Source organism: Fundulus heteroclitus, chromosome 7 (assembly GCF_011125445.2).
Source record: "Fundulus heteroclitus isolate FHET01 chromosome 7, MU-UCD_Fhet_4.1, whole genome shotgun sequence".
NCBI lineage: Eukaryota > Metazoa > Chordata > Actinopteri > Cyprinodontiformes > Fundulidae > Fundulus > Fundulus heteroclitus.
This window is the reverse complement of record NC_046367.1, coordinates 10,720,231-10,792,319: the sequence shown is the minus strand read 5'-3', so window position 1 is coordinate 10,792,319 and position 72,089 is coordinate 10,720,231. Positions and strand designations below refer to the sequence as shown.

General features: G+C 41.5%; 4 long non-coding RNA genes across 4 annotated transcripts; 3 read left to right on the top strand and 1 right to left on the bottom strand.

Annotated features, from left to right (window-relative positions):
- The first annotated feature begins 43,432 nt into the window (after nucleotides 1–43,432).
- Nucleotides 43,433–44,376, top strand: LOC118563602. The gene is made up of 3 exons (XR_004931295.1): nucleotides 43,433–43,475; nucleotides 43,644–43,918; nucleotides 44,226–44,376. It is a non-coding gene; the product is annotated as an uncharacterized LOC118563602 (long non-coding RNA).
- A 446-nt stretch (nucleotides 44,377–44,822) lies between these two features.
- Nucleotides 44,823–46,198, bottom strand: LOC118563600. Its single transcript, XR_004931294.1, has 2 exons — nucleotides 46,085–46,198; nucleotides 44,823–45,303 (listed from the first exon to the last, which is right to left on the bottom strand). It is a non-coding gene; the product is annotated as an uncharacterized LOC118563600 (long non-coding RNA).
- An 11,197-nt stretch (nucleotides 46,199–57,395) lies between these two features.
- Nucleotides 57,396–58,707, top strand: LOC118563688. The gene is made up of 3 exons (XR_004931353.1): nucleotides 57,396–57,532; nucleotides 57,609–57,879; nucleotides 57,950–58,707. It is a non-coding gene; the product is annotated as an uncharacterized LOC118563688 (long non-coding RNA).
- A 3,644-nt stretch (nucleotides 58,708–62,351) lies between these two features.
- On the top strand, nucleotides 62,352–63,215 carry LOC118563599. The gene is made up of 3 exons (XR_004931293.1): nucleotides 62,352–62,636; nucleotides 62,713–62,983; nucleotides 63,054–63,215. It is a non-coding gene; the product is annotated as an uncharacterized LOC118563599 (long non-coding RNA).
- The last annotated feature ends 8,874 nt before the right edge of the window (nucleotides 63,216–72,089 follow it).

Below are 72,089 nucleotides of genomic sequence, written 5' to 3'. Positions count from 1 at the left end.
TGCCCCAGAGTCTCTGGGGTATGTACAGTGAGTGCTGCTTCATTTTGTTGGCTCTTAAAGAATGTTATCACAATACCTGTGATCACAGGACAGCAGCAAGTTCTGCCTTTGAATAATAATTAAAAAAAATATTAATTTACTTGAACTAGATTTAATTTTTAATGTTAGAGAAAGGAAATCGCAGAAATAGCCCCATCAATGAGCTACAAACCAGCTAAATTTCAACAATAACGTATGTGGGTGCAACTTAGAAAACCATAGTTTAGGTTGTGCCAATAATTGTTTGGATTGGAACTGGGTTTTCCTCTTAGAATTGCTGTCAGTTTTACTCCTTATTAAGGTTTTCACTGTGGAATTGGCTGCAGTAGCTTACTTTCTGCTCTGGGTAGCGGAGACAGAGCTGCACGGAGTGCGGACAATCCGCCTCTGGTCAAGTTTTCAAAAGAATGCTTCTGAAACAGGAGAGCAACTTTTTCTGTAAGGTTTATGAGCTGAATTATTAACGAGCCAAATAAAAAAAGATAGGGAACGCACTATTATTAGCTTAACATTAGAGCAAATCCTGGGACCTGGAAATATTGAATACTATAGCTGTATGTGTCAGAAATATCTTGCAAGACAATGGATGAAGCCTTTAGTGTTTTAAGTGTCACATTCTCGGGTACATTATATTTTTAATTGGTTTTGTTGGAATGGGATACTGAGGTTGTGCTGTAGCTGGGACAGACGATCTGTCACTGTCATGGAATCAGTCTTAAATGACACTCAGATTGGTATCTAGAACTAAAGATCCTGATCGGAACATTTGAGGAAGTTCGGTTGATGTTTTCATGTGCCTGAATAATGTTGTTGTTTGAATTAGAGTGTTGTTTATGCTTGGATGCCCCAGATGTCTCACGCTATTGCTCTGTTCCGGTTGTGTAACGATCACAGCGGGAGATCTTCTTTCCTATCACCTAAAAAAAACAGTATAATTTGCCTGCATCCCATATTACAAAACAATGGCTCTGCTTCACTCTAGGCTATTTCTATTGCTCTGCATTCATGCAGTGTTTTTTTTTTTTAACAGAGCAGGATAATGTCAGTAATCACAAAGGCTAAGTTATGTTTCTCATGACAAAAAAAAACAAGTTTGTTGGGATAGAAGGGAGACTAGAAAGGGGACTTACCATTTTTCAAAGACCACCTGCAAAATAAGCACAACATGGTGCTTGCTACGTCACATATTCACACTTTGAACATTAGATAATGATATAGACATGATGAGAAGATATTAACATGTCTACTGTGTGTTTTCCTATAGATGTGTAGTGATGTTATTTTTGTAAGATGTAATAATTCATTCATAAATTTGATTTTGGAGTTTAAAACAAAGATCCACTGAGGAGAACAACAATAATATTTTACTTAATGTTATCTATTGAGTGTTAGATATTATGGGTATAATGTTATTATTATTCTTAACATTCTTTTGAAAATTAAATACAAAATTATGATTCTTAATTTTAATTAAAATTAGGGCTGGGCAAGTTAACGCGTTAATTTCGCGTTAATTCATTAGACTATTAACGGCGATATTTATTTTATCGCGCATTAACGCATGTTGCTCACATGCTTTCAGTCAGTGTCAGTCAGCACGCGCGCTGACTGCAGTGCGCGGTCACGGCAGCACTCTGGTGCTCCCCCTCCCCTCTCGTACATGGCTCAGCGGCGCCAGCCAATCAGCACGCAGGCTCAGCCTGGCCCGCGCACTCAGCTCTCACACAAACTTAATACACAAACAGCTGAGAGAGAACGCAGCAGCGAAAAAACATGAACAGAGGAAGTAGCACCGTTCGGCTTTATTTTAATACCGTAAATGAAATCAAGCTGTATGTTTTGTAAAAAGCCGGTTCATTTAAGTGGAAACACAACAAATTTATCTAAGCACGTGAAAAAACATGAAAACGTCGAGCCCCAGAAACGGAGAGAGGAGACGAAACTTCTGTCATTGCCCCGACAGACCCACAGACAGACGTCTCTGACTGAGGCGTTTCAGTCCTCCAGGGAACATCCAGGTAGATCAGTGGATGGATGGATGGATGGATGGATGTTACTGGAGCCCACACATAACATGTAATTAAGACCTTGAAAGAACCCAGTACATATATTAAAAAGTGTTATTTAAGATAAGATAACATTAGTTAATCCTTTTTTTATCCCACGACGGGGAAATTTATAGGATTAAAGCAACAGGCAGGTGCATACAACACAGACAAAATTACATAAGGATTGAAATAAATAAGAGGTGGATTAGCGAAAAAACACTGAACATAACATTATTATTATTATTATTATTATTATTATTATTATTAAATTGTAATAATAAAATAAAAACCACAAAACCCAAAAGGTCAACAGTTTCATGATACATCAAGCTTAGGGACTGGCTAATATACAGCAGGTCAAAAAAGGCCATATTTTGGCTGCAGTGCTTGTTCTCTTATGAAGAAAAGATCAACTAGTGCACTAAATTCAATAGATGGGTTGAAAATATCCAGTATAAAATAAGTGGTACAAATGTTACAACACTTTTGTTCATATGGCAGCAGAACATTAAAATAAAAGTGCTCTTTACACTACTTTTGAATTCATTCTTGGAGTTTGTAAATACAATGCGATTAATCGCGATTAATCGCGATTAATCAGGGCGATTAATCGCGATTAAATATTTTAATCGTTGCCCAGCCCTAATTAAAATATTACTTGCTTACTAATTGGTGTTTTGATTTTTTTTCTTTTTTTCCAACCTATACTTTAGTGGCTTTGATGTTGTAAATTAGTCACTTTAACACAGTTTTGGCTTGCAAACCTAACTGTTATTGTGGACCAAATCCATAAAAAACCCTGATCAACCCACAGGGTCGATTAGTCCGTATCTGAGGGGGTTGGCAAAATCACTCAAACTGGGTTGTCTTTATCCTAGTGGTTTTAGAGTATATACTTGTATGGCCTGTTGTTGTATAGCGATTTAGCAAGTCCTGAGGACCCCAAAGTGCTTTACACTACACTCAGTCATCCACCCATTCACTAACACATTCACACGCTGTCGGTGGTAAGCTATTGTAGCCACAGCTACCCTGAGGCAAACTGACAGAGGAGGGGCTCCAATACAATCAGTGCCACCGGGCCCTCTGACCACCGGCAGCATGTAAAGCGGGTAGACGACTGGGACGGTCGGAGCGGGGGTTTGCCGGTTACAGGACGCACTTGCTTGCTCCTGTGCCACTCTCACCACATGCACTTGTAGTTATTACTGCTTTTTAGCTGACCGTTTGTGCTTGCAAGGTTTTCCAGGGTTTGTTTTCAAGCTCTAGAATTCCTTAGAAAAGCATATGATTCAGCCTGTTTTTAAAGCATGACTGATAAATGTGACTGCAACAGTTCAGGTATGCATCGTGGGCAGAGGCTTCTACAAGTGACAACATGTTCAAGCATGTGGACCTCTGATGGCATTTGTAAAGCACAACAGTGTTACTTTTATTCTTCAGAACAATAAGTAAATATCTAAAATGGACATTAGGAAATTGAATCCACAGTACAATTTTTGACTGTTACGCACACAGGTACCTAATATAATTGAAAGCTAAAATAGGAAAATAGGTCTTATAAAATATGCTTGAATGATAATGTTCAGTTAATCTTCTATCCTAAGCTTTTATTTTGTATTTTCCTATATATCTTGCTCATGATGCTAATGTGAAGTAGAATATTTAATAACCGTATACAGCTTTACCCTCAACCTGCAGCTATTTCCATGATCTTGAAAATTTTCTTTAAATTTAGTTCTTAGCTTAACTGCGCCACACCTTGTCAGGAGGCAATTACTACAGCTGGCATTCAGTGTTTTACTTCCATCACAAAGGCAGATGTTTTCATGTGTTTTTTCCGCAGATTTTTCTGACCATATTTGATTGCAATTAATGACCAGTTATTTCAGACTGAAATTGGGCATGTCTCTGCTCTGCTAATCTGTTTTTCTCTCTTTTTTTAAGGATGTTAGTTTTTATCCACCACTGTTCATGTGGTCAATGTGCTTAATCCTTATTGAACATGAGTTTAGAGTTACCCCTCTTCCTTTCTCTCTGTCTGTCTCTCTTCATCCAAACATTCTGGCCTCTCCAGAGCGACACCACCATGATCCCATCACTCGACACCTCACATGCAGAAAGGTTGCCAGGCAACCGTCTCTGGTCACCCAATAGCCTTGTAATCCAACAATGGATGCAGATTCTCTATGCATGTTTTGTTGTGTCTATGCACGTGCCAAACACATGCACACAAAAGATTAAAAACCTCTGCAAATTTTCATGTCGAAAGCGAGATTTATCTCTCGGTACAATGTAGGTGGTATGTTTGCATTTGCCCTGTATATGTTTTGTTTAACAGTAGAGCATTACAAGAAGCCAATTTTGTATTCCAGCCAGAATTCCCGCTGTGAAAGCTCCAGAGTCTTTATAAGGGAGGATAAATCTGAATGTTCTGACTGTTGACTTTTTGTGGTTAATAACTACATCAACAATAATATTAATAATATGTTGAATATGTAATGCACTTTCTATTTATGCAAATCCCAAAGTGCTACATGATAAAACTGGTAAGTGCTAAAAATAAAAACACATGGAGAGGAAAAGGGGCAAGCTCTCCTAAAAAGGTGGGTTTTAAGGCCACGTTTAAAAGCATCCACAGTCTGTGGGGTCCTCAGGTGGTCCGGGAGTGCATTCCACAGACTGAGAGCAGCTGAACAGAAAACCCCATTTCCCATTGTACGAAGCTTTGTCTTGGAAGGTTTCAGGTTGAGGCAGATTGAAGGGTACGTGTTGAGGTCTGTCGAGGGAGAAGTTCCTTGTGTGTGTGTGTGTGTGTGTGTGTGTGTGTGTGTGTGTGTGTGTGTGTGTGTGTGTGTGTGTGTGTGTGTGTGTGTGTGTGTGTGACTTAAAGGGGACCCATTATGCAAAATTCACTGTTTTCCATGTTTTTGTACTTGCGTTTGAGTCTCCACTGCTTCTAGAAACAACCCAAGCGCTTAAAAAAAATCCAGCTGCTTTTTGGTAATAAGTAAATGTTTTGTTGGTGTCTGGTAAAAGAGCCATTTCTAAAGCCTCCCAATTATTACATCACAATCAGTGGGTACTGTAGCCTCGTGAGACCATCCTGATCTCGCGAGGTTTCAAGGTTTCACTCGCAGATCAGTCTGGCTACTCTCCGTTAAAGAAAATTTGGAGCCGTTCACCAAACGAACGTCCAATCAGCGTTGGCTTTGAGGCGGGTTGAGGTGTGACGCAACGAGAAGCGCGACTGTTCAGTCTAAACAACATGGCGGCTTCAGCCGATGAAACTAGCGTTAGCGTGGCTATCGAGCAAGTTTTATCGGAATTACAGAGTATTTCTTTGCTGAGCTAACGAGCCTTTACCTGCAGCAGCAAGAGTAGCTTGGCTTGTGGTTGTGTTTTCGTCGTCGCTCGTAACAGAGCGACGACGAATCTGATTGGTTTATTTGGCCCGTCTATCACCAACATAGACCAATCAGCTGACCAGTATTTTCGCCCCTTCCCAAAATTACTTCAACGGAAGGTTTCCAGATGGATATGCGGAGCAAATCTATCTGGCGGAGTCAGGTAATGGGTACTGCCCTTCACCTAGCAAACCCAGCCCCTCACCTAGCAACCCGAACAGAACTCTGCCCACTTCATCAGCAGGTTTTACCGTTCTATGCCTTGTACAATGGCTGTTTGGTATGAACGTGATTTGTCATTTAACACAAGCTAACACTAACAAAACTTAACATTAAGATGCCGCTCTGAGCATATTGCAGGTTGTATGGAAGGCCCCACTTGCTCTGCTTCTGGGTCTGACTGAGGGTCAAAGATGTACGATTGTACCATTGTGTATCTGTTTGCAGCCATTTTCACATGTATAAAGTGCAAGTGTAAACATTGAGTTGGGGAGCAGGGCCAGCTACAGCTCATTTGCATAAAAGTGACAGAGCTCTAAAACATCTCATTCTGAAAGCAGTCCAAAATGGGCAGAACCTGGGAGGTGAAATCTCATCTGAGAAGAATGTAATGAACATGCTTTGCACAGCCCATAGACCAATCCTAACTTGTTTAAAATAAAGCATATTAGGTTCCGTTTAAGTGTCACTCCAGCACAAGTCTCACTTGTGATTCCACTTCTCTGTCACCATATCAGAGTGAATTAGAGACATTGGAAGAAGAGTCAGCACAGTGAATATTGTTTATATGTGTACATTTTCTGCATTTAATAGTAAAACTGTATTAAACTTACCAGTTGTTTTAATTATTCGTTAGTGTACCATATAAACAAGTAATAAAAATTTCCACATATCAGCATCAAAGTAAAAAAATAAATGTTTCAGGACTGAACCTTATGTAATTAAAAACAAAACAAAAACAATTGTCACTTGTTGGAGATATGGTTGGCAATGATTGAGATGCAATGGGCTGAGCATGACCTTTTACAACAATGATGACAAGATTTTAGTTCTAACAGAATATCAAGTGTATATGTGCCCAGGATCTGAATGTGACTTTCTAAATTGTCCATCACATACCGCATTATGTTCTGTCTGAAGGTCACTGATCAGTCACCCAGCCTGAGGCATTGGAAACTGTTTGAGTTGTGAAACAGATTACAAAGCTGCTTGATTAATACTAATATGTCACACATTTGTACACACCCACCAGGAGATCAGTCAGATAACAGTCTAGATTTTCTACCCAAAGCATCAGAGAACAACTGCAGAGCTTAGAGGTAACTAATGATTCCCCTGTCCCTCTGACCTCGGGCTGAGAAGATCAAGTGCTCCTTTGGAGTTTGGTTTCACAGTAAACTGTTTTAGTCATCCTGCTCCACCAATCACAATAAACTATGTCAGTGTCTGGTTGTCATGCAGAAAATTTGTATCTGAACTCCAGGGCCGTGTAGCACAGCAAACATGTACGGCCCTGGAGTTCAGCCTTTAAAAAAACAACAACAGCAATTTCAAATGTAAAGTCAAAATTATAATGACATGCACACATTTAAATCCAGTATTTATTGGACATGATTATTTTAAATAACTGAATCAGGAACTGTTCACTACATTGACATCTCAGATCTGAACAGAGCCACAAAGGGTTTAAGTTATAAAGCTCCAAGTACAAGTCATACAAGTTTACCATCTGTAGCAGCTGGAATTATTTCCACAAAATATAGAACCACTTGGGTACAAGATAAACATTGAAAATATTGATTTCATATATAAGAGCTTGCAAGATGACATAATACATTGGGTTCACAAGATATGATTTCAGTAAGATGTGTAGAGCTGGCTCGTTAGAAAGGATGAGTCATAACAAAGCCACAACATCAGACTGCACCATTTTGGTTGTAATTTGTAAGAGTGAGGCACCTGCAGTTTTACATAGAGAGGAAAAGCTAATATGGCATTGTTAAGAAAAAGATCGGGAATTTAAATACCGTATTTTTCGGACCATAAAGCAACAAGAGCCATTTACCTGGTCCTGCTGCTGTAGTAGAGCTTTGCCGAAAGCAACTTCCCCGCCCCTTCGGCGTTGCTTGACCATTTTATGAATGAGTAAAAATGCTGCATGTAGACTGCTATTACAGTAGCCGAGTAGAAAGCACAAGGGAGCCTGGTGCATTTAGAAATAGCCGTTATTGTAGCTGGTAATGCTACTGTTAACATTACAGACAGGGTGGAAAAAAAGCCAAGCACACTACCTTTAAAAATGAAGGAAAAGCAGAGTGCAAGTTTGTCAGCATTATCATGTGTATGAATCAATTAACTCTGTTTGGACTGGACGGATCCTTGCTGTGGTAAAGGTTCTAGTCTTCTAGTCCCTTTATCAACAAGTGGCACTTTTCCATTGTATGTGAAAAGCCCCACACTTTAAAAAAAAAACAGTGCATGGCAATGTGATCTCCCCCTAGTTACCAGCTGTTTGTCACGGCTGAAAGTGGATATAAAGTATTTAGTAGGATTATGATTGTTACGACTGTGGTCATATGGAGTCTGTGACGCCATCAGCAGAAGCTGTCCATTTTGTTTAATCTGGAATCCGGATGAGTAGCAGGAGGATACAGCTTCTGAGTGTGCCTTTATCTGTTTCACATATGTCTTTTTGACGCCACTCACTGGACCGGAGTGGTACTGCTGTTTTCCTCTCAACTTTCCCAGATGTCATAACCCGCTTTACATAAACGGCCCTTAGCAGATGGAAAACACAAAACCCCAATACTCTGGTTTACTCCCAAAAACCAAAGCTTGGGGCTTTGAATCCTGAGGCTTGTATTAGAAAAGGGGCTCTTGTTTGCAACATTAAACACTTTAAGGAAATCTGGCAGAAATGATAAAGAATAAAAAAAAAAATACAAATATTAATGTTTGTATAATTGCATATGCAAGACTATCTTTAATATTTTCTCAAAGATGAAAAAAAAAGATAGATTTGAATTTCCTTTCAGTTGTTAAATCAGCTTTTGAGTTTGTCTTTCACTGAATCTAACAACTGTCTTGAACAACAGTTCAAAGCAGAAGAAAACAACTGGCGTAAGCTTCCAGAAGCAAATATCAATGTGTGTGCACAAAGTCAGACAGACCCACAACTACAGAGAATACAAATGGTTTCACCTCATATGACACAGCAAGTATTATGCAACCCATTGATCTGCCCCTGGGTCCACTAAAAACATCAGTGAATGATTAAATGACCCTTTCAACTCAATCACGAAATGTGCCAGTGTTTTGCACTGTAATCAATAGTATTGGATTTATAAAGAGGATGCAGCACCATTTGTTTAGAATTTATTTACTTACTACATTGGAAATGAATAAATATTCAAATGGAATGGATGCTAGAATGGATGCCTGGACCATCAGTAGTCTTTTTATTTATGTTTTGCTTATCCACAAGATTCCTGTAAATCATCATGAAGACAGTTGGTCGGCTATTGACTGTTCTGCCAAAGTAGCTTTTGTTAAGAGAGGCCTTTTAATCAATGCTTCAGTTCAAAACTTCATAAACACTAGACACCAGTACCACTCTCTTTCCTTTACATACATCCTTTAAATACATTTAGACAGGTTAAAGCCTTTGTTATGGAAGGATTTTATAAAAAAAAAAGAAAAAGAAAAAAAAAAGATCTGCATAGCTGAAGTAGACACAACACACACTGCAATCTGTGTTATTAATATAATCATTACAATTTTCCACATTCTTTGAATAATCTGTGATTTTGGTGTGGTAAGAAGCTGCTTTTTGGAATGGTGAAATTCAACAACCTTGAGAAAAGTTTTTAAAAGTTGGCACCAATTATCACTCATTGTCTAACCCTGTGAGAGTTTCAGCTTCATGGATTTCAAAGGGCTTTTGATCTTTGAGGCAGAGATGGCTCAGTCTGGGAGACAGCATGTCAGCATGAATCAGGATCTCTCTTTACAGTCCGCAGAAATTCTTCAAAGCTACTCCACAATCAGATCCAGCTCTTTCTGCACTAGTCTGATTTCGACTTTTGGCTGAATGATCCCAATTTTTTGGTATAAACAGACGTACCAATGCAGTTGATGGTATGATTCTCACATCTGCAATTAAATACAAAGCACTTGGTGTATTTAAAAGATAGGTCATAGCCTCCATGTCTGGATAGTGAAGACATTGTTAAAGTGTCAAAAACAACCTGTATTCCCTGTAGTGGAAAGTAGAACATAATAGGTCAGACTTTGCTTGTAAGTCACACATCATGTTTTCTTATTCTGCATTGTGCAATAGCAGTTTCATATTAGGTGCTCATCCAGTCCTTTATAGAACCACCATCAGGTGTAGTTACAACTGCAAGTCCTTGGGAGTCTGTCTCTGCCAGTTGATAAGTGATATTTGTTGGAATTTTTGGAATTTATTCTTTTTTTTAAATAGCTCAAGCTCAGGATGGAGAACTTCCAGATTCCTGCAATAGAATCTCAAATGAATTTACGTCTGGACATTTATTGAGACACTCTAATCCCTGAATATTCCTTGGCAAAACCATTCTATTGTGATTCTGACTGTGTTTAGCAACATTATCCTGCTGGTAGGTGATGCTCCATCCCAGACTCAGGTCTTTTACAGCTTCTAAAACGTTTTCTGCTGGGATTGCCCTGTATTTACCTCTACCCATGTCTCATTCATCTCTGAGCAACTTATATGTCTAGTTTTAAGTAAATCCACCACACCAAAAAAAAAAATAAATAAATAAATAAATAAACAGAAAAAAAGCTCTTTTAAGATATCTTAATGAGACTGTTTTTAACTGTTGACTCTGGAACACTATGCTAGCGTGATGAAAACGGTACATTAAAAAGGGCTCTGGCTGACAGAAAACCCCACATGGCAAACCTTGACAGTGAATGATTAGACTGACACACTGCTCAGGGACCAGACAGAGGTGAGCCGCTGAACTGTCTTCACTTGTCACATGTGATGTTTGTGCTTCTGCGTGCAGGGTATGGAAACAGGTACAGCACTCCAGAGAGTGACCTGATTCCTCTGAGTCAGGTGAGCAAAGATTCAGCACTTTCTGCCTGAGCAGAGCTTAGGGGCTCCAATAATTCTATGCCTCACATCAGACATCACAACTGCTGAAGCGATAAGAGCATTTCTTTTTGAGAAAATAAATGTTCAAAGAGGGAGATGGGTGAGCAGAAGAATGAATTTAAAGGTGTGAAATTTAAAATAAAAACAAGAGAGAACCAAATCGCAGTACAGTACCGATAAAGCATGTGAGTGTTGATAAGGTTGGCTGATCAACCGAAGGCCTTCAAATTAATAAGATTAAATTGGTGATCAGTCCCTGTGTTCATCCCACTTATCCTGTTAACATTATAACCTGAGCACAGCAGGAAGCTCCCTGCACTAACAATGTGCTGGCAGAGAAGCTTAGCCAAGCTTTGTAAAACGTGAGCAGTTTTTGTTTGGGAGCTGGCCTAGCATCGGATTTGATCGGTTGCATCTGGTTGACCAATCAGGAGGGATGCTCTGTGCGGAGTCACACATGTAACCATCCAGTCCTCTTTCAATGCCGCTGCTTGTTGCCAGGGTTGTCTGTGCCCTGCGGGGGTAGAGGTGGAAGTGGAGCAGAAAATGTCAATGACTGTAGATGGGTTGTAGATCTGCCACCTGAGAAAAATGCTTCTTATTCTTGGTTTGCTACGGAGAAATGAAACAGCTTGTAGATTAAAAATGTTCTCTGCGTATGATTCAAATATATTTGAGGATATTTAGCAGACATATACAGCTATCCAGGAATGATGAGTAATTATGTGGAAAAGGGTTCTAAACGTTTCCTGACCAAAAGAGAAAAAAATAGGTTTGAGTAAATGTACCAGAGGCAGCCATGTGCATTATCCTATTAAAGTAATGTATTAAGGGGTATGCTATAAGTGCTACTATAAAAACTTGTTTAGCATATATGTTATGGCTTTGGTTTGGTCTGAAATACTCTATAGGCAATGGGAAGTTTGAATGCTTATTTAGGATGACTTTTTCTTCATACCTGTGATGCAGCTTTAAGTGAGTAAAGTTTAACCTAGTATGAGTAAACTCTAGGGATGGGTACCAAAATCTGGTATCAAAACAGCCCTGGGTCTGCGTCGGACTTCCTCGTGGACTGACGAGCTTCAGCCTCAAGGTTGCTTTATGCATATAAGTTCTGCGCAGAAATGAGATATGCGGACACAATGTCTGAAGCATTTATGCTCCGTGTAGCGCTTCCTCTGAAGTAGCACCTTTCTCCTAGACTCTAGAGGGCAGTGCTGCGCTCCAATGCTAAGCATACTCTAACATGTAGAAGTAGAAAACACTTGTTTCCAACATTTAAGCCTCTTACATTAGTCCAACAGTATTGCTGATTTCTGCCCCGGAGTTGTTAATTTGTTGATCATAAAGATGTCTATATTTATGAACCTCTGGCCAAATGGGGTGCTTGCTCATCCTCCAAGTTTTCCACACAGGACTGCAGAAACCTTCGGCCGCACGAAGCCAGGCGGAATGGGTTCGGACACCCATGAACATTCGCAGTGCTGGCCAGGCTAACTGCTGCAGAAAAGCTGAGTAAAGACAATGCAGAGCAGTCTCCTCTTCTATCGCAAGGCCAAGCTAAGAGGAAAACTGATCTTAAGTTGCCCGATGTAACCTGCACAGGCCTTCACAGGAAGCAGCTACGCCAAGGAAGCTCAGCGGAGGTCCCCGCTTCCACAGCCCGCATTAGTACGACATTAATCTAAATTAGTTAAATTAATTTAATCTCATTCCATATTCTTTAAGATGAACTTTGGTTCTCTAACTTAGATCTGCAACAAACCAGAATTCACTGAATCATTCTCACAATAGTTTAACTATTTTATTTGTCCTTTTGTTTCTTTCTCTCTTTTTATTTTAATCTTGCTAAGTGTTTTTAGATAAGTTTCACTAGCCTAGTAGAGAGGATTTGTTGATTGAACTATAGTGTTAATTCAAATAAACGGCATTCTTTAGTGGTGTTATCTGGATGTTAAGTTGTTTCTTTTAATAAATTCTTGAACTTAAAGAGAAGTTGTCACTCATTTATTCCATGTGTGCAGAGTTTGCTGTTAAAAAATGCCAATGCTTGAATCACCCTTTCAACAATTGTCCTAATATCAGCTGTTTAGGTCTGATATTCACTGGACAATACCCAACAGATTGAGAGTTATTTACTAAACATTAAATAACTTAATACTGTGTAATGGCAAAACAACAGATTTTACCCAGTTATTTTGGCTCTCATCACTGCTTTCCCTGCCTCCCAGAGGATAGATGCAGATGCCTACTCTTCTTTAAAATATTTGATAAATTTATGTATAAGCAACAATGTATGAAATCTCCAGCCTTTGTTTTGTGGGGTTACGTTTTTATCTATTAAGGTTGAAGAAACAGGAACATGATCAATGACAGCAGTAGGTGTCACAGCACGTGAAATGTTAGACAGCAACGAGCTATTGATTAAGAAATAGTCCAGACGAGAGGAGGAATGATGGACACTTGAACAAAAATGATATTCCTTATTTTTAGGCAAGGGAAATTTATTTGTATAGCACAATTCAGTACAGAGACAATGCAAAGTGCTTTACATGATTAAAATATAGGAAAATAAAACAGAATAAAAGCAAGTAGGAATAAAATGTAGAAACAAAACAGAACATTAAAAACAATTGGACTAAAAAAGTTTAACTAATGATGTTTCAGTAAAACAGTTTAACTAGACCAGTCAAAGGCAATCCTAAACAAATGTGTTTTTAATCTTCATTTAAAAGGAACTCAGGCTTTCCACACTTTTACAGTTTTCTGGAAGTTTGTTCCAGATAGGATGAAGAGATGGAATGCTTAGCAAAGAAAATAATCACTCATGTATTGTTTAAGCCCCCCTCACGACCCCACAAGGGATAGATGTGTTTGAAAATGAATGGGTGGATGTATTCTCTGACTACATTTAATGATTGACAACTGCCTACAGTCCCTGTTGTATTAGACGTTTATATTTCCAAAATTGAAGTCCCCTCCCAACAACATAGAGCAGAGGTGTCAAACTAATTTCTATATGGGGCCACTTTGGCATCATGAAGTCATTAAAAGGGCCGCTTGCATGTGTAGAGACGATACTTTTCATTTCCTAATTTCATTCCAGTTCACACAGTAGTATAAAAAAATGCACAGTAACATAAAAGTAGCACTCTTAGGCCCAGTTTACACAGTTTTTCTGCAAAAAAAAATTTATATTGGGGTGAGTTACACTTACAGGAGGCACAGATTTAGCCACTTTATACACTATAAAAAGGATATAGGCTTTTTTTTTGGCTCTCGAGTGCCGGATAATTTACCTTGAAGGGCCAGATTTGGCCCGCGGGCCTTGAGTTTGACACCTGTGACATAGAGCAGTGAAGATGTTTTAAAAGTGCATGGAAAGGTCTGTGGAAGAATGAGGCATTATCAACATTTGAGACATATATAGTAACTGTCATGATTTGTCTTAGGATGAACCCAGACACAGCACGCACACACAGAGCTGGTTTTAAGAGAGTTTATTGCACACGGTGGATGATGGATGACATGAGGAACCAGAATCTATTACCAAGCAGAGTTGTAGGGTGCAGAAGCTGGCCGGCAGGTACAGTGCAGAGAGACTGACCAGGGAGGAACACTGGAGCCGATGACTTGAGACCAAAGCAGTGTGCCGGAGCGGGCGAGCCCTTGACTGCGGGCTGAGCTGGAACAGAGTTTCAGGCTGTGTATTGCGCTGGAGTTGAACCTTTACGAGCCGGCGACCAAGAGCAAACTGAGGTGAGTATAAATAGTGGTGTCAGCAGGTGAAATAAGTCCAGGGATAATTGCAGTCCGACAGGTGAACCCAATCAGGCTGCGCTGGACAGAGAGGAGGCAGGAAAGCTCAGAATGCAGCCTTCAGGCTGCATCCTGACAGTAACAATACATTGCTTTTGATTATAAATAGATATTTTTATGATTATAAATCTACCCTCAGGATCTATAATTTTGTCTAATATTGTGAAACTATATTATTACTATTACTATTACTAAACTAATGTTTTTATGGATTAACATTGCTACTCCTCTTTGTCTAGCGTTATAGCAGACAGAAAACTGTCTGCTATAACTTTCTGCTGTAAGTGAACTCAGGTGAGTTAAGATCATTTACAATTGTATCTGATTTATGAATTTCTTGTCATAAGACATCTGCCTTTAATCTTTTAAGATGTTCAACTTTTTCTCTCTGGTGCCAGCTCCATGCACATTCCATGTCACAAATGTCACAGTCGCCATTTTAGTGTGGGAGGTTTCATGGCTAAATTGGACCAGCCTGGTGGCCAATCTTCATTAATTGCACATTGAACCAATAAGGACAGAGTGTGAAAGTCCAATTAGCAGGGAGGGAGCACAGTTTTGCTCAAAATATTGCAATGCACACAACATTATGGGTGACAGACCAGAGTTCAAAAGAGGACAACTTGTTGGTGCACGTCTTGCTGGCGCATCTGTGACCAAGACAGCAAGTCTTTGTGATGTATCAAGAGCCACGGTATCCAGGGAAATATCAGCATACCACCAAAAAGGACGAACCACATCCAAGCTGTCTGAAAGGGATGTTCGGGTGCTAACCCGGATTGTATCCAAAAAACATAAAACCACGGCTCCCCAAATCACGGCAGAATTAAATGTGCACCTCAACTCTCCTGTTTCCACCAAAACTGTCCGTAGGGAGCTCCACAGGGTCAATATACATGACTGGGCTGCTATAGCCAAACATTTGGTCACTCGTTTGAAACATGTATTGTTCTCTGATGAGTCCACCTTTACTGTTTTCCCCACATCCGGGAGAGTTACGGTGTGGAGAAGCCCCAAAAAAGCGTACCATCCAGACTGTTGCATGCCCAGAGTGAAGCATGGGGGTGGATCAGTGATGGTTTGGGTTGACATATCATGGCATTCCCTTGGCCCCATACTTGTGCTAGATGGGCGCATCACTGCCAAGGACTACCGAACCATTCTGGAGGACCATGTGCATCCAATGGTTCAAACATTGTATCCTGAAGAAGGTGCCGTGTATCAGGATGACAATGCACCAATACACACAGCAAGACTGGTGAAAGATTGGTTTGATGAACATGAAAGTGAAGTTGAACATCTCCCATGGCCTGCACAGTCACCAGATCTAAATATTATTGAGCCACTATGGGGTGTTTTGGAGGAGCAAGTCAGGAAACATTTTCCTCCACCAGCATCACGTCGTGACCTGGCCACTATCCTGCAAGAAGAATGGCTTAAAATCCCTCTGACCACTGTGCAGGACTTGTACATGTCAGTCCCAAGACGAAGACGCTGTATTGGCCGCAAAAGGAGGCACTACACCATACTAATAAATTATTGTGGTCTAAACCAGGTGTTTCAGTTTCATTGTCCAACCCCTGTATGTATGTGTGTGTGTGTGTGTGTGTGTGTGTGTGTGTGTGTGTGTGTGTGTGTGTGTGTGTGTGTGTGTACACAGATTGACCAAGGTGACATCACATAAAGTGCTTGTGGTTGTCTCATCAGCAGGAAAGAAGCAGGGGAATTAGATAAAATACAGAAAATTAAGAAGGTGCAGAGAGTGAGATGGGATGAAAGAAAACGGATTATGACCCATAACACAGACTCAGAAACCCAGCCATGACTAACCTACATACAGTGGAAACGTCCTACTGAGCTGTGCATACACCAACATGCACAGCTCAACATACATCAACATGTTCTCTTTTAACAAGTGTCACATGCTTTAAATTCACCTGTTGTGCTGCTAATAAAGCCACGGAGTGACAACCTGAACCCTTAATAGCTGACCATTAATATAAAGCTTGACTACAGCAACTGTAGACCTGGTACCCTCTGCAATGTATTTCTTCTGAAATAATACTCACCTTCGATCAAGTATTCCCTTTTGAAACCTGTCATTGACGCTGAAATTTGTTCCTTTCAGCTCTCTGCCCAGATTTCTGACCTGTTCTTTTTGTTTGTAATGCACAAATTTAGCTACAATAGAGCGTGGCCAGGTTTTATCAGGCCTCTTACCTCTGAGCTGGTGAACACGATTGAAGGTGAAGTGTTTTACGATGGAAGTTTCATCTGTTGCCTGAGGAACTCACAGATTGTTTTTTCGGCATTCCTCATCTTGGTGCTCCGGGATCCTGGCAAAAACAAGGTTATCTCTCACGCTTCGGCCCTGAATATCCAGAATGGTCGTTGTCAGCATTTCGCCGTCAGAGGCTCAAAGTTGAATGTAGATCACATTTGTGGTGGTTATTTAAGAACTTGCACCAATACCCTCTCTTACCGACAACAATGTCTGCCTTTTATAGCAATGTACCCTGAGTGTTTTGCTGGAAGGACCCAATGACGGCGATGGTCAGAAAGAAAGAAATAAACAACACTTAACTAACACCCAACACAAAATTTAAACCTAATAAATATTTACATAATTACAAATCATTTCAACTAAAATCTAAAGTCAATCAAAAGAATACTTGAAATTAAACATAAAATCCTTAAAGCTCTATCCTCCTTCCAAATGGTTTGCTTTACATTATTCAGAATAAAAAATATGGGTTTTATAGTTATATTTGTGTGGGCTCCAGCACATACTGGAGTAGAAGGAAACGAGAGGGCAGACAAAATGGCAAAGAGAGCGATTCAAAATCCTATTAATTTTACAGTTAAAACAAGTAAATCTGAGGGAAAGAGTATTATTCAAGAAAAACTGATGGAAAATGGCAAAAAAGGTGGGATGAAGAAAAAACAGGAAGATGGTTTTATAAAATTCAGAAGACAGTAAGAGAAAGAAAAGATGAAAGACGAAATAGAAAGGAGGAGATAGTAATAGCACGGTTAAGATTTGGGCATGCAGGCCTTAATTATACACTTTTTAAAATTCAATAGCATAATACCATGTGATTATTGTGGAAAATATGAAACAATAGCACATGTTATATTAGAATGTCATTGTCAGGGTTCTCTGTGTTTTCCTGCTCTATTCTACTCCTCAGGTGTGTCTAGTTGGCTGAGGGGGCGTGGCCCACACCTGCAGCTCGTTGCAGGCGGCTTCCTCTGGCTTCTTAAGCAGAGCGCTGACAGATGGAAGACGCCAGAGCCTTAACCAGTCGTGGTACGACGTGGCCTCTGTCCCAACTCTCGGAAACCAGCTTGTGAGTTTTTTTTCGTCTTTAGACTTTGACTAATTTTGGATCTCCCTGTTTTTGTCACAGTTTTTGGTGCTTGGATGCACTCACCTGTCTTGACGTCTTGTCCGACGAAACAGACCTGCAGAATCCGCCTGCTCAGATTTTGCTCTGGTTCTCCCCTCATACTTCCTGGATGTTACCCAGTGGGGCCTGAGATTCCCCCTCCCGGATTCTGCTGGTTCTGCGTTCACTCTGGTCAATCCATCTGTCACCCACTGCCGAGGAGGCTTGCTCTGGATCCCTCACCAGTAACATCTGCCGCCCTCTGCCACTAGCCGCCTATCACCAACAGAGTAGGATCACAGAGTTCCCTCGGCGCTACTTCTTCCCGGTTAGGTCCGCCCAGCCCAATGGTAAGCAGCGCTACTTCTAGTAGTTCTCCTGGTTCACCTTTCAGAGTCACTTACTCTTCTTCTCTTTGCAGTCTCTCCAGCCGTGACGTTCTGACCCTGCCGAGTTGACTGTAGTCCCGTCCGTTATATCTGCCTGTTTCCTAAATAAACATCTTAAAACTGTGCTTTGCTTCCCGATCGTATCTGCATGTGGGCTCGTCATCTGAAAACCATGACAGTCATAAATATGAAAGGGAGAGAAGATGTATGAGGAGAGAGTTTAAATGTATTAAGGAAAAGGTTAATTTAGTAGATATTTTGAGGAAGCATTTGGGGAGTAAACATATACAAATAGTTATTCGATATTTAAAGAAAACTAAATTATTTCATAGAATTTGATTATGTAAGGTGCTATATGATATAGATGAGTAGAATACTAAGATAGATCATCACGACCATGCTGGGGCACATGCTTATAATCAGCAAGGAGAGCAAATATTTATAGCTGAATGAATACAAGACCATCCTGGAAGAAAACCTGTTTAAAGCTACAAAAGACTTGAGGCTGCAGCTACTTTTTAGGTATGGAATGGTTTAGTTCAAAACACATCCATTTGTTAGAATGGCCCAGTTAATGTCCAAGCCTAAAGATAAATGAGAATTTGTGAAATGATTTGGAAACTGGTGTTTACTGACACACTTCATCTTTTACAAAGAATTTTTGTCTCCAGATCTGCAAAGCTGGTAGAAATATACCCCACAAAGATTGCATTTATAAGTACAGTCAAATGTGATTTTTACAAGGTACTAAATAAAAATACATGCCAGACATTTTTTAGATTTCTATTTGTAAAGAGTTCAAAGCAATGTATCCCTTAGTTACTAGTGCACTACTCTGTGGTGGTCGGTCGGGGACATGAAATCCTAGTAATACATTGGTATTTTGCAGTTTGTGTTTGGGATATGTTTTTTTTTTTATATTGTCAGATCAGCAGTAGAATATGCGGCTCTCTACATCTTTTCAACAATTTGTGCTTCTTTAGGACAATGCTAGTGCAAATATGCTTGTAATTAAATTAAGAAAATTTGCTATAAAATGTTTGAACTGTGTTTAATGAGTGCAGTTTTTAAAGTTAGATAAAGTTTTCAAATGTAATTAAAGAACATGTTTTCGCCTATAGATGCATTCAGCAACAAATGCAATGCTGTAAATAGCCATTTGTACCGGTTAAAAATAAGTCTCCCTCGGTCCATATCTTGCAAAAAGATGTATTTTGTTGTGCAGCAGAAGAATCACTCTTCAACATTCACAAGTGGTCTGCAGTACTTCATTTTAAAATTAAACTGTCTTGTCGAAAGGAGACAAGTCCAGAGGTGACTTTTTGCAGAGGAATGTCCATTCTCATTAGAGATCGCAGTCAAAAGAGTCAGGGAGGATGTGCTTGGGTTTGTTCTCTTGATGTGACAGTTTGAAAATCTGAAACTGATAAAAATATATATTATAATGTATCACATTTTCTTGTTCACTAATGTCTTGTGTAGATAAGTTTATTTGCTTTCAAGTTTCCTAAGAAAGTACTGTACGTCACCATAAAGTAATTTAAAATAAGGCCATGCTTGTGCTTGTTCTACCAACCACATGGGATGAATAAGACACATATCCTAAAGCAAACCATTAATCTCATGTACCATTTGTCTCTGCTCCTTTGCCTTTCCATGCATCACTCATCACGTAAGTAAAATATAGACCCGAATTTGCAAACATGTCTGGTCTTGTGCTTGTTACAGGAAGTGGTGAGTGGGACGGAAAGGGAGAGGCAAGGTAGTGACAAAGGTTATCTGGCAGGAATTGGGGAGTCAGTGAAGACTTTTTTCATTAATCACCTCACTTCCTGTAATTTACTGTATGTCATGAGGTTGTTGCAACCAGAACTCTGAATTTATTGGTGTTGTTAAATTTAATGCATAATTATAGATCTGCAGTTTCTTTTCCAACAGAAATCCAATTTACTTTGTTTTTAAAGACAGAACCTTTTGTGTTAGTGACTACTAAAAAAAAGGACATAAAGATATGGCATCAATGTTCTTCACATTTCATCAACATTTCCAACTTCTGTAAACATGATTATGTTTGCTTCACTATGATCACCTTAGATTCACGTATGATTGGTCAAACAGCTTTGATATTAAACAACACTAATTCTCATGGACCAGTGACAATAAAATAAACTCTTCATGATGTAAAATGTATTTTTTTTTATAAAATACCTTTGTTTCTTTCCTGTTCACTGTGTCATGCACACCATTTTTCCAAGGTGATTTACGTTAAGTGTGAGCAATCAACTCTTGATAGAGACAGATGTTTCCTTGTATTTAAGCTGTGAACTGATGAACACTAACAAGGGAAGGAAGGAAGGTCCAGGTTTCTGGATCTGCAGATGTACTTGATGTTACAGTGCCCTTTCAAAGTTTTTCAGTTATGGTTCAGTTAATATCTTACCCGGATAATATCATTTTTCTGGTGTCTTTATTTCAAACCTAACCGTGGAGGTAATGGTCAGCAGCCAAGAGAAAGGTGGAATTGTACTTTGGTGAGAGATGAGCCATCATCATTCATAGATCAGTGCTGTAAATCTACTGCCCCCCCCCACCCCCCCCCCCCCCCCCCCCAAAAAAAAGGCTGCTGCTTGATTTTGTGTTTGTAGTAAAAATATCATAGTGGTAGTAAAGCTAATAAATTAAACTCTAGGATTCCTGTATAAACCCTGTCATACATTTCATGTTTTTTGTTGACCTCATGTATGTGTTGTGCTGTCATTTGTCATTTATTTCTGTTTTCCTATTTACCTATTGCGTGTCACATGACCAGTGCATCCCTTCATTTCCGTAGGACATCTTCTCAGTAAACGCAGCTATATCGAATGGAGCCACTGTTATCTTCAAAGAGGGAAGGAATGTTCTTCCTTACATAGTAAGTTCAAAATTTCCCATTCGGGGCAAATGTGGCGGACTAGTTATAGAATTTGTCCTGTAACTGGGGTGTTGCCGTTTGCCCATGCAACTGGTGTGTGCATTTCCTTATACACTAAGGACCCAATCTTCGACTTTGAGAGATTTAAAAGTGAACTTTAAATAATATTCATCATTATTATAATCATCATCATTCATATTTTTAGTTTTATTATAATTACCCCCAACTCCATTGCTTAAAACTTCATCTTTCTTTTATGGCAACTCTCAAACTTCTAGAAGCACACACAATTTGGTCATTTATATTGGGTAGATCAAATTGGTTTTGCATGTCTTATCCATTGCTCATGCAATTTTCACCCACAACATGCCCACTTATTGCATGCACATTTTTTTGCCCACTCAATTTAGCGCCCCTTATTTGGAATCTTCATAGATCTGGCCCTGAGACACTACCGTAAAGTCTACAAAAGGTGTGCAGGATAATATAAAAGCACTTGTCAAGTTTCAAATATTACTCTTCTGCTTTGTCTGTATATATGGGTCCGGATGGTACGGCTTCTGGGTTCAGAACCAGGGTTCGTCAGTTAATGCCCTCTGTTCTAAACTGTGTACAGTGGGTCTTCAGCCCCTTTTAGAGACTCTTTTTCAAACAAGCAACAAATGTATCACCTTTCTCTACTGTTATTGGAAATATTTGGAGGCTCTGCAATGAGTCATGCATTGATCATACTCTTCACAATAGCAGCAGGTGTTCCCAGGGGACCCTCCCCTGTCCCAAAGCACTCACGACTGCAGGTAGAAGTCTCTCTTCAAATGAGCTATTAGGAGCTTTTCCACTGCAAGTATAAAGCCCAGCATGTGTTTTGATACAAATTTACATGGGCAATTTCAGACTCCCAGGGCAACAGTTTCACAGTTAAAAAGACTTGGCCTACGGATAGGATATTTAGTTGTTATTCTAAATGAATCTTGTAGTTGTAAAGCATCAACTCTGGAAAGATGGATGTTGGAAAAAAACTTCAATGTTAAATAATTATTTAAATCTTTCCTGCTCTTGGATTCAGTGCAACTTAAAGGATAATGGAAGGAATTACTGAACTGTATAACTCTAAAACTGCCCATTATCTACAATTATTGTTCAACAAAAGAAAAAATATTTATTGACTAATAATCATTCAAGCATCTAAAAAAAAACTACATGAACTTCTGGATAAATATATGCAGAAAGAAGACAGAAGGGGCAATCATGAAGTCTTGAAAATGGTGGTTGGATAAACTAAATCAATTTTTTAAGGTAATAAAGTATCATGCAAAATTAAGCACAATTATGCATTTACAAAAAGAAGTGGGAACTTATGACCTGAAAATACTCCATATGTTGTATCCAACTAACCACTATCTACAGATTTTTACTATTGAACTGTAGGACAAGTGCAGTTGTCTGTAAAATTTCCAAATTCGTCATTAGGCTGATTTAAATAAATCACCTGCTGTAATGGAATCACGGCAACTTAAAAACCCCAAGGTTTTATTTACCCAGGTAAATGAAATCCTGGAGATTTAAATCCCTGGGCTTTCAATAGAAAATGGGCTTCTCTGAATTCAGTTGGAAAATGTACCATGCATGTCCTAAGTTCCTGCAAACTGACCTGCTATGGTCAGTATTTTGTGTAAATTGAAACTTTTCTTTGTCAAAAATAAATCAGTGCACTAAAATAATAACCTGACCCTAGCCAAACCCTAGCTCCGCCTAGCTTCACTCACATCCATCTGGGACATCTCCCATAGAGAGTGAATTCTCCTACCAGTTTTATTGTCCAGCCAATCAGGACGCAGGGCTGGAGTTTCATAGATGTGACGTAGTGGAGAAGCGACCGTGAGACTGTTTTGATTGAGACAACAATGGCGGCTCGCATCGAGGAAGCAAGCGTTAACATTGATGCTGCTATTTCTTTCGTGTTGTCCAATCTACCTAATATTGTTTCATTAAAAGAACATCAGAGAACGCCTCTGAAGGCTTTTGTTGGTGGAAACCATGTTTTCGCCCTTCTCCCGACCGGATTTGGCAAGTTTTGTTTTCCGGGGCGCCCGTGGTGAAGCGGTTAGCGCAAACCATATTAGGAGGCCTTTAGTCCTCGACGCGGTCGGCCCGGGATTGACTCCGACCCGTGGCGCTTTGCCGCCTGTCTTTCCCCCTCTTCCTGTCAACTCACTGTCAATAAAACGTGTGCCACTAGAGCCGCAAACACATTAAAAAAGTTTAGTTTTTTCCTGCGTCCCTCTTATCAGTGTCACGGGTTGGTTTCGGTGTGAGTGGTTGAAATAGCACGTCGATAAAGATGACAGACAAGTGGCTTATCCAATCATATGCAAGGATTTTTGATAAGGACCAGCCTTCAATAAAGGCAATTCCTATGGAGATGTCCCAGATGGATGTGAGTGAAGCTAGGCGGAGCGACATACAGCTGGCGAGAGTCAGGTTAGGCCTTCAGAGCCTAAAGGAAGAAATATATATATATATATATATATATATATATATATATATATATATATATATATATATATATATATATTGCTGAATTGTGACACATACAATAATGTAGTCATTCGTTTCATGTATGGACCCACACATACCTGCCTTGTAGGGAGAACATAATTGGGATCCAGCTTAGACGCAAATGTCCTGAATCCAACGTCATCCACTATAGTGAAAGGCTGGGTATCTTTCACTATCATGGAGACTAGAGCTTCATCCAGCTCTTGTTTTCTGGTGGCTGGTTAAAAGGGAATAAATACAGTGTCTGTTACCTATCTTTATTTGCACAACAAGCAAACATCAGCATGGAAAAATTGTGATAGTGTGTTTGTAATATAGTAATGAAATACCTTGGCTGGCTGAAGCTCCAGTTTCCTCCCTATTCTCATGCAAGGCACAGTAGTGCCTTAGCATGGACGAGGTGTTATTATTGTACCCTAACTCCTTGGAGCACAATAAACACCGTAAAAAATACAGTTCCTCATAAGCAACCTAATGCATCTGCAAATGTTCAGTTCACCTTACCTTGTTAGGGCTTATCAAATCGAAATGTTCCCACATAGGGGAAATCCTCCTCTTTCTCGCCGGCTCCATCCTACTCCTATCCTGTCCTCGCACTCCTAAATCTCCTATCTATCTATCTCTCTCCTAAACTCTCCAAACACCAAACTAACTGTCTCAAACTAAATAACCACTATCCAAACTCTGCTATCCAAATTATCAAAACTCTATCCACTCTTTCAACTGACCGCAACTCGCCTACAACAACCCACATTTTGAATGGAGCCTGTGGGGTTTCCAAAGCTGTCAAACCCCGCACCGAAATCTGAGCCACTTCCCGAAGCAGTCACGTGGTACAGCCGGCCAGCGAGGCTTCGGACGTCATCGTTTTCGGCTCCTCCCCTAAATGAAGCAAGCTTCGATACACGCATTACGGAAACGCCCCCTCCATTACTCGACACACGCCTCGAAGCCTCGGCACATTACGTAACATCACTACTGTTTTGCTTTAGTTGAAGCTTGACTGTGTAGTGGCTTGCATGTCTGGGAGGTTTTGAGGCTCCATAATTAGAATTAAATTCTCAATACATAAATAGGCATACAATTAAATGCACAGAAATACAGGAAATAAATTAATGTAAATGTAAGTATTAATTAAATTATACAATGAGACATAAATATGTCTTAATTTAATCATTTATTTATTCACCTTTGTAAAAACTACCTTATTTATTTATCACCAGTTAATCTTTGTGTGCATATTGTCAGGGTGCAGTTCTCCCTGCTGCACCATGGACAGTTCCAGATCCTTCCATCACCCACTCTGCCCTGCTTCACTACATGCTGGATCAGTTTCACCTGCTGCAATAGACAGTTTTCACAGTGACGTCATGCAACTTCCGTTCTGCGGTGAAGCAGGGCATCTTTATTTCCGCTTTCTCCGCGAGCATTGTTTTTACATAGGGAATTCACACAGTCCCTCACTAATCTACCCAAATTTCGTTTCGGAGACGTGCACAGATTGGCACAAAAGCTTTCGGCCACACCAGCCTCCAAACTCCACAAAGATTACAAGTTCATTGTGGAACGATACCTTTTCAATTATGAAGGTAAGAGCTTTGTCTTCTTAGCTCTGTTGTTAGCATAGATGCTAAGATAATGATAGCAATGCTACCAACAGGACTTTTGTCATTTATTAGTTTTCTATTTCTCCATTATATTGCTACGCTAGCTTTATTGCTATATCAGCTATTCTGTTTCACAGCTTTTAGCCAATGAGTCACACCAGGGATATAGTTGATGTATAATGTTGAGCCTTTTCATACTTTGTTTTGGAACAGTGTCAATGCTGTTGGCCACTTGGTCACAGTTAGAGCACGCTGTCACAGCTCTATGAATAAAGATGAGGAGCCTTATTCCCTACAGCTTTTTCTTTTTGTGTAGTATTTTACTGCGGTTGCAGACTTTGCAGTATCCCACAAAATTCCTCTGTGGGTTCAGTGTGTTTCTCAGTCTCGTCAGTAGATTTGGAGCCTCAATTAAGAAAATAATTCTGCCCATTCCTGTTAAAACTGCGATAGTTTAGGACATCAAAGACTGAGAAAGACGCTGTCAATAATGTTGCATGCACACTGCATGCACATTAATAATCAGTTCATTATAGTATTTATGGATTATGCTGCTGTCTGGGCAAACCCCTTGTGTCCTATACTGTTATTTTTCAGGAACTGACCAAAAAAACATGGATTTTAAAAAACTTCAGACATTACACTTCATATATTTTAGTTATTTATTACATAGATACTTCATAGCAGCTCTGTCCATTTTACCCTTTACCTGTCCTGTTTATCCTGCTGCCTTGCTCCGGTTCCCCTCTGCCTTACAGAAGAGCCTGCTGCCGAGCTCTGGTGGGTTCTACCCTGAACTGTCAATTCTCTGCCGAGCTGTGGACCCTGCTGCCTGTTCCTGGTTCCAAGAATTCTATCTCTGGGTCATCAGCTCCTGCCAACACCATTACCCTGTTCCCGTGCAGTTCTACCTCGCTGGTTACATCACCCTCCATCCTATCAAACCTTCAATAAAGACTTTCATTTTAAGTCCCTTGTGTGTGGTTCTGGGTTCATCCATAGACAAATTAACTTTATTTGTCATTTTGTATGCACAGAGTGCGTACAGAACAAAATTCCGTTTGCATACAGCTTGAGAATTACAGTAAATTACAGGACAAAGTGCAGCAGTGATTTAACAGTAAACAATTGAAATGTAAACAACGCAGGAGAAAGAGACAGTGTGCGATCACAGTGTACAGGTGAGTATTTTTAAAAACCATTTGTATGTGCAGAAATTAATTCATTTCTCAGATTAATTTCCTTTCATTAACAAATTGATTTTGACAGCTCTAATAAAAATTTACGCGGTGAGCCACTGAAATTATCTTGGGAAAAGCTAAATAAACTTATAACTCAATTATCTTTAAAGGTATACTATGCAACCGGGGTTGATTTTCCAGCGAGGCGCCCCCCAGAGGGCGAAAGTAAAAGTGCACTGTCGTAAAGATGCTCAGCTGTTCTGGTTTCTCCATCAAGCCAGGCGCGGTTGTTTTGAGCTTAGCAGACAGGCGAACGCAACGAAAAGTGGAAAAAACGGCAGTACAAACAATGACTAACACAGTGAAGGTATGAACATCAGGCTTCCCGCAGCGCTATCTTGGCGAGGCGGCCGCGGCCAAGATAGCCAAGATAGCGAGTTTTATTATTATAATAATAATAATAATAAAACTCGATATGCTTGCATGTTTATTTGACGTTAACATGCGGTTCTTTGTTGTTGCTTTTGCACGTGCATATAGTGAACGGCAGGGCAAAAACACATGGAGTTCTCACCGTAAAGCGAGACTTCTGTGTGTGCGGGCCGTGAGCTCTTGCAATTGCAAGTGCGGTATTTCCCCCATAGACCCCCAGGGCGGCCGAGAAAACCTTTGTTCGACCTGAAATGACTCATTTAATCATCCAAAACGGTATGGAACATATTAATTAACTGAAAAATGTTGCATAGTATGCCTTTAAGAAAGAAAGATGGAGTTTAATTTGTTAAAGACCACTTGCAGAAACATAGGTCTCCTCGGAAGAGAAATGCTGACTGCAGGCGTAAGTGCTGCCGCGAAAGATTTTAAAATTTGGCCCCTCGTCTCTTCTTATTGCCGTCACCCAACGGGCTCCAGTGCTCAGCATCAGCCGGGAAGTCGTGAAAACTGAGATATGAAAAGTTTTTTTTGTTGTTCGAACACTGTGGGACACTGCAGTAGCGGTTTCTCTGTGATTGTGCCATGCTTGGTGGATATGATGCTGCTGAGAGATGGACACAAGGAGGACAAGGGGAGAAAAAATAGATTAATTATAATACTTTTTAAAACCTTTATTTAACCAGATAAACTCCCATTGAGATTAAGATCTCTTTTTTTAAAGGTTGATCTGACTAAGAGGTCAGCAGCACATGTCATTACTAATACAATATAATAAAACTATTTCAGGCTTCTACTTAAAATATACAGTATTTTGCACAAAAACTAAAAAAAAGTGCATTAATATAGTTGCAAATAATATTATGAAGTAAATTCATTATAATACACAGAAAATTCAGAAACAGAAGTACTGTCCAATAGACTCACGGTCATTTTTTTTAGGAATGAACAAAAAGATTCAAATGGAATAAGATCTTTTGAATTCAGTGACTGCAATTATATATAACATGTCACCATAATCAAGTAAAGGGAACAATGTAGCAGATAAATGTCTCTTTTTTCACTCAGTGAACAAGATTTATTTCTATAATAGCAAAGCTACAGTAATCATTTTATAACATTTACATCAGATTAATGACAGGTAAAGTAAGCTAACAAGCTGCTGCATGTTAGCTTTGATCTTCATGTTACTGTCCCAATCAAAGCATCTATATAACAGCAATGATCGCTACAAATACTAAGGAAAATAAAGATAGTCAATGCGACACATTGTGGTCTCAGTCTTACCTTATGAAATCGTGCTGATTATCAGTGAAACATGTCTTCACCTCCCGAATTTTCTATGTAAAAGCATGTAGCTGGATGTAAAGATACCCTGCTCCGCTTCAAAACGGAAGTTGATTGATGTCATGTGAAAAGGGTCTATAATCAAGTCTGGACTCATTCCACCTGTCCAACCTCCTATATAAACCCTCCTCAGTCACTATCTCACCGCCGGTCCGTCTGCAGTCTTCCGTTGCCTCTCAGCTGAAGATATCCCCACGTGTTCTCCACGTCTGGTTGTCTGAGTTTCCCTGTGTCTGCCTGCACCTCCTACGGTTCCCTCCTGCTGCACTCCTGGCTTCTCTGCTGCCCTCCGGTTCTCCAGCGTTCCCCAGTTCTCCAGCGTTCATCTGCATCTCCACCACCCTGGTACTGACTCTGGTTCTCATTTCCACAACCCAGTCATCCTGCAATAAACTCTCTTAAACTTAGCTCTGTGTGTGGTGTTGAGTTCGGGTTCATCTGGACAAATCCTGACACATATTTTGTCTGTTTTATTCATCCATTGTATCTTTTACTGTTTACTTCTGCCTGTCCTTGTTACATTTATGGTTCTCCTTTTTAGATTTTTGAATACATATCTGCCTCATTATACAAATGGTGGTGGTGGTGGGTGGTCTAATATGGGGTTCCGTTTGTATCAAAAATAAGCAGATGTGATATGTCTAGATGTTGTGCTGTTGTTTGCATATTTATAAGTTGCACATGTATTTGTTGTAAATGTAGATGTTGCATATGTCTATGTTGTACATGTCTATGTTGCATATCTCTATGTTCGTTATGTCTATGTTGCACATGTAGATGTTGCATATATGTGTATATCTCTAGCTGCTATTGTGGTGTTTACTCACTGTGATCTTGCCAGTTCATGTGCAGTAAACTAGCCTACACCTTGTAGTTGTTTTATGATGCTGTTGCCCCCTGTTGTTGGTTCGCTTAATTGTCTGTATGTCTGTAACTTCCGTCACTGGTTAATGTCATTGCTCTCAGCTGTTGGTCCTTGTCGTTGGTCTTTGTTGCCTGTTCCCCTCATCATTACAAACAGTGGAAGTAGATTTTCTGTTATCTAAGTGTGTATTAAAAAAATACAAAAATGTTTTTTTTTTTTTCATAATCAGTAGCTCCAAAATGTTTAGATTTCCACAAGCCTCGTATTTACTTCAGGCATTAATTAGGACAGCAAAGGAGGAAGGAGGGGGCCTGTTGCAAATAGCTTCAGGATAATAATGGGGGGGAGAGAGGTAAATTTATAGGCTTAAACTTTAAAATAAAACCAATGGGCTCTGCCTATGGCCTGTGAATAAACGTATGCTCACACTGGCAAGATTCAAAGTGCTTTACATGGTATCTAATGTCTGTGTCACCGGGTTGTTTAATCGTAGCTCAACCAACCAAAAAATTTTTCCGACACTAGGGTGCGTAATAGGCCAATGGACGCTAACTTGGTACAGTTTTATTAAGATTATTTATATTATTAACTCACAATACATACTAGTGCTGGGCAATATAGAAAAAAAGCTTTTCAATAAAAAAAAAAGCTATTGATCAATATCAATAATTATTGAAAATATTTAAAACCATATTTTATGTGCAGCTCTGCTTGGACATTTTATGATATGGCTAAATGATTTGATTTAAATAAAGAACACAAATACAGAATTCCAATTAAATCTTTATTTAACCAACTTTTTTACCCATAACAGAATTTTTTTTAAGAAAAATAACTTAACTTTATATCGCGGATCAAGAGTGGCAGGTTTTTCAGCTGCAGAAAACAGCAGACATATCCATCACTATGAAGCACGTTACTGCATGCGTTATGTCCTTATGCCGCTTGGATGCTTTTTCATTTTATCACAAAGAAGGGAGCCCAGTTTAGCTGCTATACCTGCTTTTTTTTGGAAGAAGTTCCAGAAAATTACGACGACGACGCGGAGCCGCACAGCTCCGCGGGGCCGCGCACAGCTCGCGCTGCTGCGGGTGTGAGCGGCTTACGTGATGAATACTGGTGGGTTGCGTTACCAGACTTTGTTTTTACCGGTTCCTTGCAAGTTTTACAAATCACTGTGGTTTATTTCTATCAGGCTGACAAACTAGTAAAACCCCGTTTTGGGACCGTTTCCTCCGCCGCTCTTTGCTGCAACATATTCACATGCTGTGTTGTGGTTTGAGAGGGCGGGGCTTTGTGACGGCGTGCGACTGTAGCAAGGAAGTAAAACTGTCTATCGAAGTTTTTATCGACCCTATGTTTTCCTATCGCGCCACACATCTATGGATCGATATATATTGTTATTGAATTATCGCCCAGCCCTAATACATACTTACCCTTGGAGGACTCTAACAAAATGCCAACCATAATTTGTAAAAAGGGTTCACTTAAATAATAGGCCACATTAATATTGTAATTTGATGTTTGAAATTATCAAAATGACGTTGTCCTCGTCAGAGCCCCGTCTCTCCCCGCCGGCAATGTTTTCTGGTGATCCAGAACATTGCAGGGCTTTTCTCACACAGTGTGAGATACATTTCGAATTGCAACCTTCCTCATTCCCTTCAGACCGGTCCAAAATAGCATATGTTATTTCACTGCTAGCCGGCAAAGCCAGGTTATGGGGAACTTCCGAGTGGCAAAATGACTCTCGCACCTGCCACTCATATCATGACTTCTCCAAGGAGCTTGTGAGAGTTTTCAGCCCCTTGCTGCCCTGCCGGGAGTCCTCTAGGGGGCTTCTGACCCTGAGACAGGGAGATAGATCTGTGGCAGATTATGTTATTGATTTTCATTTATTGTCTGCCGAGAGCCTCTGGAACGAGTTTGCCCTTATGGACGTTTTTATTTTTGGGCTCAACGATAAGATTAAGGATGAGCTCGCCACTCGAGAGTACCCTAAATCCCTGAAGCAGCTTGAGGAGCTGGCTAACAGAGTGGACCTCCGCCTCATGGAACGGCGAAGGGAACGTCGTTCGACACCATCTATTCCCCCTCGGGTGTCGGCCCCTTCCCCTATTACTTCACCAGTTTCACCAAAGCTTTCAGAGCCAGAGCCCATGCAATTGGGTAAGGTGGGCCTCACTAAAGATGAGTACCAGCGCAGGCAGCAGCAGAGACTTTGCCTCTACTGTGGAGGGGTGGGTCACCAAGTCCGGAACTGTCCGTTAAAAGACCAAGCTCAGTAGGGGGTGGGGCATCCCTACTGAGCTACACCAAGCTTGCTGTCCCACCAAACCGCTTAATTCCTGCTACCCTGTCCTTTTCCTCACAGTCCCACAGGCTCTCAGTTTTCATCGACTCAGGAGCCGACACAGAGTTTCTGGACGAAGGCCTGGCCAGGAAGCTTAACGTCCCACTGCAGAACGCCTCTTCAGCCCGTAGTGTTCTCGCCCTGGATGGGCACGAGCTCAACCAATCACGCCTCGTCTCAGAGCCGGTGGAGATGACCCTGGGAAGTAATCATAAAGAGAGACTCACCTTTATGGTTATTGACTCCCCGCAGGTTCCAGTGATCTTGGGCGCTACCTGGCTCCGCAAGCACAACCCCCAGATTGACTGGAGGCGAAACGAGATCACGGGTTGGGCTTTGTCGTGCTCCGAGTTCTGTTTATCCTCTGCTCAGCCTCCCCGTTCTCCCGAAGGTAAAACAGATGAATTTTACCCAGACCTGTCCAGAGTTCCTTCTGTATACCATGATTTAAAGGAGGTCTTTAATAAGGCCAAGGCCACGAGTTTACCTCCTCATCGCCCATATGATTGTGCGATTGACCTGTTGCCAGGCACCGCTCCACCCAGAGGTCGCCTCTACTCATTATCCCCCCCAGAGTCCCAGGCCATGCAGGACTACATTAATGGGTCCCTGAGAGCTGGCATCATCCGCCCTTCGTCCTCTCCAGCTGGGGCGGGGTTTTTCTTTGTTGAAAAGAAGGACGGCTCCCTCCGCCCTTGCATTGATTATAGAGGCCTAAATAACATATCGGTTGAGAACCGATACCCTATTCCTATTCCTTTAATGAACTCCGCTTTTGACCAGGTCCAAGGGGCTAAGGTTTTTACCAAGTTGGACCTTCGCAACGCCTACCACTTAGTCCGGATTAGGGAGGGTGACGAATGGAAGACCGCATTTAACACGCCCACCGGCCATTACGAATACCTGGTGATGCCTTTTGGCCTAACTAATGCTCCAGCAGTGTTTCAGAACCTGGTCAATGAGGTTCTTGGGGACATGATCGGCCAGTTTGTTTTCGTTTATCTTGATGATATTCTCGTTTATTCCAAGGACCTTGCCTCTCATAAGCAACACGTCCGCTCCGTCCTCCTCCGCCTCCTTCAAAATCAGCTTTACGTTAAGGCAGAAAAGTGCGAGTTTCACACCACATCTACCTCCTTCCTTGGTTTTGTTTTGTCGCCTGGGCAGATTGCCATGGACCCAGCCAAGGTTCGGGCCGTAACTGAGTGGCCAACCCCGATGGACCGTAAGCAACCCCAGAGATTTCTGGGGTTTGCTAACTTTTACAGGAGGTTTATCAAGAACTACAGCCAGGTAGCCTCTCCTCTCCACGCCCTCACCTCCTGTAAAACTAAGTATCTGTGGAATGAAAAGGCAGACAAGGCTTTCAGGCGCCTTAAAGAACTGTTCACATCAGCCCCGGTCCTCGTTTCTCCTAACCCAGAGAAACAGTTTGTAGTGGAGGTGGATGCGTCTAGTTCTGGAGTCGGAGCCATCCTCAGCCAGGAGGGGGAGGATGGTCGTTTGCACCCCTGTGCTTTTTTTTCCAGGAGGTTATCCAGCTCTGAGCAGAACTATGATGTTGGCAACCGAGAACTTCTGGCAGTTAAGCTGGCCCTAGAAGAATGGCGGCACTGGCTCGAGGGCTCCAAAACACCATTTTTAGTCTGGACTGATCATCGCAACCTGGAGTACCTCAAAACTGCAAAAAGACTCAACCCTAGGCAGGCCAGGTGGGCGCTGTTTTTCAGTCGATTCAGTTTCACCCTCTCTTACAGGCCGGGGTCCAAAAACACCAAGCCGGATGCCTTATCGAGGGTCTTCGAGGCTAACGAGGAGGATCCGGAGGAGGAACGGGGGTTCATCTTACCGGATTCTGTGAGGTGTGCTGTCTCCCGCCTAAAACTTGAGAGGGAGGTAAGGGAGTCCCTCGCCTCTGTCCAGATGCCCGAAGCCTGTCCCAAGGACAGGCTCTTTGTCTCTCCTGAACTCAGATCAAAGGTGATAGAGTTCTGTCACAGCTCCCGGTTATACGGCCATCCAGGCGTTAGCAAGACCATTCGTCTCATCAGGTCCCAGTTCTGGTGGCCGTCTCTGGTCAAGGATGTCGGGGAGTTTGTTGCAGCCTGTTCCCCCTGCAGCCAGGCTAAGGTGTCTCGTCGTCCCCCTTCGGGGTTGCTTCATCCTCTCCCAGTCCCTCCTCGACCGTGGTCCAGCCTCTCAATGGACTTTATCACGGGTCTCCCCTCCTCTGACGGTCACTCGGTCATCCTCACGATCGTTGACCGTTTCTCTAAAATGGTCCTTCTGGTCCCCTTAAACAAGCTCCCCTCTGCCAAGGAGATGGGGCTCATCCTTGCCAGGGAGGTTTTCAGGCTGCACGGTCTGCCCTCTGACATTGTGTCAGATCGGGGTCCCCAGTTTGTGGCCCGTTACTGGAAAGAGTTCTGTGCTATGCTGGGGATTTCTGTAAATCTTTCCTCCGGTTTCCACCCCCAGTCAGATGGACAGTCTGAAAGAATGAACCAGGAGGTCGAGACCAAGATCCGCCTATTCTGCCAGGCGGACCCCTCCAAATGGGTGCAGAACTTACCTTGGGTGGAACATGCGATAAACGCTACACCCTCCTCCTCTACTGGTCTCTCTCCCTTCTATGTGGTTTACGGTTTCCAACCGCCAGTTTTTACCACAGAAGAGATTGAGTCCAGAGTCCCGTCCGCCCGTCTTTCTGCTTTGAGGTGTCGGCGAGCCTGGAGAAGGGCCAGGAAGGCCATACTCGCCGCATCTCAGAGTCAGTCCCGTGCAGCCAACCGTCGGCGGGTTCCTGCCCCAACCTATCGAGTGGGAGATAGGGTTTGGCTGTCCACCAGGGATCTTCCTCTGAGGGTGGACAGTAAGAAGCTGGCGCCACGCTTTATTGGACCATTCCCCATCACCAAAATCATCAACCCAGTGGCGGTCCGTCTCCATCTGCCTTCAACCATGAAGGTTCACCCCACCTTCCACGTGTCCCGTATCAAGCCTGTCAACACCTCCAGTCTGTCTCCCACCACCACGCCCCCACCTCCCCCCGCCTGGTTGATGGCTCTCCGGTTTACACCGTGAAGAGGATCCTTAAGTCCCGTAAATGGGGTCGAGGCACCCAGTACCTCATCGACTGGGAGGGTTATGGTCCTGAGGAACGGCAGTGGGTCCCGGCCCGCCACATCTTGGACAAATCCCTCATTAGGGATTTTCACAGAGCCCATCCAGACCAACCTGGGGCGTCTGGAATCCGCCCTTGAGGGGGGGGCTCTGTAACGTTTTGGCACTGGAGCTGCTGATTGCAATCAGCACACCTGTGTCTGTCTCCGCCCTGGCTGCTTAAAAGCTCTGCTCCTCGCAGCCTCCAGTGCCAGAACGTCTCTAGCCATACGGTGAGCGCTTCCAGCCTTTTTTGAATTCCTGTCTGCCTGTCTGCCTCTCGACCTGTTCTGCCTCTGTTTTTTGGAAACCTGCCTGCCCCTTTTGGATTTGTCTGCCTGCCTGGGTCCTGCCTGTCAGCCTCAGAGAACTGGACTGCCTCACCGTGTTTCTGACCCCAGCCTGTCCGTGAGTTATACGAGTTCGCCTGCCCCCTGTCTGTCTGTGCTTTCTGGATTGTGACCTGGACCTGGACCTGGACGCTCTGTTGGACTCTCCCCTGGAAACCGCTGCCTGAGATAAACGGATTTTCCCCTGACAAAGACCTGGACCGGACCTGGACAAAGAGCCCTGGATAACCCCCTCTCGGACGCCTTCAACATAAGGAGTCAGAGTTCTGCCCTCAGCACGTCCAGGTTAGTGACCCTACTTCTCTCTCACCAACCTGTCAATATCTGCTGGTCACTAACCTGCGACTCTGCCTTCAGGAGCGGCCAGTCGCAGAGTGCGAGCCGAGCCAGGGGACCGCGCCGCCAGCGTCAAAATAAAGACTGTTTATATTTTGTACTCACTTGTTTTCGGGTATTTCTTGGGTCCTCCTAAATTCCTCACAGATATTAGGTTCATAAAAAATATTGTATGAAAAAAAAGTTGTGATAAATGTGGGAATGTCTGCCTTGCCAACTGCAAGTCCTCCAAACAGATGTCCATTCCAAAACAGTCACTGTCCTTCAGAGGGTCAGTTCTTTCCTCAAGGAACGTGGAAACCTGTCTTCTTATAACTTCTGGTGTGTCTGGAACGATCACAGAGTCGTCTGTGTCCAGCGGGGTTGGTCCTTCCCAATCACCCCCATAACATTCTTCATCAATCTACAAAACAAAACAGCAGTAAAAACATTATAATAAAAGATGATACTAGTGGAAACATATTTACTTGTTATGGTATGATAAATAATCCAAACCTGCTCGCAGGAACGGCCGGGTATTGAGGTGTTTGCCAGTAACTGACCCCTAATCCCCAATTGTTGAGGTGATCTGCCTTGCTCTGTGGATAGTGAATACCTGTCCCAAGCCACAGAAAACAGTTCTAAATGCCGGTTTAGTCTGGGCAGCATTACAAAACGAATGCAGGCCAAATCCAGTACACTATCAGAATTCAAAGCTGCGGTGTCAGCCAGATACTCCAGTGCATAACGGTAGTTCACGGTGACAACACACCCAACATCTCTCCACAGCCTCTCAATTCTTTGGTTATGGACACTGCTTCCCGTTATAAAACTTCTTCTTTCTATAAAGAGCAAAGCATAATCAGGTGTAATGTTCTACAACTACATGATATTGTGTTATATACATAAATAAAATTATGACACGATGCTAAAGAACATACCTCCTCCACATTCGGGATGTTCTGACATATGTTGAGCTACTTCAACATTTTCTCCTCCTTTGTTACCTCAAACTCTGATGGGCAAGCCAAACTTCTGTACAGCTCCCAGGAAGGCTCGGAGAACTGTGAAAGCTTGGTTGTTACTGCTGGTAGTGAGAAACATTATCATTCGGCTGTATCCGTCTATGCCACCATGAATCACAATTTGCCACCTGCAGAAAGGAAAACAAAGACTTAAACTGTTGTGGCAAATCTAGTTCAGGGGTTAAAGCAAAAATAATCAATTTGACTGAAACATTTTTCTAGTCAGTCCATATATTCCCGGGGCTGTGGACGTCATGCCACCTTAGTAACCTCATCTGCTGATTGTGCAAAGTCCACTTTAACCAAATCTGGTAGTTCCATTGACAATTCCTGTATCTCTCCCACCTTCCAGCTTCAGAGCCTTGGCGCCATCCTGGACAGCCCTCTCCATAATCTCACCTTTCCACTTTACAATTTCAAATCCCTTCCCTCCAATTGCTCACCAATTAATTATCACAACTCATGAGTTTATAAAAAGGTATTAACTTTTTTGAAGTCTATAAAAACGGTTATATTTTAGCCCAGTGACATGTCCTGACAAGATAGGCTTTATTGATCTCACATTGGAGAAATTCACTTAGTAGAAATTCACCAGGATGGACTCTGTGTCCCCATCTCTCACTCATTGACTGCTGGAGATGGTCAACAGCCCCTCCACAACGCTGTTACGTCAAGCCGCGTTTCCCCATCAGATACGGCATGACATAACACTTATATGGAAAAGCAGGTATAGAAAACCCTTGGATGGGAGGTTCAATTTTTTAAAAGTTTAGTGAAATTGCTTAAAGTTTATCAGAAAAAAACATAACTTGCTCTTAAAGATGAACATTTTTCATAAGAAAATTGTTATTAAACTTCTGCGTTAAGTTAAATATTGTTGAAGGTAATTTTGCCGTGTAGCTTGTCTGTCTGGCAGGTGTTTTTGGGTTGGAGTAGAATGAGTCCATAGTTCCACAGGAGTTGTCAGCTGTTCTATCCACTGAACTTTCTGACTTGCTGGTTCACATAAATCCAAAGAAACTTTGGATTCTTTCATTCATACCATCTATGGTCAGTTTGAGATGCTCTTCCAAAAGTTAAAATGAATGAACACCGATAAACCTCAGACTGGCAGATGTCCGCTTTGCAAAGACCCGCCCTACTCTCTTTCTGATTGGCTAATGTCCCGGCTCTGCCAGATTTCATTGGTTGAGCGCAGCTTCTGTTTGACGGAAATCCATCACAGCGACAGAGAACTTTAACCCATGATCTAGTTGCATTTTCCATAAAGAGCTTACCGTATCAATTTGATTGCCGTCAATGTGCCACAGTGCTAGGGGTGATGGTGCAGAGTAAACTCTTGTCTGTATTATATTAATGCAAATGCCAAGATAGATTGTGCCCACTGGATCCACCACCCTCATTGTTTCCATAACTCTGGATCTCTGGACTCTAGAAGACAATATTTAAATGTTGATTTAATACACCTTTGTAAAACAGGGCTATGTAATCATTAACAGACTTTATGCAACACCCACCTCAGTCCTACACTATTAAAATATCCTAAGACGGTTTTTATTACAGAATCAGGACACTCCTGGATAAAATTGCACACCAATCTTTGGAGATCCTCATCACTGATGTTGCTGTAGTTCATTCTGACAGAGAGATTGCTGTCAGCCATCCTTCTTCGTACACTGCTTTAGCTAACACCTAACAGTTCCCCAATTTCACGGACTGTGAAATTGTACTCCATCAGGTACTTTAGTTGATCTTCTAAAATGTCCCATGACGGCCGTCATCGGCCACCAGATGTGATCAACGCAGGTCTAAACCCACCAGTGTGGTTACTTTTTTTCACCTAAGAAGCAAAGTAGCGTCTTTACACTGTCCAAGATGTCATCGATATCAGTGAATATTCCGGTTTGTTGAGCTCATAACAATATGTTGTAGATATCCTCATAGCGTTGCTCAAGGAAATCCAAAACAATTTGTGATGCATTAGCCTCAACATTTTCAGACAATCATTGACATTGAGTATAGAGGTACTGCATCAGTTGACGGCTGTCCTGGTCGTCTTTAGAACTATAAAGAAAATACAGGTATTGTTATTGATGTTGAAAGGAGCACCTGCAAAATAAAATCTAATAGTCATAGTGAAACCCTATCAAATTGTATGTTAAAGTAAATATCCACTTTGTTCTATGATCATTGCCATTGTTGTACATTTTTATTATTTTACATTTGTCAAGCATTACATCAATTTATATATATTTTTTCTCTCTTTTTACTAATCAGTTAATGTATGGATTATTTTTTTCAATTAATCTAAAAAGAGATAGTTTTAGTAAATAAATTCTCTATAAATAAGCATTTGGAATTTAGCAAAAAAAACTTCACTGCACATTTTAATTGAATTGTAAATGGCAATAAACATTTACTATTTTGTCTCAATTACGGCTGTAACAAGGTTATTGTTTCAGCAAAAGGCATACTGTACCATTACTCTAAGTCGATTATCAAATTAATTGAAGAATAATTTGATCATTGATTAATTACCCACATATATATATATATATATATATATATATATATATATATATATATATATATATATAAAGCTTGTGTTTCTATGGAACAGAGAGGACAGAACAAAGGTGTTCTGACAGTACTAATATTGTAATGATTGCTAGGGTTGAATCCAAAGTTAGGCCGAACACGGAGCTGATGCTAAAAAAAAGTCTATATTGACAGGATCCAAAGAACAAAAGCAATCTTCAGGCAGACCAACAGAACCAGACAGAAACTAAACAAACTCAGGAAACATAAGGGCAGGTAACGGCTAAGGCACAGACTGGCAAACGGACGAGAAAAATAACTGAGGCTGCAGGGCTCTTACCGGGAGGTAGCGAACAGGGACAAGAAGAGATTTTCCGGCAACTAACAGAAAACAAAGGCGGGCTTAAATATGCGACAGAACCGGAGAGCAGTGCGGGACTAATTAACAAAAACAGGTGGAAATAATTAAGGGAGCACACTGACTGACAGACAAAAAAACCTAAAGTAGACTAAACAGACACAAGCTGAAATAAAAACTAATGACACTAACAAGGTAAACCAAAACATTACACCAACTAAACGAGGATCCAGACAAGACAGAACACAAAAACAACCAGACAAACAAAGACAGGAGAGAGGAGGAACACTAAAACTAATAACATAAACCAATACTAAACTCGGAATATTACAAATATATCGAGCTGGATTTTCAACATTATCTGGCAATGCCTTTGATAGCGACCGGTGTGGCAGATCAAAGTAGTAATGAATGAATGAATGAGACAGTTAATGACACAGCAGGTTTGCACCACGTTTTTTACTTTTTCAAAACAAAACAACAGTAAAATAGGCAACATTGTGGGTAAAGGCTGTGTACTAGAAGCAGCCACTGATCTCTATTTATTCACTGGATTGTGCATTGGCCGTATATAACATACATCGCTGTGAAGCCACCAGCCACCATATTGGCACTCCCTGTTTTCCTCCAGTAACTAGGGAATGTGTGCGCTACAGCCTCGAATAACAAGGATTTTCTCTTGTTGGGGGGGGGGGGGGGGGGGGGGGGGGGGCTTAAAACTTTTAAAATGTCAAATGCCTTGTATGCCATTTTATGTTATGTACTAAAACTATCAAGTACTGAGAAAGTCATTTGCAGAAATATCTTGCATGTTATATATATATATATATATATATATATATATATATATATATATATATATATATAGTCAGGATTCTCTGTTTGGTCGTTGTTCTAACTCTGTTCCATGGGTGGTTCTAGTTGGCTGGGGGGCGTGGCCCACACCTGCGGCTTGTTTGGAGCAGTGTTCACTGGCGTCTTAGGGAAGACTCAGATAGATGGAAGATGCCAGAGCCTTAGCCAGTTGTCGTACGACGTGGCCTTAGACCAGATCTTGGAAACCTGAACTTGTGAGTTTTATCGTATCTCTGAAATCTGACTAATTTTTGGATTTCCTGCTTTTCCTTAGTTTTTGTTTGGACTTCTCACCCGCCTTGACATCTCGCTCGACGAACCAGCTCCTAAGAATCCCTGAAGTTCAGATGTTGCTCTGGCGTTCCCCCTCTTACTCACTTGGTGATACCAAGCCGGGCCTGAGGTTCCCTTCCCTGGATTCTGCTGGTTCCTCCACACTCTGGTTGCTCCATCTGTCAGATCAGATTCCGCTCTCTGAAAGCTCGTCTCCGGCTCCTGAGAAATTCTCAGGAGAAACTGGAGATTGTGGGGGATTTCTCTTCCAATGTAATCTCGTTTTTAACCGTGTTCCCCGAACTTACCCGACTGATCAGTCAAAGATTTTGTTTGTTATTCGCCTCTTAACCGGTAGAGCTCTGAAATGGGCTGATACGGTGGCTGACAGGTGCAAACGCCCTGCAACTTCAGAAAACACGTGCAAATAGGCAAAAGACGAGCAAATTAAGAAACCAACTTCATCAATTTGACAACACCTGTGCGGCATTCAGCAAACACGCTGCGTATACATAAACGCGATGCAAAAAGAAAACCAACTTCATCCATTTGACAAAACCTGTGCGGCATTCAGCAAACGCGCTGCGTATACATAAACGCGATGCAAAAAGAAAACCAACTTCATCCATTTGACAAAACCTGTGCGGCATTCAGCAAACGCGCTGCATATACATAAACGCGATTCAAAAAGAAAACCAACTCCACAACGGAAGTGCTCCAGGCCTCTAGGGGGAGCACTAAGTGGAACAGCTGATTTTAGACCCCACGGAACTTGTGCGTTCTTCAGACTGACCGCTTGCCGCGGCCGCAGCTTGATTCGAGACAGCGCAAACAGAGCTCACAGCGGAAAGTTAAAAATTCCCTTTTCTGTTGCTGTTATTGTTCAAAAGTACGTTTTAAGATCATTTGAGGCAAGAACATTATACTTTTAAGCTTCCCTATGTGGCCCGTTTACAGAGTTAGTGCGTAATTTTAATAAAAAGTCCAACGTTGAGCGGAGCAGAGTGACCCGCAGACCTCCGAGGGAAACCCGCACCCAGGGCCGTTAGTCTGTTTTTAATACACTTCTGTCGGCCAAGTAGTGTGCGTAGTACCGCTGGTTATGATTTATTTGTTTTGTGTTTATCTGACTGACGCGTGTTGCTTTATTAACTCAATACTTGTTGGAATAAATTGTAAATGTATCCCAAGGATGACAGCAGCATATAAAATTAATAAATAAATAAAATCTACAAATGTTTTTCCTATCTCAGTTTCTTCTGAGTCAGGACACGAATAATTGAGAGGAAAAAGAGGGAAAGAAAACAATAGTAATAATAGTTTATGAAAATAACAGACATTTATTTTATACAAATGTATTATCTTTGGAACAGAATGAAGGTGTAATATATTCAACAAATTAACAGTTACTAACATGGTTTAAAACAAAGAAATAACTTATTAAGATCTTATACAAATAGACAACGCCTATAAACCTACAATTAAAAATAGTGGGAATGGAAAATAATTTACTGATTATTTATTGTATTTTCACAGGTGGTGAAAAAAATAAAATGAAGCAGCATGTGTACATGACTCCAACTGATCTACATTAGGTCAGGTGTAGTCATGTCAACTTAAACATGCAGCCAGCTGGAGCCGCTCCCTGTCTTCAGCCGCCGGATGGTCATCCTCTTCTGGGTCGACCTCCTCATCCTACAAGTCAAGCTGGTCCCCTGCCTCTGTACAAATACTGTGGAGGATGCAGCAGGCGGCGATTACTTTTGGGGCAAACGTCAGGCGCCCTTAAGAAGATGGTCTATGTATCAATAATCTATGTATCAATTGTGTGTCATTGCTGGCTCTATTTAAGGACAAGACGGTAAGGGATCTTACTGGCAAGCTGTTTCCCTATAGGATGCACCGCAGGCCAGCCAGCAGAGGGTCACCAGCACCTCTATCTCCTGTGGCCATCCATGGGCCTTCTGGATGGGCAGCAGCTGAAGGAGGAGGACGATGGTGACCCTGTTTAGCTAGAAGGCTGGTTTCAGGTCCCCCTCATTAAAAAATATTTGAAGGATCGGCACAGAAGTGTTTATCCTCAAATATTTTGTTTCTGTTTCTTCCTGTAAATAAAAAATGCCAAATGTTACCATAATTGTTTTTTTTTCAGTTGTCACCTTTTCACAGCATAAAACTATACCTGCTTAACATGCAGATTATTATAGTTCTCAAGAAAGAAAAGGTAAAATGTATAGTAAATGTAGCAAATGGCTTCCCTTCTCTGGTATTTTTACCACTTCACTGAAAAAAATGGGCTGAACTAACTGCACATAATTTATAGATTAATCACTGTAAAGGTGGGCAGACATAAAAATATGTTTTTTTCCCTTTCTTAATGATCAATGCTGTGAAGGTCAGTAGGTGCAATAAAGTAGCTTAACTCTACTGCCATACTGCTTCTAATGTTAAAACTGGGTCTTCATTTTAATTATTTATAGAAAAACAGTCACAATTTCAACATGATCACGTTTTTAATACCATCCTCAATGTTTTTTTTAAAGATAAAAGTAGGAAATAGGCTGTCAATCTTAAAATGCCTACCAGTTGGCAATAGATGGGTGAGCAAAGCCTGCCTTCTGAGCCTCCTCTGCCGCATCAATCTTCTCCTTGCTCGGATTTGCCTCCTTAATTGCGCCACCTCCTCTTCAGCCTGCTGGTAAAGCTGACCAACAACCGAAGCAACAGCAATATTTATGGAGATAATTTCCTGCCAAAACGTTGTAAGCAAAAAAATGTGTTGCACACAAATAAAACCTGTTTTGCACACAAAATGATATGTCTCACACACAAAAAATTGTTTTGCAAACTGTTCGCCAACCTTGCACTCAAAATATCATTTATAAGTTTTCCTCGAGTACAAAACGGCCTCTGCTCGCACAAAACAGCCTCTGCTCGAGTACGAAACAATCCCACCACCGCTGCGGTAAATTTGTGCCAAAAGTCACGTGATGCATTGAGTTGTTGTTCAGACTTCCCGACAGCAGGGGGCGCACCCAAAAAAACTGAAACGCACCGGTTTGGCTGAGGAAGAGAGACGTGATAACACAGCTAACAGCATCAGCACCCCACAGGTAACTTTCAAAGCTTTCCCAGTGAAAAAGTAATAGCTCACTGATAGATCATGTAAGATTTCAGTTAAAGGCCCTGTTTAGTTTTATCTCTGATCTAAAAATGCTGTGTAACGGACTTTTGAAAAATAATGTATTTAGACTATGATTTGATCTTTACTCTCCTTTCAGAATTAAACGTCTTTGGAGACGTGTGGTGCGCAGGAACTAACATACACAACAATGTGCTGCACTCAGGAGAGGACAACAATTCGCTTGACCTGTCAAACATGTTAGATAACTTCTGTTGTCACCATTTATTTGTCCCAAGACTACAACTAAGTTTTCACACCATCAGCAGTGGCTGGGATGACAATTCACTCAGAACTGAGGGGAATCTAACACTCAGTCAGTTATGGAAGATGGGAAGCATCCAGCATGCTGTCGTAGAACCAGAAATCACAGAGGTAAGAAGGATTTTTTTGTGCTGGCTATTATACAGTTTCTCACATTAATGCGTATATTTCAAACCAGAAATGAATTTATCTGATCATTTATCTGATCACTCCAATACAACAAAACATTGAGTACATCAGAGAGGTGGCACTGAAACTGGTTTCTTTGAAATCTGTTTATTATGGTCCTTCAAAATAATTAATGGATTTTGGAGTCATTTGCTTTTCCATCCTTAGCTTCATAAATTTAATTATATTCAGTAAGTTGTAGCAACAGAATCACTGCCTCTTTTTTATTCTCTATATATCTTTCTTGCAGGGACTCTGCCTGCCTCATATTGACTGGGACAACAGTGGACTGCTGGATGACCCACACTGTGGGGTCACTATTTCTGAAACTGGCAATGTGTTGAGCCCTGAACAACTTGGTAGCACTGAGGGCAGCCATGGATGCACTGGGACATTCTGAATCACACGGCTCAGAATATATATATATATATATATATATATATATATATATATATATATATATATATATATATATATATATATATGTTGCTACTCTCCAGTATGACCAACACTTTACGAGTTTAATCTTATTGTGGTTACCATTGTTGCAAAAGGTTTTTAAGTAGTAAAATCTAGCCAGGGAAATGTAACTAAGTTAGTGCATTCACTGAATAAAAGTGTAGAACTGCTGGGATTATGATGGTAAATGTGTATGGTACTGTATAAAAATTTTGAAAATGCTGAGGTTATTGGAAAAAGGGGCACATGGAGCTGTTAATAAACCTGAGGATGCAAACAGTGTGGGAAAATTAAACAGTCCTTTATTTTCCACATTGCATAATAAACATACCCTTTCATAAAGTCTTCATTTCCAATTCTTACCAATATCAATCAAAGTGAATACACCTTTCCACAAGGATTGCTTTTATTGTTGAAATCAAGACTGAAAGAACTCCATTAATTCTCCAGGTTTTTCCCAGTAAACAATCCATGTATTACCATAAAGCGGGCTGTATAAAACAAACTGGCTGATGAAATGGATGAAGCCAAAAACAGGACTATGAAAAACAATTTCTGCATGTAAGACTGTCAGGAAATTTAGAACCTCAAACCTGACCTTTTCTTTAACCTTTGTAGAGCTATGAAGGACATGCTGCAACAGTTACTGATCAAAGTAGTTAATACTGGGAACTAAAACGGTTACATATTAAGTTATTTTTAAACAAGCTCAAATCATCTGCCGTATGTTTAAAGATTACATAAAATTTTGAATTGTTCAAGTCTTGGTAGTCTTGTGATGGAAGTCGGCGTGTCTCAAAGCAGGTTGATGATCTGGTAGCCTTCCATCCAGCCCAGAACTTTGATGACCTTCACCTCATCAGTGGATGCTGGAAAACAGATATGTGTTATGGATATGTAAAGGATAATACTCCTCTTAAAGAAAAAAAAAAATTACCAAGAGGAAAACAAATGTTTTAAGAAAATATCTGCCCATGTGGCCAATTCCAGCTGTGGTTTTTGCCATGGCCAAACCAATTTTATTAAGTGCACAACACATATTTGCAATTGGGCACAGATGACCTCATTTTTACTTTGAAGAAATTAAGGAGTTAGAAAGGTAGTGAGATATAATCTAGATCTGCTGCTATATGCTTTACTTGTAACATTCATATTTATGTTAGAAAACGCAATTTTTAATTAATTTCCTTACCAATTTTCAAATAATCAATATCCACTCGTTTGCAATTATTTTAAATTGCTTAAGAATCCGTTTTGCACATAAGCATACATGCATTGGTTTAACAGTTTTAGGATAAATTATCATATCCAAACACCAATTTAGGTTTACACCAATAAGAACAACAGACAGTCAGTTGAAAACAACATAAAAACACATTATAATCTGTTAACAATGCATTTATCTGGGTATCCACTCAGGTACTATTTATTTGACAACAAAGTAAAGGGAGAAGCCAACCAGTGGGGTTACATTACAAAGCAAAAGTTGTTTTAGCACGGCGTTCAACCTAAGGCTAGCTTTCATGTAATTTGCTCTAAAACGTAACATGGTCCCTTACTGTAACACAGCAGTACCTTTAACTGAAATCTTACATGTTCTATCTGCAAAGTGAGCTGTTACTTTTTCACCGGGAAAGCTTTGAAAGTTACCTGTGGGGTGCTGATGCTGTTAGCTGCACTGAGCTATGGTGTCACGTCTTTCTTCCTCAGCCAAACCGGCGCGTTTCAGTTTCTTTCGGGTGCGCCCCCTGCTGTCGGGAAGTCTGAACAACAACAACAACAACAACTCTTAATGCATCACGTGACTTTTGGCACAAATTTACCGCAGCGGTGGTGGGATTGTTTCGTACTCGAGCAGAGGCTGCTTTGTGCGAGCAGAGGCAGTTTTGTACGAGCACAGACCGTTTTGTACCCGAGGAAAACTTATAAATGATATTTTGAGTGCAAGGTTGGCGAACAGTTTGCAAAACAATTTTTTGTGTGTGAAACATATCTTTTTGTGTGCAAAACAAGTTTTGTGTGCAACACATTTTTTTGCTTACAACGTTTTGTCAAGAAATTATCTCCATAAATATTGCTCGTATAGCTAATTTTGTTTCTACAAAGTGCTCTTTTTTTTTTTTAAATATTCAATCGCCTCTACAACTACAACAATTACAACTCCCAACAAATAAATTCCCGCTATTGCTGGTTTTATACCCACAGTTCTGCAATTTTAGATATTTTTTAGACTTTTTAGAAATTAATAAAAAAAAAAACGTTTTCAATAAGATATGATGGTGTAGTGTATAAATAGTTTTGAATGTTAAAGAAATGCTCAAGAGCTGTGGGTGTGATGACGTCACGAGTATACTTCTGTATACTCATGTCGTTTGTACACGAATTGATGAAGTTGGTTTTCTTTTTGAATCACGTTTATGTATATGCAGCGTTTATGTATATGCAGCGCGTTTGCTGAATGCCGCACAGGTGTTGTCAAATTGATGAAGTTGGTTTCTTAATTTGCTCATCTTTTGCCTATTTGCACATGTTTTCTGAAGTTGCAGGGCGTTTGCACCTGTCGGCCACCGTAGGCTGAAGCCCGATTTTCGGACTGTCAGGCGTTCGGGTGTTCGTTTAGGGAGTTTGTTACATAATTTAGGACTGTTTTCGCAGCCGAATTGAACCCGGTCCAATTATCCCGTTCTCTGCTCTCGTTAAAACAGGGGGGGCGACGTGTTTCAGATTTTTCGGTAGAATTTCGTACTCTTGCTGCAGTCGCTGATTGGGAAGGCAAGCCGTTAAAGGCAGTCTTTTTCCAGGCATTAGACGCAAATTTAAAGGACGAACTAGCCCAACTGGAGGAACCTAGCTCCTTTGAGGACATGGTTGCTTTAGCCATCAGGCTGGATACCCGACTACGTAGCTGGAACCGAGGCCGAATAGAGAGACCCCTACGATCCACGGGTCCACCGGTGCAGGGATTCACTACTCAGCGACCTTTAGTTTCACCGCCTTCACCTCCTGAACCTATCGGTCGTGTTCATTTAACTTACAAGTGTAAGTACCAATTAAAACCGCAAGCGGTGATGAGCGGCCCTCGCAGCAAAGCGCCGCTCTGGCCTATTGGCCACCGCTGGGATTTGCGCACCGCCGGCCGCCCGCCACCGCAGATGCTGTCACACATTTTGCCCGCCCGTCCACTGGGCGATTCACACGAACGTGTTCGGCAGCGCTACCCCACGACTCACAAAAAATCTGGTGCAGATCGCTCAATGCAGCGAGGAGATACAGCCGTTGAATAATGATAATGCATTTGGCCATCGGACCGGACTAAATCGTTCGGCGGGCCGATAGGCCACCGCCGAACGATTAAATATGAACCCAAAACGTTTCTAACTGTTTTTACCATGGATTTCCTCTGACTAATAATTAATTTATATCTTATTTGTGTAATGTATTCACGACATGAATTCCTTGCTGTCTTAACAAAAGGCAGAACAACTATAACGTTACTTTCTATAATTATTACAGGTTCTGCTGAGATGTCATATTCTGGAGAGTGCTTAGACACCCTGACACACAAATATGTATTAACTTCATTTCATGTGCACTCGTGAACTTGTTTTAGTTGATTTAGTTTTCTTGATGTACTGTAGAGCGTGATGAGGTCTGTTGTGGTATTGTGTGCACTGGATTGAGGGGACAGTTGGTGTTGTCTGTCAAACCCAATCTTCTTAAGCTGCAAATTCAGTAAAGTTACAAGTTTTCTTGCAACCTCTCATATGGACCTAGTCTAAAAAATAAATAAACTGATAATTAGAAGATCAGTTTGTACATCCACACCAACTCTAGAACCAAAGCCGTATTCAGCTGGAACTTATCCTGACAAAATGTCCCAATTCAGCCAATTAAACTCCAAAAGCTTAGAGGAGATCATTCAGCAGCTAAGTTCCTCCTCATGCTGTCTTGATGCTCTACCCACAGTTTTCCTTAAGAAAGTTTTGCCTGTCATAGCGTCTGATTTGACTCAGATAATAAACACGTCCCTTCTTTCAGGTGTTTCCCCCCAGTCCCTAAAAACAGCAATTATCAAACCACTGTTAAAAAAGAACAATTTAGACAAACTACTACTCCAGAACTACAGGGCCATCTCAAACCTCCCCTTTATCAGTAAGATTATTGAAAAAGCTGTGTTTCAACAATTAAACACCTTCTTAACAACGACCAGCCGCTTTGACGTTTTCCAGTCTGGCTTCCGTGCTCACCGCAGTACAGAGACCGCCCTTATCAAAGTGTTTAATGACATCCATATAAATACAGACTGCGGAAAAACCACCATGCTGGTTCTGTTGGACCTCAGTGCAGCATTTGATACTGTTGATCACTCCATTCTGTTAGAGCGCCTGGAGAACTGGGTCGGCCTCTGTGGTACAGCTCTCCACTGGTTTAAATCCTACTTAAAGGACAGGGACTTTTTTGTATCAGTAGGTAACTTTACATCGAAGATTACAAAAATCACATGTGGGGTTCCCCAAGGGTCCATCCTGGGTCCCCTCCTATTCAATATCTACATGCTCCTCTAGCTCAGATCATAAGAAACAACAACATCAGCTACCATAACTATGCAGACGACACACAGCTCTACATCACCATGTCACCAGGTGTCTATGAACCAGTTCAAGCACTGAGTAAATGCCTAGAAGAAATCAATACGTACATGTGCCAAAATTTTCTTCAGTTTAATAAAAACAAAACAGAAGTAATAATTTTTGGACCAATAGAGGAGAGATCAAAGGTTAGCACACAGCTTCAGTTGCTTCAGCTAGGAACCACTGATCAGGCCCGAAATCTTGGAGTAGTAATGGTCTCAGACCTGAACCTCCAAAAGCATCTAAAGACAGTTACAAGGTCAGATTTCTATCACCTGAAAGACATTTCCAGGATTAAAGGATTGATGTCTCAGCAGGATCTGGAAAAACTAATCCATGCGTTTATATTTAGTAGAATTGATTACTGCAACGGTGTTTTCACAGGCCTGCCTAAAAAGTGGATCAGACAGCTGCAGCTGACCCAGAACGCTGCTGCCCGCGTCCTCACTAAGACTAAGAAAGTAGAGCACATCACCCCAGTTCTAAAGTCCTTCCATGGCTCCCTGTATATCAGAGAATAGACTTTAAAAACTTCTGTTCGTCTATAAATCCCTGAATGGCTTAGCACCTAAATACATCAGACTTGTTATCAGTGTATTAACCATCCAGACCATTAAAGTCTTATGGCTCTAGCCTACTCTGCATACCTAGAACCAGAACTAAACAAGGAGAAGCAGCATTTAGTTCCTATGCTCCACTGATCTGGAACAAACTTCCAGAAAATTGTAAAGGTGCGGAAAGCCTGAGTTCCTTTAAATCAAGATTAAAAACACATTTGTTTAGGATTGCCTTCAACTGTTCTAGTTAACTGAATCACCACTTTTTGTTTCTTTTTTCTATCTACATTTTATTCCTACTTGCTTTTATTCTGTTTTATTTTGCTATATTTTAATCATGTAAAGCACTTTGCATTGTCTTTGTACTGAATTGTGCTATATAAATAAATTTGCCTTGCCTTGCCTTACTGAACAAGACAACTTGGTTTGTGGTTTATTTGTGGTCTCTTGCTGCCACCTGGTGGACAGGTTTGAGCAAATAATGCTGTCAAAAGATTAAAAATATATGGTTTGATGTGACTTCCCCACGCCACCATGCCGCCCTGCTCCATGGAATCCACTTGGGGCTGGAATCCACAACACACCAATATGTCTTCTGTCTCTTGACACAGTTTCATGTTGATTAGCTCAGAGGGGTAACATAGCGACTGCTTACAACAAAACATGACACTTCCTGTTGTCAGGGGGCGTGGCCTAAGCAATGTCATCATTTGACCATTGGATATTAAAGAAGACCTAGTGGTGATCAACTACTGAAAGTTTGGTGGCTCTGTGAGTTTTTGTGTATGAAATATAACAGTTTTGTGTTTCATGGCGAGTAGGTGAACTTTGACCCCTGCCAACGCCCCTTCAGCATGCTCAAAAACTCACCGTTTTGATAACTTTTAATTGGCCATGCCTTATGATCAGACTGACCGAGTTTCAAGCCGCTCACTCAAAATCTCTAGGAGGAGTTCGATCAAATACCAATGCTGTAACTGTCAAAATTGAGGTCAAAATCAGACCTTCAATCTAAAATGGCCGACTTCCTGTGATTTTTGCACTATGACATTAATTGTAAATTCTGAGCGTCTTGGTGAGCTCTACCACTGTACCAAATTTCATGTCTCTACGATGAAGTAAGTGAATAGCAAAGGGTCCTTTGAAAATTGCTAGGTGGCGCCGTTGAGGCATTTTTCTTTTGATTTTTGTGACGACCTTAAAATACAAAATTTTTCAACAGTCACCTTGTATCTGCAAAGTTTGGTGAGTTTTTGAAAATGAGAAAGCCCCCAAAAAGGCCCCTCTTTAGGGGGGCAGAATAATAATAATAATTAAAGCCGCAAGCGGCGATGAGCGGCCCTCGCAGCCAAGCACCGCTGGGGAACGCGCACCGCCTGCCGCCTGCCGCCAGCCACCGCAGAAGCTGTCACGCAATTTCCCTGACCGTCCACCGGGCGATTCACACGAACCCGTTTGGCAGCGCTCCCCCACAACTCACAAAAAATCAGGTGCAGATCGGTCGATGCAGCGAGGAGATACAGCCGTTGAATAATGATAATGCATTTGGCCACCGGGCCGGACTAAATCGTTTGGCGAGCCGTACGTTTGACACCCCTGGTTCAAACATTAGTTTACTGGTTGAAATGCAGTTCAAAGTCTTCAGCTGAAAGGTTGTACACAAAAAAGGTGTTGCACACAAATAAAACTTGTTTTGCACACAAAAATATATGTTTCACACAAAAAAAATTTGTTTTGCAAACTGTCCGCCAACCTTGCGCTCAAAATATCATTTATAAGTTTTCCTCCAGTACAAAATGGTCTCTGCTCGACTACAAAACAATCCCACCCACGCTGCAGTAAATTTATGCCAAAAGTCACGTGATGCATTAAGAGTTGTTGTTGGTCAGACTTCCCGACAGGAGAGGTTAAACCATGTTGATGGAGATGAGCAGACAGGACGCTCTCGGGTAGGAGACTGAGTGACAGGCTGGTTGGAAACAGGTGCGTGCGTTGCTTCGTCAGAGAAATCTATCTGAAGGAAGAAGGAAAAGGTTGGCGGTAGGCATAAGCAAGTTTGTGACTGGATCAGGATGGCGGCTCAGGTTGTAGAGGATGAGGAAGAACTACATAGTGATATGGATACGGATAGTTGAACGCCAGTTGCTAGTTACCGGGGAAGTGGAAAATTCAAAAGTAGTGAAGCAGGCAGAGGTTCTGGGAATTCAGGAGACAAAAGAAATCTTGAGGACGACAGTACAGATGATGGAAGCAAGGGTGTGCATAAAAAGATTCAATTCAATTCAATTTTATTTACGTCAGACCAGGTGTACCTACTATGAAGAAAAAAGAGAGAGAGCAAAAAGTTAAAAGCTGAAATGTCAACAGTCATTTCAATGTAATGGAATGAAAAACTGGAGAACAGTAGACTGGAGAACAGTAGAAATCAGTAGAGTGAGAGAAATAGGCCCCGATGTCCTCCAGCAGCCTAAGCCTATAGCAGCATAACTACAGATGTAGCTCAGGGTAACATGAGCCACTCTAACTATAAGCTTAAATTCTATTCTTGATTTAATAGGAAGCCAATGAAGGGAAGCTAAAATTGGAGAAATATGATCCCTCTTGTTGATTTTCATCAGAACTCTTGCTGCAGCATTTTGGATCAGCTGAAGACTTCGAACTGCATTTTGTGGACTTCCTGATAGTAAAGAATTACAATAGTCCAGCTTTGAAGTAACAAATGCATGGACTAGTTTTTCAGCGTCACCCCTGGACAGAATGTTTCTAATTTTGGCGATATTCCTGAGGTGAAAAAAAGGAAACTCTGGAAACCTGTTTAATATGGGATTTAAATGACATGTCTTGGTCGAAGACAACACCAAGATTTTTAACTTTATTTCCAGAGGCCAGAATGGATAATACAGGTAAGAGTTGGTAAGAGTCTTTCAGGGAGAAATTAAAAAGAACCACACAAGGCAGTATTATCAGTCCTTTATTATTTTCAGTTATGATAAATGATGCACTTAAAGAAATAGAAAATGAATTGGGTTGTTCATTGTTTGCTGATGACGGAGCTATTTGGAAACGTAGAAGGAATGTTAAATTTATTGTAGGGAAAGTCCAAAAAGCAATTCATAAGATTGAACAATGGTCTTACAAATGGAGTTTTAAATTTTCGGTAGATAAAACAAAAGTATTGCTGTTTACTTAGAAAAGAAATCAAGAAGTACAACTGAAGTTATATAATCAAGATTGTACTGTTCTCTCTATGTGTTTTGCCCTTGCGTGAACACAGATAAACAGCCAGCCAAACTCCTTATTCAAGAGGCAGGAAGTGAGCGGCTTGCTCCTTTATTATCTTCTTACACATTTAGTCAGCATTTCTGACTGCTTTGAATCCAGTGTAAAACTAGAAAAGAAAGATACAAAAAAAATGGCTTAATAAACAGCCATGTAAATATCAGTATTAACGTATCAAAGTATCAGCTGCTTAATATTAACTCAACAGGTATTTTCACAGCCGGCTAGAAAAGCGGCAAATTAGCAAGTAAACACACACACTCTGCTGTCACACAGACCACAACATTTTACCGTTGCTTTTATACACAAAATAACCATAAAAGATATTAACATATCTTATCGAATCTGTAAACAATGAGCAACACTTACAACCATTGCTTTCGGAGAGATTAACTGCATTGTTGCTGCCCTGAGACGATGCACACACGCTCTCTTCCTCTTGTTTGCGTCTTTACTTCCTACTTCCGGTTCAGAAGATTTTCAACATAAAAGCACCGCAAATTCATTTAAAACAGAGAACGGTATATTAACATTTCAAAGTAGTTTTTAAATGTCTTTTAAACATATTAAACATATTCAGGGCAGAACAAAGATCTAGAGAGAGTAAAGCAATTTAAATTCTTAGGAGTATGGTTTGGTAAAAAAAAACTATCCTGGAAAGTGCACATAGATAAGCTTATTGAAAAATGTAAAAGGATACTTAATATATTGAGATGTTTAGTTGGCTATGAATGTTACATTCCTGCAGTGAAAAAGAAAGGGTTCATAATAAGGTTGGACAATTATTCAGAAAGCTGCAGAATTAGGATTAAATCATTTAAATATTAGTCCAACAGTACCATTATCAATAACACCACCATGGATTTTACCTGAAACAATAGTAGATTTAACAATATTGGAAAAGAAAAATAAAGATAAAATGTATATGTGTAATTCTATAATAGTGGAGGAATATATAGAACAGTTTTATAATAATGTAAAAATGTATACGGATGCATCAAAAAAGCAATTACGACAAACTGGAGTAGGTGTAATAATTCCAGAGTTTAAACTGCATATAGGAAGAAATTAAATGAAGGAATATCTGTTTATACGGCAGAAATGATTGCATTATTAGTTGCTGTAGAATGGATTGAGGAAGTGAGACCATTAAGAGCTGTTATATGTTCAGATTCAAGTTCATCATTGATCAGTTTAAAAAGAAATAATTCAGAAAGCCGTCCAGATATCTTATTAGTAATTCAACAAATATTATATCATATTCAGATGATGGGGTTATCAGCTGTGTTTCTTTGGGTTCCTGCACATATAGGAGTGAAAGGTAATTAAATGGCTGATAAGAAAGCTAAAGAGTCGATAAATAAAAGTAAGAGTGATTAAGAATAGACATGGGTAAATCAGAGGTTCAAAGTATTATGCTGCCATCTTGTGGTCAAAAATAATACCCGTTTTTATGACAAAATGACATCTTTGATGAAAATTAATTGACTTTCTTTAGGGTTTACACAATTGGTCCAAGAGACTTTTTTGTAGGGACTGAGAAGTTACATCTGCTTACCGAGTTTCATAATTCTCAGACAAAGCATGGCTTGGGGCTTACTGATTTAATGCGTTTTTAATGGTTTTCCACAAACCTGATTTTTGCAATGCGACAGCTCAGGCAAATATGCATATTTCATAAAACCTTTGATAACTTTTAACCCTCAAGGTCTCATCTCCACGCTGAAAAAATTTGAAAGTGATAACTTAAAATGCCTAGGACTAGTTCGTTAAAGTTCGAGGCAAAAACCGTCAATATTTTACCCTTTGATCCAAAATGGCAGGCTTCCTGTGGGTTTTAGAGCATACCCACAATAGACTTTTTTTCATAACTTTAAAAAAGCTACCTAGGTAAAAAATTTCAGCTTTCTACGTGTTACGGTTTGGCCCAACTCACTCTAGTTGGCGCTGTTGAGCGGGTTTGCCACGCCCGCTTTCAATTACACTAAAATCATGCGATTTCTCACGGGGGACAATTTTGGGCAAAGTTTGGTGAGTTTTCATGCATGTTTAGGCCTCCAAAAAGCCGTTTCAAAAGTCCAAAGAATAAATAATAATAATAATTAAAGCCGCAAGCGGCGATGAGCGGCCCTCGCAGCCAAGCACCGCTGGGGTACGCGCACCGCCTGCCGCCATTCACCGCAGGAGCTGTCACGCAATTTCCCTGCCCGTCCACCGGGCGATTCACACGAACCCGTTTGGCAGCGCTCCCCCACAACTCACAAAAAATCAGGTGCAGATCGGTCGATGCAGCGAGGAGATACAGCCGTTGAATAATGATAATGCATTTGGGCACCGGGCCGGACTAAATCGTTTGGCGAGCCGTACGTTTGACACCCCTGGTTCAAACATTAGTTTACTGGTTGAAATGCAGTTCAAAGTCTTCAGCTGAAAGGTTGTACACAAAAAAGGTGTTGCACACAAATAAAACTTGTTTTGCACACAAAAATATGTTTCACACAAAAAAAATTTGTTTTGCAAAATGTCCGCCAACCTTGCGCTCAAAATATCATTTATAAGTTTTCCTCCAGTACAAAATGGTCTCTGCTCGACTACAAAACAATCCCACCCACGCTGCAGTAAATTTATGCCAAAAGTCACGTGATGCATTTAAGAGTTGTTGTTGGTCAGACTTCCCGACAGGAGAGGTTAAACCATGTTGATGGAGATGAGCAGACAGGACGCTCTCGGGTAGGAGACTGAGTGACAGGCTGGTTGGAAACAGGTGCGTGCGTTGCTTCGTCAGAGAAATCTATCTGAAGGAAGAAGGAAAAGGTTGGCGGTAGGCATAAGCAAGTTTGTGACTGGATCAGGATGGCGGCTCAGGTTGTAGAGGATGAGGAAGAACTACATAGTGATATGGATACGGATAGTTGAACGCCAGTTGCTAGTTACCGGGGAAGTGGAAAATTCAAACGTAGTGAAGCAGGCAGAGGTTCTGGGAATTCAGGAGACAAAAGAAATCTTGAAGACGACAGTACAGATGATGGAAGCAAGGGTGTGCATAAAAAGATTCAATTCAATTCAATTTTATTTACGTCAGACCAGGTGTACCTACTATGAAGAAAAAAGAGAGAGAGCAAAAAGTTAAAAGCTGAAATGTCAACAGTCATTTCAATGGAATGGAATGGAAAAACTGGAGAACAGTAGACTGGAGAACAGTAGAAATCAGTAGAGTGATAAAAATATACCCTGATGTCCTCCAGTAGCCTAAGCCTATAGCAGCACAACTATAGATGTAGCTCAGGGTAACATGAGCCACTCTGTCAGGTTTGTCAAAAAGGAAAGTTTTAAGATTAGTCTTAAAAGTAGACAATGTGTCTGCCTCACGGACCAAAACTGGAAGTTGGTTCCACAGGAGAGGAGCCTGATAGCTAAAGGATTTGCCTCCCATTCTACTTTTAGAGACTCTAGGAACCACCAGCAGACCTGCAGTCTGAGAGCGAAGTGCTCTGTTAGGAACATACGGGGTAATCAGAGCTCTGATATATGATGGAGCTTGATTATTAAGGGCTTTATACGTTAGAAGAATTTTAAATTCTATTCTTGATTTAACAGGAAGCCAATGAAGGGAAGCTAAAATTGGAGAAATATGATCCCTCTTGTTGATTTTCATCAGAACTCTTGCTGCAGCATTTTGGATCAGCTGAAGACTCTGAAAAGATCATGAAAGAGGAGGTGAAGATAACATTAAAATTCAAAAAGGAAGATGAAAATATTGCTCTGAGCCCAAAAATAGTTTCTAAGGAAACAAAAAAGAAAATAGGGGAAGTTGAAATGGCTAAAACGCTGAGAGATGGAAGCTTGCTAAATGTTTGTAAATTGGAAGAACAAAAAAGGAAAGCAATGAGTGTTGAGAGTATTGGAAATAAAAGAGTGGAAAGTAAAAGAGTGTTGGGAGAAAAGAAAGGATCCCGAGGAGTTATTTATGGAATTCCAGTTAATGAAGATCTAGAGAAATTAAAACATAAAATCATGTTAAAGTCAAGGATATAAAGAGATTGCAGAAAACAGTTAATAATGAGCGAGTTGACAGCTTATCTGTGCTTCTGGAATTTTCTACTCCAGAAGTTCCAGATAGAGTCAAAGTGGGTTTCTTGTGTTATTCAGTTAGGCCTTATGTTCCACCTCCACTTCGGTGTTTCAAGTGTCAGAGGTATGGTCACATTTGCTGCAGTGTGCAGGGGCAAACAGAGCTGTTTAAAATGTGGAGGGGACCACAAAATACAAGAATGTGGTGTAAAGGTTCAGGATACATGCTGTAATTGTGGTGGGGAACATAGGGCAACATATGGAGGGTGTGAAACATTATGTAACTGGTAATTTAGTAGAGCAGATTGGGAGAAATATAAGGAAATAAGTGAAGATAAAATTAAGGAAATTGACATGAATCTTTGTCAGGACTCAGCCGGCAGAACTGTGCAGCTCGCTGCCGGTCCTGCCCTCTCTGCTTCCTTCAGGTGTCCAACAGGTGTCTGTTGTTCGACTGGTGGGCGGGGCACGCACACCTGCAGGTGGTTCAGCAGCGCCAGGGGCTGCACTATAAGAACGGCGCATGAACAGCGGGAGGACGCCAGATTGTTACCGTCGTGGTATGATAGATCGGCCTCGGCTTTCTACTAGCTGAACCTCTATTTGAACTAAGAACCAGTTTTCTGTGTCTCCAAGGTTCTCCTCTCGTGATCCTCGTTTGCTTACCTGCCGGATTCCACCTGAGCTCCTCTGGTCCCTTCTGAGTCTGAAGCCTCATCTCGCGGTCCAGGGCTCTTCCCGGCTTCACCTGGTTCCTCCCGCTGGCTCAGGATCTCTGGATCTTCCCTGGTGCTGCTCGGACCCCCACTGCTGCCCACGCCCATCATTCTGACGGTCACCAACCACCACCGGACAGACGCTGAGTCCGCGATCGCCTTCCCCCCGGTCTGGGTTTCCGCACTCTGTGGTAAGCGTGCGCATTTCAGTATTTCCACCAAATCATTATCTTAGGCTAAATCACCTCTCTTGCCTTTTAGACCGACCCGGCACCTCTGGCTCCGCTCTCCCTCCCGTGATACCGTCGCTGTGGCAGATTCTTCCCGCAAACCCGTGTTTCTTTCCTTGATCAATAAATCCTCGTAGAGAACACCACCTGTGTACCGAGTGCATTCTGCATGTGGGCAAAACACTTAAAACCAAACATGACAGAAGAACAATCTGGCCAAACTGACCCAACGGATGCATTCGGTAGGGCTTTAACGGCCCAACAGGACCAAATTCGGGGATTAGAATCTACGGTACTCGGTCTTCAGAGTCAACTACAGGGTTTTTCGGCCCAGATAAATCAGCTGACGGGTATGCTAAACGCCAGTCTTCAGTCAGCGGTTTCCGAGTCTCCTAGCCCCTCCCCCGGGTCCGCGTCAGCGGAGACGTCACCACCCGTCCCCGGGATTCCCTCACCTAATCCTGAGAAGTTCTCTGGTGACAGCGGAGATTGTGGGGGTTTTTTATTTCAGTGTTCCCTTGTTTTCAATTGCTCCCCACATTTATACCTTCAGGATGATGCGAAGATTTCTTTTATTTTACGTTTACTAACGGGTAGAGCACTCAGATGGGCGGAATCCCGCTTCCCAAATTGCCAACAGTTTGGCGTTACCTTCAGTGAATTCCTAACCGAGTTTAAAATGGTTTTCGCTGCCGAATCTGATGAGGTGCAGGATTCTCGGCGACTCTTAGCCCTTCGGCAGCGGGGAAGGCGTGTAGCCGACTTTGCCATAGAGTTCCGCACGTTGGCGGCTGCTGCTGGCTGGGAACAGCGCGCACTGAAATCAGTGTTTTTTCAATCTCTTGACGAGTCTCTTAAAGACGAGCTGACGCGTCAGGAGGAACCGCCGACTCTTAATGAATATATTGCGCTGGCAGTTCGGTTAGATAACAGACTACGGGTTCGAGGCAGAAATCGACCCGACAGACCACCCATTTACCGGCCACCTCCGCCAGAGCGAGATCTCCCTAGACCCGCTGCGGCGCCCCCCTCACCCCCGGAACCCATGCAGTTGGGCCGGGTTCGGCTCACTCCAGATGAGAGGCAACAGCGCATGGATTCTAAGCTGTGCATTTATTGCGCCTCTCCCGCCCACTTCATTAGAGATTGCCCGGAGCGGCCAAAAGATCAGGTCCGTCGGTATTAGCGGAGGATCCGGCGGACCAATCTCAGTTATCCTTATTTTCTCCTCCACGGCTCTGTTTACGAGCAGCGATCGTCTCTGTTCGAGACACCCTTAAGTTATCCGCCCTAGTTGACTCGGGGTGCGACTTTAATTTAATCGATCGGTCCTTTGCCCTCCGAGCACGACTCGAGACTGTTCCTTTGTGCACCCCCCTCCAGGTGTCCGCCCTGAATGGTGGGGTTCTCCCCATGATTACTCACAGAACTAAGTCTCTTGAACTCGTGATTTCAGGTAATCACAGGGAGCTGATTACCTTTTTTGTGTTTCCGGTTAAACACGCTCCTATTGTCCTAGGTTTTCCTTGGTTACAGCAGCATAACCCGCAGATTAATTGGGCTGACCGACGGGTTGAAACTTGGTCCCCCAGATGTCACGCTAACTGTCTGCAGTCCGCTGTTCCCTTCTGCGCGACTCCCGCACAGCAGATTCCTCAGGTAGATCCTGAGATTTTAAAACTAGTTCCTGAGCGTTATCATGACCTCAGGCAGGTTTTCAGTAAGACCCAGGCCAGCTCGCTTCCACCGCATCGCCCGTACGATTGCGCAATTGACCTCCTGCCAGGCGCCCCGCTGCCGACCAGTCGCCTCTATAATATTTCTCTGAGTGAGCGTCAGGCCCTTGAAAAGTACATCAATGAGTCTCTTGCGGCAGGGCTAATTCGTCCGTCGTCCTCACCTCTCGGTGCTGGGTTTTTCTTTGTTTCCAAAAAGGATGGATCCCTTCGTCCCTGCATAGATTATCGCGGCTTAAATGCGATAACTGTTAAGAATAAGTATCCTCTCCCACTCCTCTCTTCCGCCCTTGAACCGGTCCAGTCAGCTACTATATTCACTAAGTTAGACCTGCGTAATGCTTATCACTTAGTGCGGATCCGCCGGGGGGATGAGTGGAAGACGGCTTTCAAGACACCACTGGGACATTTTGAGTATCTAGTCATGCCCTTCGGCCTGTGCAACGCCCCCGCTGTATTCCAAGCTCTGGTGAACGATGTCCTCCGTGACTTCCTCAACATCTTTGTTTTCGTGTATTTGGATGATATTCTCATTTACTCACGCAACTTAACCGAACATCAACGTCACGTACACCTGGTTCTCCAACGTCTCCTAGAGAATAGGTTGTTCGTCAAAGCGGAGAAGTGCGAATTCCACAAACCCTCAGTCACCTTCCTCGGTCTCATCCTGGAAGGGGGGCGGGTACGATCTGACCCTGAGAAAATTAAGACTGTTCTCGACTGGCCTGCACCTGAAAACAGGAAGGAGCTACAACGTTTCCTGGGATTCGCAAACTTTTACCGCCGTTTCATCAGAAAGTACAGCCAGATCGCCGCCCCCCCTCCATGCCCTCACCTCTGTGAAAGTCCCCTTCGAGTGGAATCCCGAGGCCAATACAGCTTTCTCTGACCTAAAAAAGAGATTCTCCCAAGCACCCATCCTCATTCACCCTGACCCTGCGAAGCAGTTCACTGTCGAAATCGATGCCTCTGACACCGGAGTTGGTGCAGTGTTGTCTCAGTGCTCGGACCAGGACCAAAAGTTACATCCTTGTGCCTTCTTCTCTAGACGTTTGACCCCTGCTGAGCGAAATTACGATGTCGGGGACAGAGAGCTCCTGGCCATCAAGCTCGCCCTAGAGGAGTGGCGCCATTGGCTCGAGGGGTCCGAGCAGCCCGTTTTAATATGGACCGATCACAAGAACCTGGCTTACCTCCAAACGGCCAAGCGGCTGAACCCTAGACAAGCCCGCTGGTCCCTTTTCTTTTCTCGTTTCAATCTAACCATCTCCTACCGTCCCGGTTCAAAGAATCTTAAACCCGACGCCCTGTCCCGCCTTTATGCCCCCACTGACTCAGAGAAGGAACCAGCACCCATTCTCCCTCCTTCTTGTGTTGTTGGAGCCCTCCAGTGGGAGATCCAAGATCTGATTACTCGTGCCCAATGCTCAGAACCAGACCCAGGTACCGGCCCGGCAAACCGCACCTACGTCCCCTCATCTGCCCGTTCCCGTGTCCTCCAGTGGGCCCATTGTGAAAAGTTCTCTGCACACCCAGGCATTCATCGTACCCTCACGTTCCTCTCCCGACGTTTCTGGTGGCCCACCATATCCCAAGATACTAAACAATTTGTCCTCTCGTGTCCTGTGTGTGCCCAGAATAAGCCATCCAACAGACCCCCAGCAGGCCTCCTCCAGCCCCTCCCAATCCCCGAACGCCCCTGGTCACACATTGCCCTGGATTTTGTTACCGGCCTCCCCTCTTCACAAGGAATGACAACAATTCTCACCATAGTTGATCGATTTTCCAAAGCCTGTCACCTCATCCCTCTCCGAAAACTCCCCTCAGCCCTCCAAACGGCCCAGCTCCTGGTGAAACATGTGTTTCGCCTGCATGGAATCCCACAGGACGTTCTGTCTGACCGTGGTCCTCAATTCATCTCGCGGGTGTGGAGGGAGTTTGCCGCGGCCCTCGGGGCCCGGTACACTCTTACCTCAGGTTACCACCCGCAGACCAACGGTCAGACAGAACGGTTGAACCAGGAGCTGGAGACCGCCCTCCGTTGTCTCACATCCAATAACCCTTCAGACTGGAGCAAGTACCTTCCTTGGGTAGAATACGCCCACAATAGTCACATCTCCTCAGCTACTGGCATGTCCCCTTTCGAGGCCTCCCTTGGTTATCAGCCCCCATTACTTCCCGAGGAAAACAAACAGATCACTGTCCCCTCTGTCAACGAACACATACGCCGATGTAGATAGTTCTGGGCTCAAACCATCCAGACCCTCAAACAGACCGCTGAACAGAACCGCCGATTCGCTGACCGGAGGCGGATCCCAGCCCCCAGTTACCATCCCGGTCAGCGAGTCTGGCTATCCACCCGAGACATCCCCTCCAGGTCCACCTCACGAAAACTGTCACCCCGTTTCACCGGCCCCTATGAAATTATTTCCATCATCAGTCCCACGACCGTCCGCCTCCGCCTCCCGTCTCATTCCCGCGTCCACCCCACCTTCCATGTGTCACAGATCAAGCCCGTGATCACTAGTCCTTTCTGCCCTCCTGCCGAACCCCCTCCACCCACCCAGGACCACCATGGACGCCAGATCCAACGGATCGTGGCCTCCCGTCGGCGGGGTAGAGGGTATCAATACCTCGTCGATTGGGTAGGTCGCGGCCCTGAGGATCGGTCCTGGCTCCCAGGCTCCTCCATCCCTGACCAGTCCCTAATTGATGCATTCCTATCCTCTCGCCCCTCCACGTCTTCCACGCGGTCGCCAGGAGGCGACCGTTGAGGGGGGGGTGGTGTCAGGACTCAGCCGGCAGAACCGTGCAGCTCGCTGCCGGTCCTGCCCTCTCTGCTTCCTTCAGGTGTCCAACAGGTGTCTGTTGTTCGACTGGTGGGCGGGGCACGCACACCTGCAGGTGGTTCAGCAGCGCCAGGGGCTGCACTATAAGAACGGCGCATGAACAGCGGGAGGACGCCAGATTGTTACCGTCGTGGTATGATAGATCGGCCTCGGCTTTCTACTAGCTGAACCTCTATTTGAACTAAGAACCAGTTTTCTGTGTCTCCAAGGTTCTCCTCTCGTGATCCTCGTTTGCTTACCTGCCGGATTCCACCTGAGCTCCTCTGGTCCCTTCTGAGTCTGAAGCCTCATCTCGCGGTCCAGGGCTCTTCCCGGCTTCACCTGGTTCCTCCCGCTGGCTCAGGATCTCTGGATCTTCCCTGGTGCTGCTCGGACCCCCACTGCTGCCCACGCCCATCATTCTGACGGTCACCAACCACCACCGGACAGACGCTGAGTCCGCGATCGCCTTCCCCCCGGTCTGGGTTTCCGCACTCTGTGGTAAGCGTGCGCATTTCAGTATTTCCACCAAATCATTATCTTAGGCTAAATCACCTCTCTTGCCTTTTAGACCGACCCGGCACCTCTGGCTCCGCTCTCCCTCCCGTGATACCGTCGCTGTGGCAGATTCTTCCCGCAAACCCGTGTTTCTTTCCTTGATCAATAAATCCTCGTAGAGAACACCACCTGTGTACCGAGTGCATTCTGCATGTGGGCAAAACACTTAAAACCAAACATGACAATCTTGGTATTGATTTATTAAACAAAATCTTTTGTAGTTCAATCATAGAAGCTGTTCAACAGTCAGTTCCAAAGAAAGGAGGGATACATAAAAAGAAGATAATTCCATGGTGGACAATAGAATGTGACCAGGCTATTAAATCCCAAAATAAAGCTTTTAAAATTCTATAAGGAAATCAGAATTTTCAAAATTTAATTGAATACAAGAAGATGCAAGCTATAGTAAAAAGAGTTATAAGAAATACAAAAAGAGAATATTGGAGAAATTATTGTAATTCATTAGGAAGAGAAACAGATATAGGGAAAGTATGGAAAATGATTAAATGAATGAATGGTATTAAAAGTGATTATAGTTATCCAGTTTTAGTTAGTGATAGAACAACGGCAGTTATTAATGAAGAAAAAGCAACAATGTTGTCACAAACATTTGTACAAATACATAGTTCCAATAGTATTAGTGAAGAGTAGAAAATGGATAGAGCTATAACTTTATTGGAAAAAGGACATATGATAAACAGAGAAGAAGGAAATAGTATTATTAAAATCGATTTTTCTATAGCGGAGTTAAGACGAGCCATGAGGAAAGTTAAGATGTCAACCCCAGGGAGTGATCAAATATGGTATATAATGATAAATAAGCTAAGTGAATACTCAAAATTAATATTATTAGATATTTATAATAGAAAATGGGAAATGACCTAGAAGTTGGAAAGGGGCTATTGTGGTTCCAATTCCAAAAACGGGTAAAGATAGCTCAAAACCAGAAAATTATAGACCTATTGCTTTAACATCATGTTTAAGTAAAATTATGGAGAAAATGGTAATTGAAAGATTAATTTATTTTGTTGAATCAAAAGGGTACTTATCAAATTATCAAAGCGGTTTCAGAAGAGGAAGAAATAATATGGATCCAATTGTGTGTTTACAACATGAGGTACTAACAGCAAAAGTTAACAAAGAAAGTGTTTTGGCAGTGTTCCTAGATATAGAAAAGGCTTATGATATGATGTGGAAAGAGGGATTATTGATCAAATTGAGGAAAATGTGAATTTGTGGAAGAATTTATCATTGGGTAGAGAACTTTTTAACAATTCAATTCAATTCAATTTTATTTATATAACGCCAATTCATAAACATGTCATCTCGAGGCACTTTACAAAGTCAAAATCAATCATATTATACAGATTGGTCAAAAATTTCCTATATAAGGAAACCAGTTGATTGCATCAAAGTCCCAACAAGCAGCATTCACTCCTGGAGAAGCGCAGTGCTACAGGGGGAGTCGTCTGCATTGTCCATGGCTTTGCAAAAATCCCTCATACTGAGCAAGCATGAAGCATCAGTGGAAAGAAAAACCACCCATTAGCAGGAAGGAAAAACCTCCAGCAGAACCAGGCTCAGTATGAACGGTCATCTGCCTCGACCGACTGGGGTTACAGAAGACAGAGCAGAGACACAACAAGACAGACAAAAAAAGCACAGAAGCACACATTGATCCAGTGATCTGTTATACATTAGATGGTAATAGTGGTGATCTGTCTTCCCTGGATGATGTCACAGTTAACAGAACGTCAGACTAGGTGTACCTACTATGAAGAAAAAAGAGAGAGAACAAAAAGTTACAAGCTGAAATGACAACAGTCATTTCAATGTAATGCAATGCAAAACTGGAGAACAGTAGACTGGAGAACAGTAGAAATCAGTAGAGTGAGAGAAATAGGCCCCGATGTCCTCCAGCAGCCTAAGCCTATAGCAGCATAACTACAGATGTAGCTCAGGGTAACATGAGCCACTCTAACTATAAGCTTAAATTCTATTCTTGATTTAATAGGAAGCCAATGAAGGGAAGGTAAAATTGGAGAAATATGATCCCTCTTGTTGATTTTCATCAGAACTCTTGCTGCAGCATTTTAGATCAGCTGAAGACTTCGAACTGCATTTTGTGGACTTCCTGATAGTAAAGAATTACAATAGTCCAGCCTTGAAGTAACAAATGCATGGACTAGTTTTTCAGCATCACCCCTGGACAGAATGTTTCTAATTTTGGCGATATTCCTGAGGTGAAAAAAAGGAAACTGTGGAAACCTGTTTAATATGGGATTTAAATGACATGTCTTGGTCGAAGACAACACCAAGATTTTTAACTTTATTTCCAGAGGCCAGAATGGATAATACAGGTAAGAGTTGGTAAGAGACTTTCAGGGAGAAATTAAAAAGAACCACACAAGGCAGTATTATCAGTCCTTTATTATTTTCAGTTATGATAAATGATACACTTAAAGAAATAGAAAATGAATTGGGTTGTTCATTGTTTGCTGATGACGGAGCTATTTGGAAACGTAGAAGGAATGTTAAATTTATTGTAGGGAAAGTCCAAAAAGCAATTCATAAGATTGAACAATGGTCTTACAAATGGAGTTTTAAATCTTCGGTAGATAAAACAAAAGTATTGCTTTTTACTCAGAAAAGAAATCAAGAAGTACAACTGAAGTTATATAATCAAGATTGTACTGTTCTCTCTATGTGTTTTGCTCTTGCGTGAACACAGATAAACAGCCAGCCAAACTCCTTATTCAAGAGGCAGGAAGTGAGCTGCTTGCTCCTTTATTATCTTCTTACACATTTAGTCAGCATTTCTGACTGCTTTGAATCCAGTGTAAAACTAGAAAAGAAAGATACTAAAAAATGGCTTAATAAACAGCCATGTAAATATCAGTATTAACGTATCAAAGTATCAGCTGCTTAATATTAACTCAACAGGTATTTTCACAGCCGGCTAGAAAAGCGGCAAATTAGCAAGTAAACACACACACTCTGCTGTCACACAGACCACGACATTTTACCATTGCTTTTATACACAAAATAACCATAAAAGATATTAACATATCTTATCGAATCTGTAAACAATGAGCAACACTTACAACCATTGCTTTCGGAGAGATTAACTGCATTGTTGCTGCCCTGAGACGATGCACACACGCTCTCTTCCTCTTGTTTGCGTCTTTACTTCCTACTTCCGGTTCGGAAGATTTTCAACATAAAAGCACCGCAAATTCATTTAAAACAGAGAACGGTATATTAACATTTCAAAGTAGTTTTTAAATGTCTTTTAAACATGTTAAACATATTCAGGGCAGAACAAAGATCTAGAGAGAGTAAAGCAATTTAAATTCTTAGGAGTATGGTTTGGTAAAAAAAACTATCCTGGAAAGTGCACATAGATAAGGTTATTGAAAAATGTAAAAGGATACTTAATATATTGAGATGTTTAGTTGGCTATGAATGTTACATTCCTGCAGTGAAAAGGAAAGGGTTCATAATAAGGTTGGACAATTATTCAGAAAGCTACAGAATTAGGATTAAATCATTTAAATATTAGTCCAACGGTACCATTATCAATAACACCACCATGGATTTTACCTGAAACAATAGTAGATTTAACAATATTGGAAAAGAAAAATAAAGATAAAATGTATATGTGTAATTCTATAATAGTGGAGGAATATATAGAACAGTTTTATAATAATGTAAAAATGTATACGGATGCATCAAAAAAGCAATTACGACAAACTGGAGTAGGTGTAATAATTCCAGAGTTTAAACTGCATATAGGGAAGAAATTAAATGAAGGAATATCTGTTTATACGGCAGAAATGATTGCATTATTAGTTGCTGTAGAATGGATTGAGGAAGTGAGACCATTAAGAGCTGTCATATGTTCAGATTCAAGTTCATCATTGATCAGTTTAAAAAGAAATCATTCAGAAAGCCGTCCAGATATCTTATTAGTAATTCAACAAATATTATATCATATTCAGATGATGGGGTTATCAGCTGTGTTTCTTTGGGTTCCTGCACATATAGGAGTGAAAGGTAATTAAATGGCTGATAAGAAAGCTAAAGAGTCGATAAATAAAAGTAAGAGTGATTAAGAATAAACATGGGTAAATCAGAGGTTCAAAGTATTATGCTGCCATCTTGTGGTCAAAAATAATACCCGTTTTTATGACAAAATGACATCTTTGATGAAAATTAATTGACTTTCTTTAGGGTTTACACAATTGGTCCAAGAGACTTTTTTGTAGGGACTGAGAAGTTACATCTGCTTACCGAGTTTCATAATTCTCAGACAAAGCATGGCTTGGGGCTTACTGATTTAATGCGTTTTTAATGGTTTTCCACAAACCTGATTTTTGCAATGCGACAGCTCAGGCAAATATGCATATTTCATAAAACCTTTGATAACTTTTAACCCTCAAGGTCTCATCTCCACGCTGAAAAAATTTGAAAGTGATAAATTAAAATGCCTAGGACTAGTTCGTTAAAGTTCGAGGCAAAAACCGTCAATATTTTACCCTTTGAGCCAAAATGGCAGGCTTCCTGTGGGTTTTAGAGCATACCCACAATAGACTTTTTTTCATAACTTTAAAAAAGCTACCTAGGTAAAAAATTTCAGCTTTCTACGTGTTACGGTTTGGCCCAACTCACTCTAGTTGGCGCTGTTGAGCGGGTTTGCTACGCCCGCTTTCAATTACACTAAAATCATGCGATTTCTCACGGGGGACAATTTTGGGCAAAGTTTGGTGAGTTTTCATGCATGTTTAGGCCTCCAAAAAGCCGTTTCAAAAGTCCCAAGAATAAATAATAATAATAATAATAATAATAATAATAATAATAATAAAATCTGCAGTTACAATAGGCCTTCGCAGCGCTTAGCTGCTCGGGCCTAATTAAAGCCGCAAGCGGCGATGAGCAGCCCTCGCAGTCAAGCACCGCTGGGGTACGAGCACCGCCTGCCGCCAGCCACCGCAGAAGCTGTCACGCAATTTCCCTGCCCGTCCACCGGGCGATTCACACGAACCCGTTTGGCAGCGCTCCCCCACAACTCACAAAAAATCAGGTGCAGATCGGTCGATGCAGCGAGGAGATACAGCCGTTGAATAATGATAATGCATTTGGCCACCGGGCCGGACTAAATCGTTCGGCGAGCCGTACGTTTGACACCCCTGGTTCAAACATTAGTTTACTGGTTGAAATGCAGTTCAAAGTCTTCAGCTGAAAGGTTGTACACAAAAAAGGTGTTGCACACAAATAAAACTTGTTTTGCACACAAAAATATATGTTTCACACAAAAAAATTTGTTTTGCAAAATGTCCGCCAACCTTGCGCTCAAAATATCATTTATAAGTTTTCCTCCAGTACAAAATGGTCTCTGCTCGACTACAAAACAATCCCACCCACGCTGCAGTAAATTAATGCCAAAAGTCACGTGATGCATTAAGAGTTGTTGTTGTTCAGACTTCCCGACAGGAGAGGTTAAACCATGTTGATGGAGATGAGCAGACAGGACGCTCTCGGGTAGGAGACTGAGTGACAGGCTGGTTGGAAACAGGTGCGTGCGTTGCTTCGTCAGAGAAATCTATCTGAAGGAAGAAGGAAAAGGTTGGCGGTAGGCATAAGCAAGTTTGTGACTGAATCAGGATGGCGGCTCAGGTTGTAGAGGATGAGGAAGAACTACATAGTGATATGGATACGGATAGTTGAACGCCAGTTGCTAGTTACCGGGGAAGTGGAAAATTCAAAAGTAGTGAAGCAGGCAGAGGTTCTGGGAATTCAGGAGACAAAGGAAATCTTGAAGACGACAGTACAGATGATGGAAGCAAGGGTGTGCATAAAAAGATTCAATTCAATTCCCTTTTATTTACGTCAGACCAGGTGTACCTACTATGAAGAACAAAGAGAGAGAGCAAAAAGTTAAAAGCTGAAATGTCAACAGTCATTTCAATGTAATGGAATGAAAAACTGGAGAACAGTAGACTGGAGAACAGTAGAAATCAGTAGAGTGATAAAAATATACCCTGATGTCCTCCAGCAGCCTAAGCCTATAGCAGCACAACTATGGATGTAGCTCAGGGTAACATGAGCCACTCTAACTATCAGCTTTGTCAAAAAGGAAAGTTTTAAGATTAGTCTTAAAAGTAGACAAGGTGTCTGCCTCACGGACCAAAACTGGGAGTTGGTTCCACAGGAGAGGAGCCTGATAGCTAAAGGATCTGCCTCCCATTCTACTTTTAGAGACTCTAGGAACCACCAACAGACCTGCAGTCTGAGAGCGAAGTGCTCTGTTAGGAACATACGGGGTAATCAGAGCTCTGATATATGATGGAGCTTGATTATTAAGGGCTTTATACGTTAGAAGAAGAATTTTAAATTCTATTCTTGATTTAACAGGAAGCCAATTAAGGGAAGCTAAAATTGGAGAAATATGATCCCTCTTGTTGATTTTCATCAGAACTCTTGCTGCAGCATTTTGGATCAGCTGAAGACTTTGAAAAGATCATGAAAGAGGAGGTGAAGATAACATTAAAATTCAAAAAGGAAGATGAAAATATTGCTCTGAGCCCAAAAATAGTTTCTAAGGAAACAAAAAAGAAAATAGGGGAAGTTGAAATGGCTAAAACGCTGAGAGATGGAAGCTTGTTAAATGTTTGTAAATTGGAAGAACAAAAAAGGAAAGCAATGAGTGTTGAGAGTATTGGAAATAAAAGAGTGGAAAGTAAAAAAGTGTTGGGAGAAAAGAAAGGATCCCGAGGAGTTATTTATGGAATTCCAGTTAATGAAGATCTAGAGAAATTAAAACATAAAATCATGTTAAAGTCAAGGATATAAAGAGATTGCAGAAAACAGTTAATAATGAGCGAGTTGACAGCTGATCTGTGCTTCTGGAATTTTCTACTCCAGAAGTTCCAGATAGAGTCAAAGTGGGTTTCTTGTGTTATTCAGTTAGGCCTTATGTTCCACCTCCACTTCGGTGTTTCAAGTGTCAGAGGTATGGTCACATTTGCTGCAGTGTGCAGGGGCAAACAGAGCTGTTTAAAATGTGGAGGGGACCACAAAATACAAGAATATGGTGAAAATGTTCAGGATAAATGCTGTAATTGTGGTGGGGAACATAGGGCAACATATGGAGGGTGTGAAAGATTATGTAACTGGTAATTTAGTAGAGCAGATTGGGAGAAATATAAGGAAATAAGTGAAGATAAAATTAAGGAAATTGACATGAATCTTGGTATTGATTCATTAAACAAAATCTTTTGTAGTTCAATCATAGAAGCTGTTCAACAGTCAGTTCCAAAGAAAGGAGGGATACATAAAAAGAAGATAATTCCATGGTGGACAATAGAATGTGACCAGGCTATTAAATCCCAAAATAAAGCTTTTAAAATTCTATAAGGAAATCAGAATTTTCAAAATTTAATTGAATACAAGAAGATGCAAGCTATAGTAAAAAGAGTTATAAGAAATACAAAATGAGAATATTGGAGAAATTATTGTAATTCATTAGGAAGAGAAACAGATATAGGGAAAGTATGGAAAATGATTAAATGAATGAATGGTATTAAAAGGGATTATAGTTATCCAGTTTTAGTTAGTGATAGAACAACGGCAGGTATTAATGAAGAAAAAGCAACAATGTTGCCACAAACATTTGTACAAATACATAGTTCCAATAATATTAGTGAAGAGTAGAAAACGGATAGAGCTATAACTTTATTGGAACAAGGACATATGATAAACAGAGAAGAAGGAAATAGTATTATTAAAATCGATTTTTCTATAGCGGAGTTAAGACGAGCCATGAGGAAAGTTAAGATGTCAACCCCAGGGAGTGATCAAATATGGTATATAATGATAAATAAGCTAAGTGAATACTCAAAATTAATATTATTAGATATTTATAATAGAAAATGGGAAATTACCTAGAAGTTGGAAAGAGGCTATTGTGGTTCCAATTCCAAAAACGGGTAAAGATAGCTCAAAACCAGAAAATTATAGACCTATTGCTTTAACATCATGTTTAAGTAAAATTATGGAGAAAATGGTAATTGAAAGATTAATTTATTTTGTTGAATCAAAAGGGTACTTATCAAATTATCAAAGCGGTTTCAGAAGAGGAAGGAATACTATGGATCCAATTGTGTGTTTACAACATGAGGTACTAACAGCAAAAGTTAATAAAGAAAGTGTTTTGGCAGTGTTCTTAGATATAGAAAAGGCTTATGATATGATGTGGAAAGAGGGATTATTGATCAAATTGAGGAAAATGTGAATTTGTGGAAGAATTTATCATTGGGTAGAGAACTTTTTAACAATTCAATTCAATTCAATTTTATTTATATAACGCCAATTCATAAACATGTCATCTCGAGGCACTTTACAAAGTCAAAATCAATCATATTATACAGATTGGTCAAAAATGTCCTATATAAGGAAACCAGTTGATTGCATCAAAGTCCCAACAAGCAGCTTTCACTCCTGGAGAAGCGTAGACCTACAGGGAGAGTCGTCTGCATTGTCCATGGCTTTGCAGCAATCCCTCATACTGAGCAAGCATGAAGCGTCAGTGGAAAGAAAAACCACCCATTAGCAGGAAGGAAAAACCTCCAGCAGAACCGGGCTCAGTATGAACAGTCATCTGCCTCGACCGACTGGGGGTTACAGAAGACAGAGCAGAGACACAACAAGAGAGACAAAAAAGCACAGAAGCACACATTGATCCAGTGATCTGTTATACATTAGATGGTAGTAGTGGTGATCTGTCTTCCCTGGATGATGTCACAGTTAACAGAACGTCAGACTAGGTGTACCTACTATGAAGAAAAAAGAGAGAGAACAAAAAGTTACAAGCTGAAATGACAACAGTCATTTCAATGTAATGCAATGCAAAACTGGAGAACAGTAGACTGGAGAACAGTAGAAATCAGTAGAGTGAGAGAAATAGGCCCTGATGTCCTCCAGCAGCCTAAGCCTATAGCAGCATAACTACAGATGTAGCTCAGGGTAACATGAGCCACTCTAACTATAA